Source organism: Malaclemys terrapin, chromosome 12, assembly GCF_027887155.1.
Source record: "Malaclemys terrapin pileata isolate rMalTer1 chromosome 12, rMalTer1.hap1, whole genome shotgun sequence".
Classification (NCBI taxonomy): Eukaryota; Metazoa; Chordata; order Testudines; family Emydidae; genus Malaclemys; species Malaclemys terrapin.
The window spans coordinates 48,960,528-49,031,139 of NC_071516.1; the positions used below are offsets into that span (position 1 = coordinate 48,960,528).

General features: G+C 52.5%; 1 protein-coding gene and 3 gene segments (V, D, J or C); all 4 read left to right on the forward strand.

Annotated features, from left to right (window-relative positions):
* Positions 1-7,787: 7,787 nt before the first annotated feature.
* Positions 7,788-8,253, forward strand: LOC128846332 (immunoglobulin heavy variable 4-38-2-like). The segment is given in 2 exon segments: positions 7,788-7,833; positions 7,919-8,253. Coding segments are annotated over 2 exon segments (381 nt in total).
* Positions 8,254-22,475: 14,222 nt separating this feature from the next.
* Positions 22,476-22,941, forward strand: LOC128846541 (immunoglobulin heavy variable 4-38-2-like). The segment is given in 2 exon segments: positions 22,476-22,521; positions 22,607-22,941. Coding segments are annotated over 2 exon segments (381 nt in total).
* A 13,491-nt stretch (positions 22,942-36,432) lies between these two features.
* LOC128846257 (immunoglobulin alpha-2 heavy chain-like) lies at positions 36,433-51,005 on the forward strand. The gene is made up of 9 exons (XM_054045245.1): positions 36,433-36,478; positions 36,573-36,879; positions 37,447-37,561; positions 40,340-40,638; positions 40,910-41,015; positions 43,973-44,018; positions 44,243-44,551; positions 48,666-48,982; positions 50,724-51,005. The coding sequence occupies exons 1-9, from the start codon at positions 36,433-36,435 to the stop codon at positions 51,003-51,005; spliced, it is 1,827 nt and encodes a 608-aa protein (XP_053901220.1).
* Positions 51,006-51,932: 927 nt separating this feature from the next.
* LOC128846258 (Ig heavy chain V region 3-like) lies at positions 51,933-53,902 on the forward strand. The segment is given in 4 exon segments: positions 51,933-51,978; positions 52,073-52,374; positions 53,218-53,354; positions 53,776-53,902. Coding segments are annotated over 4 exon segments (612 nt in total).
* The last annotated feature ends 16,710 nt before the right edge of the window (positions 53,903-70,612 follow it).

Genomic DNA, 70,612 nt, shown 5'->3' on the forward strand with positions numbered 1-70,612 from the left:
GCACGAGCTGTGCAGGGGCCGAATTGGTGATTCCTGGGCGCTGGGGCCATTTATCCCTAAGAAACAAACACTCGGATGGAACAGTCTCGGGGTTTCTCTTCCCTCTCCTGGCTGCCCCTTAGGTGAGAATTGAGAGGAGACCCAGAGAGAGATGGCAATAATATCTTTTGGGTGTTAAGTGAAAGGGACTAGGGCAGTGGTTTTCAAACTGCGGGTCGCGACCCAGTACTGGGTTGCGGAATGGAAGACATTGGGTCACGGAGACTCTGGTCAGCACCGCAGACCAGACCGTTAAAAGTCCCGTCGACTAAGGCAGGCAAGTCCCTACCTGTTCTAACACCAAGCTGTGCCTGGAAATGGACAGCAGCAGGTCTGGCTCCTAGGTGGGGGACCATGGGGCTCCACGCGCTGCCCCTGACCAGAGCACGGGCTCCTCACTCCCATTGGCTGGGAACCGGCCAAAAGGAGCTGGGAGGGCGGTGCCTGCAGGTGCCAGCCTCTTGCGCACCTCCGCCTAGGAGCTGGACCTGCTGCTGGCTGCGTCCTGGGCGCAGTGTGGTCATAGTGCCAGGAGAGGCAGGAAGCCTGATGCAGCACCCCCGCTGCACCACTGACCGGGAGCCACCGAGGTAATCCCATGTCCCAACCCTCTGCCCCAATCCACTGTCCCATCCCTGAGCCTCTCCCAATCCCAGAGCCCCCTCCTGCACCCCAAACCCCTCATCCCTGGCCCCACCCCATAGCCTGCATCCTCAGCCCACAGCCCTGACCCACTCCCACACCCCAACCCCCTGCCCCAACCCAAAGTGCCCTCCCACACCCTGAGCCCCTCATTCCCAACCCCACCCCGCAGCTCTCACCCCCACACTGGAACCCTCCGCCCCAGCCCTGAGCCGCTCCCACACCCCAACCCCCTGCCCCAACCCAAAGTGCCCTCCCACACCCTGAGCCCCTCATTCCCAGCCCCACCCCGCAGCTCTCACCCCCACACTGTAACCCTCCGCCCCAGCCCTGAGCCCCTCCCACACCCCAAACCTCTCTGCTCCAGCTCCATTGGGTTGCAAGCATCAACAATTTTCTTCAACTCGGTAAACAGAAAAAAAGTTTGAAAACCACCGGATGAGGGGTATGTTTTCTGTTATGTCAAAGAATAATTTAGGATTGGAGTTAGGGGATAAGTATAGGATTCTGCTTGGGGCGAGGGTTCAGTATTCAAATTAAAATTAGAATCCGGACTAGAACTTGATATAGAGGACAGATTTAGAATTGGGGTAAGGTTAGAAATAAATGTAGGGTTTTTTTTTCTTTTTTTTCCACCCCCCTTTTTTTTTTTTTTTCTTTTTCCCACCCCCACTCACGTGTGATATTGTGATTCTTTACCTAAATAGGAGGAAAGTCAACAATATGGAATCATAATAAGTGGAACTCTGATGCCCTTCGGACCATCTTATTAACGTTATTCAATTGTCTAACTCACACCGAAATCAAAGGGAGGTAAAAGCTTCAATACCTTTACAAATCCATTGGCCCATTCAAACTTTGAAACCTCCTTGCCCATGTTCCCCTATCGCCCACCACCTTCCCCAGCCACACAGGATGTTCCCTGGTACCCACAGGCACACACCAATAGAAATTATCTCCAAGTAGATGATGTTGGGGTGAACTCAGGACATTTTTGACACTTTTCCATGAGTCAACTGGTTCAAAGGCTTCCTCAGATCGCGAACCGACCGGTAACTCAGGGGGTTAGGAAGAAACTTCCACTCTGAGCGGGAAATTCCACAATATCCCACTAGGGGGCAGCCTGGCGCCACCCTCTGGAGCGTCTGTCACTGGCCGCGGACAGACAGCTGGGCTCTGGTCAGATCCGCCCCTGCAATTCCAGCGTCTCCTTTGTGCTGGGAGGGGAAATACCCAGCGAGCCGGGGCGGGGGAGATGGGCTCCCACCCCGCTTTATACCCCGGGGCGCTGTGGCTCCCAACCAAGTTTTCAGTATATAACAGAAGCATTTAGGGCCAGCTCCGAACCCCTGGCAGTGAAGGCAGCGATGGTCTCTGGGTGAGGCCCTGGGAGCGCTGCCCTGTCTCACCGACACTCCCTGGGGGGACATGCAGAGAGCTGGATTCTGCCTCTCGCCGTGTCAAATGCAGCCACAGCCCAGCGAGGCGTCTCCATCCAACCAGACCCGTTCAGCCGGCCCCTTTCATCCCCATCCCTGCTGCGTGAAACGCGCATGCAAATCCCTGCCCGGGGAGTTTCTGTTTAAATACCAACCTCTGGTTCTAGGAGCCTCAATCTCTGCCCAGACACAGACCTGGCCCTGCCTGCTGGGGCGTTTTCCTCACCAGAGCCGGCGCTAGGCACAAGCAGATTAAGCAATTGCTTAGGGCCCAGAACAGCTCAAGCCCCCCCCCCCCCGCCTTTGCTTTTTATTCTGCGTTGTGTGTGTAGGTGGCCCCTCAACATTATTCCTGCTAAGGGACCCCAATGGACTAGCGCCGCCTCTGTCCCTCAGGATATGAACAGGGCCGCTCGGGGAAGGGGGGGGCAAGTGGGGCAATTTGCCCCAGGCCCCGGGCCCCGCAGGGGTCCCGTGAACCCTGGCCGAGAATCCCTTCCCTGGCGCGGGGGGCTTCTCGGAGACGCTGGTGGCCGCCGCACGGAGCTGCGGGATATGCTGCCGCCGGCAGCGCAGCCCTTTTCCAGGGGCTCGATTGGCTGAGCTGCCCGCGGAGCAGGACTCGTGCTCCGGCCCCGGGCGGAGGAAAGCAGGAGGGAGGCGCTGGCGTGGGGCAGGCTGGTCCTGTACTGCGCGACGCTCAGCCACGCCCCGGGTCCTACGGGGAGGTGAGGATGGGCGCGGGGACGCCTGGGCTCTGTGCCAGCCCTGCCACGGACTCCCCGCCGGCAAGCGGCACCACCTGGCTGTGCCCCACGCGAGTGCTCCTGCTGGGCGAGCCGGGCTCTTGCCGCACCGCTAACGGGCAGCTGCTGGGGACGGGGTGGGAGGGGGCAGGCGCTCTGGTTGCGCTCGCAGCGCGTCTCCCAGGCAGTGGCAGCTCCGGCTGGAAGGAGCGCTGCGGGTGGCTGGAGAGAGCGCACAGAGCGCGTCTGGTGGCTGTGGGTGACTGGCTGCAGGGGGCATGTGGAGCTGGGGTGGCTGGAGAGAGCGCACAGAGCATGTCCGGTGGCTGTGGGTGACTCTGGCTGCAGGGGGTGTGCAGAGCTGGGGTGGCTGGAGAGAGCACGCGGAGTGTGTCTGGTGGCTGTGGGTGACTCTGGCTGCAGGGGGTTCGCAGAGTTGGGGTGGCTGGAGAGAGCGCACAGAGCACGAGCACGTCCGGTGGCTGTGGGTGACTCTGGCTGCAGGGGGCATGCGGAGCTGGGGTGGCTGGAGAGGGTGCACAGAGCATGTCCAGTGGCTGTGGGTGACTCTGGCTGCAGGGGGTGTGCAGAACTGGGGTGGCTGGAGAGGGTGCACAGAGCGCGTCTGGTGGCTGTGGGTGACTCTGGCTGCAGGGGGTGTGCAGAACTGGGGTGGCTGGAGAGATCACACAAAGCGCATCCAGTGGTTATGGGTGAGTGACTGGCTGCAGGGAGTGCACAGAGCTGGGAGTGGAAGTTGGAGCAGTGGTGGGGGCATTTGGGAGTATTCTCTGCAATGAGTTTATCAGGCCTCAGCAAGGAAGGGCAAGCCAGTCATTTGGAAGTAGTTCCCGCTGTGTCTGGACAATGCTGTGTCCTCATCAATACTTGTCTGGAAAACTTGGCTTGTAAGCACAGCATTGAATTTTGGAAGCTGAAATTCTCCCCCTCAAGAGGAAACAACCCCTTTGCATTTCTACAGTCCAAAACTCAGTCCGTTTTTTTTTCCCCCCAAATACCCTTAAAAATGTGCTGTGGGGGTGAGAGCTTCCCTCCGACAACCTTCAGCTTGTGTATCCCAGCGATGTAATGACTGGCAAACCAGGCAGATTTAAATGGAATCCAGGACAGTCTGCAGCCTGACAGACAGGAGACTTTACTGGCCTCCGCACCGTGCTAATGGTCACACAGCGCATTGTGTGGTAACCTAGCGCCGTGTCTGTGTACGTAGCTCTACGGTGAAACCCAGTTGTGCTGTTAACTTGCAGGGCAATAATATTCTGCCATAATCCTTAACTCCAGTCAATACTATACCCTTTGGTGTGTCTTTGCACTTGGGTTATCTGTACTCGGCTGCTTTACAGAAGTAAATACCATGTCCCCCCAGTTGACACAGGATCAATAGCTCACATCAGGCAGTAACAGTCCACTTACCCTCATCATGCAAGTTCTGAGCTCAGATTAGGAGCCCTGGTCATGGACAAAGGCCCATTGCGATAGGTGCTGTGCAAACACAGAACAAAAAGACAGTCCCTCATGTCCCTGCACAGTGGTTCTCAAGTTCACAACCAGCTCTAATGCAAATGCAGAGCGTGAATAAAATGAACTGGCTGGCTGGTTTCAAGAGCTGTGGGGCAAGATAGACTGATCCGAGTTTGAGATTTCGTTTAGTTTTTCATTTGCTTTCTTCCTGACAAACATTGCAGTAACTTGACTGCTGTGTCTACCCAGGCGGGCCTGCTTTTAAGTGCTGTGGCAGCTAGAGCTCTTCTCCACAGCAAAGGGCCCTTTATAAATGCAGAACATACTAATCAGATCTATTACAATTACTACCGGGGTCGCCCGGGGGGGGGAAGGGGTAAGTGGGGCAATTTGCCCCAGGCCCCCACGAGACTATAGCATTCTATATTATTGCAACCTTTTTTAAAGAAGGGGTCCCCAGAATTCCTTTGCCCCAGGCCCCCTGAATCCTCTGGGCGGCCCTGCACTGGGGCTGCAAAGCACGCGGTGATTTAAGCCTCTGGAAATGTCCCTCTCTAGTCTGTATTTCCCCTGCGCACATATCCCAGGCGCACGAGTTACTCCGGCGCTCTAGTGGCCCATGGGGCTTTTCAGCTCCTCTGTCTCAATAAGAAATTCAGGCAGATACACCCGGCTCCAGCAGATTCAGATGCAGTCGTTGCCCAATGCTGCATCAGTACCGCACCCAGTCAAACAAACAAAACAACTTTGCAAAGTGCAAACATGTGTAAAAGCCAAAAAAAAGTGGGGTGGGGCGGCCAAAACTATTTTTTCTTGGGGCAGCAAAAAACCTAGAGCCGGCCCTGGTAACACAGACACACAGAGATCCCATCTCACGGCTCCCCAGGGGGAATCAATCAGACAAGCATGCACAGCTCTCATTCCCAGAGCCCTTCTGGTTACTAGTTACAGAATGCAGAGCTACATTGCCCCCTGAGGAGCTGGGGAATTCCCAGGCGGGACCAAGTTAAGGTCCATTTAGCTCAATATCCTGTCTCTGAGCATGGCTAGCGGGGGCTGTGTCACGGGACCCGAGCAGGACCGGGGGGGGGTTGGGGCCTGCTGCCCCCACTCCGGGTCCGCCGCGGGATTGCACCAGCTGGGCAGCAGCCCAGGCGCTGGGTTGCCACAGCAGGCCCGGGCTCGGGGGGTTCGGGGGCGCCAGAGCCGCAGCAGCCGAGCTTGACCATCGGCCGCTTCCTCCCCCCGCGGCAGTGGGAGCTGCAGCAGCGGCTGCTCCCGAGTCCCGCTGCCCGGGGGGGAAAACAGCCGCTGCCTGGCCCCGCGGGCCACCCCCCTCCTCTCCCTACCACCCAACTGAGTCCTGCCTGCTCGGGGCCAGGCTGGACTCTCACTCACGGCACCGCGCTCCCCCTGCGTCTCCCGGGCCTCCCTCCAGCACTTGTGGAGAAGGGTTTTCTTTTTCCCCGCCCCCCCGCGTCCCGATATTTGACCTGGGTGATCTGGTCACCCTAGGGTAAGCCCCCTGGCGGGCCGGGCCAGTTTGTTTACCTGCCGCGTAGGCAGGTTCGGCCAATCGCGGCTTCCACTGGCCACGGTTCGCCGTCCCAGGCCAATGGTGGCTGTGGGAAGGGCGGCCAGCACATCCCTCCTCCCACGCTGCTTCCCGCAGCCCCCATTGGCCTGGAGCGGCAAACCACCGACAGTGGGAGCTGGGATTGGCTGAACCGGCGATGCGGCAGGTAAACAAACCGGCCCGGCCCACCAGGGGGCTAACCCTGGCGAGCTGCGTGCCAAAGGTTGCCGATCTCTGTTGTAGATCGTTGATGATGTGCTGGAGAGGTTTTAGCTGGGGGCTGTATGTGATGGCCAGTGGTGTTCTGTTATTTTCCTTGTTGGGCCTGTCCTGTAGTAGGTGACTTCTGGGTACCTGCCTCGCTCTGTCAATCCGTTTCCTCACTTCCCCAGGTGGGTATTGTAGTTTTAAGAACCCTCGATATAGAAAAGCATCAGCCTGCAGCTTTCCCTTGTCCCCTAATACACTCTATGCCCCTCACTCGACTGCTCCCCGCCTTTCCTTACACACACACCCCCGCGCCTTTCCTCACCCCCTCCACCTCGCAATATCCCAGGCTGAGAGAACCAACTTTCAACTGTATGAAAATATTTTATTTAACCCCCTCCCTACAGCCAGGCTGAGGGTTTGCCCTGGAGAGATGGACACCTCATTCCTATTTCAGTATAATCCTTCAGGAGCTTTAGAGAACTAGAGCCTGGGCAGAGAGGTTTGAATTCTGGACGGAGCCTAGGAGAGCCAGGCAGCCACCTGCCAGGGGCTTTCATTCCATGTGTGGTTAGGGCTCAGTCCACTAAGGGAATTCAGCATCCACCTGCCTCTTTATGTGCCTAAATCAGACACGGCACCAGATCCTCAAAGCCTGCACTCAGTAGGCTCCTGAATCCCTTAGGTGCTTGGCTAGTAATATTTCCTGGGGCTGAGAGAGCTAGAAATGGAGAGCAAGAAATGAGATCACCCAGGGAAGGAGTTTGTGTGTCTTATAAGGAGTGGGATATGCAAATCAGGCTGCAGTTTCCTGTTTAAATCTGTCCTTTCTCTGCCCAGGCTGCACCGGAGACACAATCCGCAGCCCCTGGGTCTGTGCAGTGACCAGCCAGTCCCCTGAGAACTTTCCTCTCCAGCACCCGAGAAAATGAGGCTTTGGCTCCATGTAATGTTCCTTGCAGTGGCTTTGGAAGGTATTTTCTCCCCTCACACCCATTGGCGGGGCAGGGGAACAGTCTATTATTTCTCTGAATATCAATGTGATGTATAATATCTTTCTATTCCCAGGTGTCCGGTCCCAGGTCCAGCTGGTGGAGTCTGGAGGGGATGTGAAAAAGCCCGGAGACTCTCTCCGCCTCTCCTGCAAAGCCTCCGGGTTCACCTTCAGCAGCTACTACATGAGCTGGGTCCGACAGGCTCCTGGGAAGGGACTGGAAAGTAAGTAGAACAGGGAATGTTTAGTTAGACACGATCAGGTTTATCTCTTTATTTGAGCTTGTGGATTCCTCTGTGCTAAACACAGGTGCTTTTGTTTTCTTTTTGTAACCTTTAAACTGGAGCCTTTGACAATACCAGATATGATGCCCAGAGCCCAGCACGAGCCCTGAGCCGCCTGGCTCATTCCAATTTCTGCTGAAAAACCCTATGATTCAAAGTCAGTAGCTGTGGATCTGAATTTTGTGTCTCCTTTGTGCAAAGCACAGACCATTCTCATTTCCCTTTCAACCCCTCTCCTCTCTTATATCCGCTGGGTAAAACCTGCATGCAAATGCCTGCCCATGCATCTCCTGTATAAACACAAACTCCTGGCCATGGAAAGCTCAGAGGCTCTTGCATTTCTAGCTGAGAGAGGCTGTGTTCTCTGACAGTGCAATCATGAAATCCATACTTAGATTCCTTCTACTGTTGGCCACCCCCTGGTGTGAGTATTGGGTGGGACCGATCTGCACAGCACCAGGGGATGAATGGGTTGTGGGATTATTCACACGGCTCTGTCTTTTCCACAGGGGTCCTGTCACAAGTGCAGCTGGTGGAGTCAGGGCCCAGGACTGTAAAACCCTCAGAGACTCTCAGCCTCACCTGCTCCATCTCAGGCGCCTCCTCGGACACCCTGGGCAGTAGTTGTTGCTGGTGGCACTGGATCCGGCAGAGTCCCGGGAAAGGGCTGGAATGGATGGGGGATATAGAGCAAGGGGGAACAAAATACTACGCCTCTTCCCTCCAGAGTCGCATCACCATCTCCGAGAACCCTTCCAAGAACCAGTTCTCCCTGGAGCTCCGCTCGCTGACAGCTGCAGATACCGGCACCTATTACTGCGCCAGGAGCTATACAGTGACATAGAGCAAAGCAGGGACTCGTACAAAAAGGGGAAGCGAATTTCTAGTCAGCCGACATGAACATTCAGTTAGTGCTGTAGGGCATGAGACTGACAGACGAGGTATTGCCGACAGGGGGATTTCAGGAGCCACCCTGCCTTTCTTCCCCTGCATCCCACGCTACCAGCCCCTTCCACTAAGGGATTTTACACGCTCCGCTTCCCTGCGCTTCCTGCTGAAATGTGCACTGGGGACTCACTGAGACAGGGGTGACGTTGACATTAATGGTGAGATACTCTGGTTCTCAATACCAAAAGATGCTCAACACCTGCATCTCTGAGTGACATCAGTCACAGCTGTGAGCGATTGTCCACTTCTGGGAGTCAGGCTCCCTGTGACTCATGTTGGGCCCTGAAATATTCAGACTCTCAAACTCAGACACCGCGTTAGGAAATGTTGCCCCAGGGGAGCCAGTGTCAGAGGCGCTAAGCGGGCACTGCTCTGCCTGAAGTCAGTGAGAGCTGCAGGGGCCCAGCACCTCCAAAAATCAGCCTTCGAGCTGCAATGCATTATGGGAGGAGGGATAGATTTATGTTTATGTTTAGGTTTAGGGGAAAGGCACGGGACTGACTTAAGGAGATTCGGGTTCAGTTCTGGTCTCTGCCAGACACTGCCTGAGAGAAAGTGGGTATCTCAGTTCATCTCTCTCTCTGCCCAGTCCCCATCTACAAAAAAAAACCCTTCTCACTTGGGCGTCACTCCCACATCCCGCCAGCGATACACGAGGCCTTTCTTTAGCAGCAGCTGCAGCTCTTGATATGGCCAGATGGGGGCGCTGCTCCCAAGTACAATGGAATCCTACAGCAGCCAGGATGAGACAAGGAGCTGAGTCAATTATCCAGCAGCCTGTGTGGGGACAGCCCATAATTCCCGGGGTCCTGTCATATCATTCCCTGTTTCCAGGGCTTCAGGGGGTGTGACAAGTCTTATCAATGTAGGGAAAGGACCAGGAATCGGAGAGCCTTCTGAAAATTAAAGGCAATATCATGATATTGATTATCTCAAAGGAACAACAACTTTATAATCACAATAACAAACAGGAGGTGCCCAAAACTACGGTGATGGGCATCAGTAAAAGAACCTAGTCTAGTACATAGGACCGGCTATACAGGGTCAGAGCAATGGTCCATCTCGCCCAGTAGCCTCTCCTCTCACAGTGGCCAATGCCAGGTGCTTCAGAAGGAATGAACAGAACAGGGCAATTTATTGAGTGATCCATCCCCTGTTGTCCAGTCCCAGTTTCTATTAGACAGAGCTCAGGTGGTTTCAATCCCTTTCCAGGGGTGATGGCCAAGTGTCTGATCTTTATGCAAATCTCCCAGCCAGGTTCCCCGTTTAAATAGCAGCTCCTGGGTTCTTCTGGGACCCGTCTGCCTAGGGGATGAAGTGAATTTCATTTTTGTCCCTTTTCTTTTCACCTTTTACAAAAATGGAAAATGTGTTGTTACTTCTGGTTTTACTTGCTCTGTCACCCTGTAAGTCAGGAGGAGAAATTCTGGAGAAATGATCAAACCCTGAGAAACAAAGGTCAGGATTAAACTGTAACGTGTTCTGTCTTTACAGGTGACTGGTCCCAAATAGAATTAGTCCAGTCAGGGCCAGGAGCGATGAAGCCGGGAGAGACCCTCACACTGACCTGGCTGGACTCCACCAGGCTGGCCTGGGAATAGACACTTGCAGATGGGGAAATAAAGGGGAAATATTGCTGAGGTGCAGTTATTAGGGGACATGTGGTACCGGGGCACCCAGCGGCAGCGCAGATCCCGCCCATACCCGCTGGGAGCAGCAGGAGGAAGTCGATGGCCAGGCTGGGGGTCATGTCTGCGGCTGGCGGCTCGTTCCCCAGGTGGGATGGGAAGCTGAAGCCCGGCGCTGGCTCTGAGCGGGGTGAGCGGCCTGCGGCCGGGCTATGAACAGGGCCCCGGGGAGCTCATGTGCATGGGCCAGGGGGTGGGACAATATAACAGGGGAGTTCTCAATGCCAGATGTTCCAGAGGGAATGAACAGAACAGGGAATCATAAAGTGATCCTCCTGCTGTGCCAATTCCCAGCTTCTGGCAAACAGAGGCTAGGGACACCATGCCAGCTAATAGCCATTGATGGACCTGTCCTGCATGAATATATCTAGTTTTTTTTCCCCCAACTCTGTTATACCCTTGGCCTTCACAGCATCCTCTGGCAAGGAGTTCCACAGGTTGACTGTGCAGTTCTGTGTTTGTTTAAAAAGCCCCTGCAGAAAACATCCCTTTTCCAATGCATTCCTCATTCCTATCACTGCAACCCCAGCCCAGAACCTGCCTCTTCTTATCAGGGCCTGGTCCTCCCCTCCCCCCCCCCCGCCTTTCCCCAAGCTGCTTGTCAGTCCATGCTCCTAAAACCGGCCTTCCCTCCCCATTAGATACTCCTAGACCTGGTCTACACTACGATTTTAGGTCAAAATTAGCAGCATTACCTCGATTTAAGCCTGAACCCGTCCACACGACGAAGCCCTTTTTTTCGACTTAAAGGGCTCTTTAAATCGATTTCTTTACTCCACCTCTGACGAGGGGATTAGCGCTGAAATCGGCCTTTCCAGGTCGGATTTGGGGTAGTGTGGATGCAATTCGACGGTATTGGCCTCCAGGAGCTATCCCAGAGTGCTCCATCGTGACCGCTCTGGACAGCACTCTCAACTCAGATGCACTGGCCAGGTAGACAGGAAAAGGTCCGCGAAATTTTGAATTTCATTTCCTGTTTGCCCAGCGTGGAGAGCACAAGTGAACAAGCAGAGCTCATCAGCACAGGTAACCATGATGGAGTCCCAGGATCACAAAAGAGCTCCAGCATGGACCGAACGGGAGGTACGGGATCTGCTCGCCATATGGGGAGACGAATCAGTGCTGACAGAAGGCAAGCGTCAATGCTCCAACTGCTGGAGCATCAAACTGATATGCTCCAGCATATGGTTGAGCTGCAGGAAAGGCAGCAGGAGCAGAGACCGCCGCTACAGCCCCTGTGTAACCAACAGCCCTCCTCCCCAAGTCCCATAGCCTCCTCACCCAGACGCCCAAGAACACGGTGGGGGGACCTCCGGCCACCCAGTCACTCCACCCCAGATGATTGCCCGAGCATCAGAAGGCTGGCCTTCAATAAGAGTTAAAGTTTTAAAGTGCAGTGTGACCTTGTCCTTCCCTCCTCCCCCACCCATCCCGGACTACCTTGGCAGTTATCCCCCTAGTTGTGTAATGAATTAATAAAGAATGCATGAATGTGAAGTAACAATGACTTTATTGCCTCTGCAAGTGGTGTTCGAAGGGGGGAGGGAAGAGGTCAGTTGTCTTACAGGGAAGGAGAGTGAACCGGGTGGGGGGGGGGCGGAGGGTTCATCAAGGAGAAACAAACAGAACTTTCACACCGTAGCCTGGCCAGTCATGAAACTGGTTTTCAAAGCTTCTCTGATGCGCACCGCGCCCTTCTGTGCTCTTCTAACCACCCTGGTGTCTGGCTGCACATAATCAGCGGCCAGGCAATTTGCCTCAACCTCCCACCCCGCCATAAATGTCTCCCCCTTACTCTCACAGATATTGTGGAGCGCACAGCAAGCAGCAATAACAATGGGGATATTGGTTTCGCTGAGGTCTATCCAAGTCAGTAAGCTGCGCCAGCGCACTTTTAAATGTCCAAATGCATATTCTACCACCATTCGGCACTTGCTCAGCCTATAGTTGAATAGGTCCTGACTACTGTCCAGGCTGCCTGTGTACGGCTTCATGAGCCATGGCATTAAGGGGTAGGCTGGGTCCCCAAGGATAACTATAGGCATTTCAACATCACCAACGGTTATTTTCTGGTCAGGGAAGAAAGTCCCTTTCTGCAGCTTTTGAAACAGACCAGAGTTCCTGAAGATGCGAGCGTCATGTACCTTTCCCGGCCGTCCCACATTGATGTTAGTGAAATGTCCCTTGTGATCCACCAGTGCTTGCAGCACCATTGAAAAGTACCCCTTGCGGTTTGCGTACTCGCTGGCTTGGTGCTCCGGTGCCAAGATAGGGATATGGGTTCCGTCTATCGCCCCACCACAGTTAGGGAATCCCATTGCAGGAAAGCCATCCACTCTGACCTGCACGTTTCCCAGAATCACTACCCTTGATACCAGCAGCTCTTTGATTGCATTGGCTACTCGGATCACAGCAGCCCCCACAGTAGATTTGCCCACTCCAAATTGATTCCCGACTGACCGGTAGCTGTCTGGCGTTGCAAGCTTCCACAGGGCTATCGCCACTCACTTCTCAACTGTGAGGGCTGCTCTCATCTTGGTATTCTTGTGTTACAGGGCAGGAGAAAGCAAGTCACAAAGTTCCATGAAAGTGCCCTTACGCATGTGAAAGTTTCGCTGCCACTGGGAATTGTCCCACACCTGCAAGACTATGCGGTCCCACCAGTCTGTGCTTGTTTCCCTGGCCCAGAATCAGCATTCCACGACATGAACCTGCCCCATTAACACCATGATTTGCACTTTGTTGGGGCCCGTACTTTGGGTCTATGTCCATGTCTATTTCCTCATCACTCTCGTCGCCGCGCTGCCGTCGCCTCCTCGCCTGGTTTTGCGTTGGCAGGTTCTGGCTCTGCATATACTCCAGGACAATGCGTGTGGTGTTTAAAGTGCTCATAATTGCCGCGGTGACCTGAGCGGACTCCATGATCCCAGTGCTATGGCGTGTGGGATGAAAAAAGGCGTGAAACGATTGTCTGCCGTTGCTTTCACAGCAGGGAGGGAGGGAGGGAGGGAGGGAGGGGGGGCCTGATGACATGTACCCAGAATCACCCGTGACACTGTTTTTGCCCCACAGGCATTGGGATCTCAACCCAGAATTCCAGTGGGCGGCGGAGACTGCGGGAACTGTGGGATAGCTACCCATAGTGCAATGCTGCAGAAGTTGATGCTAGCCTTGGTACTGTGGATGCAGTCCGCCGACAAAATGCACTTAGAGCATTTTGTGTGGCGGGGGACACACAATCGACCTTATATAAATGATTTCTAAACAACCGACTTCTATAAATTCGACCTAATTTCGTAGTGTAGACATACCCCTAGAAGAGTCTCAGCATCGGGACATTAATTCTCTTTATTCTCTGTGCCCAACACAGTTTGCAGCATCCACTGCTGCAATGTTTATTTTACAATCCCAGACAGGAAGAGGAGGGCTGACTCTCTCATCCCCCACACAGTGCTTCAGTTTCCCGGGAAGTGTATCCCCACTCGAGATACCTACATGCCAGTCCCTGTGGGGGGAGGGAAATGTTCACAATTCCCTTGTGTCCTGTCCGCTCATTTCTAGGTTTCCTGTCAGTTTAAAGTTTAAAGGGACTTTAAATGTGAGCAGGGGACAAAGAAGATGTTGGTGAAATGACCCATTCCATAGCAGAAGAATTGGGGCTTTAATGCTCCATTTTACTTTTCCCAGGTGTCCTCTCTCAGGTACAGCTGGTCGAATCCGGCCCGGGCGTGGTGAAGCCCGGAGAGACCCTCACACTGACCTGTGTGGGTTCTCCGTTAGCAGCAGCGGCTACAGCTAGGACTGGATCCGGCAGCTCCCCGGGAAAGGGCTGGAGTGGATGGGATATGTGTATCCTCAGGCCGGGACCACAGGCTCTGCCTCGTCTCTCCAGAGCTGAGTCACCATCTCTGACTGCAGACACCTCCAAGAACCAGTTCTCCCTGCAGCTCCGCTCGCTGACAGCTGCAGACACCGCCGTGTATTACTGTGCCAGAAACACACACAGTGACACAGAGCACAGCAGGGACTCGTACAAAAAGGGGAAGGGGTTTCCATGCAGACACGCAGCACGTTGACTGACTCACAACTTCCATTATTTGTAGGCTAGGCAGCATCAGATTTTTACTCATAAATGGAGGTAAATGTGGATTTAACCAAACACCACCACCAACAACAACCCTCCCCCCGCCCCCGCATTTTAATCCTTTATAATAGAAATTGACAAAATAATTAAAAGCTTAAAATTCATAATTCTGTGTAACTATATAAAATAAATAAAATGTTTTCAAATAAACACACATAAATGTTGGCTGTCAAATTATTTTTAAGAACCCAAATCTGCCAACCCAAATTACCTCCCAACTCGGCTTGGCTACAGGCCAGGAATTTTCACGGGATCCGGGATGTTTCTTCCAGCCCTTACATAGGTCACAGACAGTCCTTCCGTCAACTCGCTGTAGGTGGAGCCGCTCTGGCTGCTAACCGAAGAGGAGGGTCTCAAAGGGGCACGTGGGGCTGGATTTATCAGAGCTCAAATTTAGCACCAGTAATCTGGGGGAGACACTCACAAAAACGGAGGCACCAGAAGTCATATTTATCCTCCTGGCACAAAATCCCACCGGCCTCGGAATTGCAGCAAGACAGCACGAGCTGTGCAGGGGCCGAATTGGTGATTCCTGGGCGCTGGGGCCATTTATCCCTAAGAAACAAACACTCGGATGGAACAGTCTCGGGGTTTCTCTTCCCTCTCCTGGCTGCCCCTTAGGTGAGAATTGAGAGGAGACCCAGAGAGAGATGGCAATAATATCTTTTGGGTGTTAAGTGAAAGGGACTAGGGCAGTGGTTTTCAAACTGCGGGTCGCGACCCAGTACTGGGTTGCGGAATGGAAGACATTGGGTCACGGAGACTCTGGTCAGCACCGCAGACCAGACCGTTAAAAGTCCCGTCGACTAAGGCAGGCAAGTCCCTACCTGTTCTAACACCAAGCTGTGCCTGGAAATGGACAGCAGCAGGTCTGGCTCCTAGGTGGGGGACCATGGGGCTCCACGCGCTGCCCCTGACCAGAGCACGGGCTCCTCACTCCCATTGGCTGGGAACCGGCCAAAAGGAGCTGGGAGGGCGGTGCCTGCAGGTGCCAGCCTCTTGCGCACCTCCGCCTAGGAGCTGGACCTGCTGCTGGCTGCGTCCTGGGCGCAGTGTGGTCATAGTGCCAGGAGAGGCAGGAAGCCTGATGCAGCACCCCCGCTGCACCACTGACCGGGAGCCACCGAGGTAATCCCATGTCCCAACCCTCTGCCCCAATCCACTGTCCCATCCCTGAGCCTCTCCCAATCCCAGAGCCCCCTCCTGCACCCCAAACCCCTCATCCCTGGCCCCACCCCATAGCCTGCATCCTCAGCCCACAGCCCTGACCCACTCCCACACCCCAACCCCCTGCCCCAACCCAAAGTGCCCTCCCACACCCTGAGCCCCTCATTCCCAACCCCACCCCGCAGCTCTCACCCCCACACTGGAACCCTCCGCCCCAGCCCTGAGCCGCTCCCACACCCCAACCCCCTGCCCCAACCCAAAGTGCCCTCCCACACCCTGAGCCCCTCATTCCCAGCCCCACCCCGCAGCTCTCACCCCCACACTGTAACCCTCCGCCCCAGCCCTGAGCCCCTCCCACACCCCAAACCTCTCTGCTCCAGCTCCATTGGGTTGCAAGCATCAACAATTTTCTTCAACTCGGTAAACAGAAAAAAAGTTTGAAAACCACCGGATGAGGGGTATGTTTTCTGTTATGTCAAAGAATAATTTAGGATTGGAGTTAGGGGATAAGTATAGGATTCTGCTTGGGGCGAGGGTTCAGTATTCAAATTAAAATTAGAATCCGGACTAGAACTTGATATAGAGGACAGATTTAGAATTGGGGTAAGGTTAGAAATAAATGTAGGGTTAGGTTAGGGTTAAGTTTAGGGGAAGGGTATAATGAAAAAACAAAAGGATAGTTTTGGATAGCAGATGTAAAGTGATTCTTTACCTAAATAGGAGGAAAGTCAACAATATGGAATCATAATAAGTGGAACTCTGATGCCCTTCGGACCATCTTATTAACGTTATTCAATTGTCTAACTCACACCGAAATCAAAGGGAGGTAAAAGCTTCAATACCTTTACAAATCCATTGGCCCATTCAAACTTTGAAACCTCCTTGCCCATGTTCCCCTATCGCCCACCACCTTCCCCAGCCACACAGGATGTTCCCTGGTACCCACAGGCACACACCAATAGAAATTATCTCCAAGTAGATGATGTTGGGGTGAACTCAGGACATTTTTGACACTTTTCCATGAGTCAACTGGTTCAAAGGCTTCCTCAGATCGCGAACCGACCGGTAACTCAGGGGGTTAGGAAGAAACTTCCACTCTGAGCGGGAAATTCCACAATATCCCACTAGGGGGCAGCCTGGCGCCACCCTCTGGAGCGTCTGTCACTGGCCGCGGACAGACAGCTGGGCTCTGGTCAGATCCGCCCCTGCAATTCCAGCGTCTCCTTTGTGCTGGGAGGGGAAATACCCAGCGAGCCGGGGCGGGGGAGATGGGCTCCCACCCCGCTTTATACCCCGGGGCGCTGTGGCTCCCAACCAAGTTTTCAGTATATAACAGAAGCATTTAGGGCCAGCTCCGAACCCCTGGCAGTGAAGGCAGCGATGGTCTCTGGGTGAGGCCCTGGGAGCGCTGCCCTGTCTCACCGACACTCCCTGGGGGGACATGCAGAGAGCTGGATTCTGCCTCTCGCCGTGTCAAATGCAGCCACAGCCCAGCGAGGCGTCTCCATCCAACCAGACCCGTTCAGCCGGCCCCTTTCATCCCCATCCCTGCTGCGTGAAACGCGCATGCAAATCCCTGCCCGGGGAGTTTCTGTTTAAATACCAACCTCTGGTTCTAGGAGCCTCAATCTCTGCCCAGACACAGACCTGGCCCTGCCTGCTGGGGCGTTTTCCTCACCAGAGCCGGCGCTAGGCACAAGCAGATTAAGCAATTGCTTAGGGCCCAGAACAGCTCAAGCCCCCCCCCCCCGCCTTTGCTTTTTATTCTGCGTTGTGTGTGTAGGTGGCCCCTCAACATTATTCCTGCTAAGGGACCCCAATGGACTAGCGCCGCCTCTGTCCCTCAGGATATGAACAGGGCCGCTCGGGGAAGGGGGGGGCAAGTGGGGCAATTTGCCCCAGGCCCCGGGCCCCGCAGGGGTCCCGTGAACCCTGGCCGAGAATCCCTTCCCTGGCGCGGGGGGCTTCTCGGAGACGCTGGTGGCCGCCGCACGGAGCTGCGGGATATGCTGCCGCCGGCAGCGCAGCCCTTTTCCAGGGGCTCGATTGGCTGAGCTGCCCGCGGAGCAGGACTCGTGCTCCGGCCCCGGGCGGAGGAAAGCAGGAGGGAGGCGCTGGCGTGGGGCAGGCTGGTCCTGTACTGCGCGACGCTCAGCCACGCCCCGGGTCCTACGGGGAGGTGAGGATGGGCGCGGGGACGCCTGGGCTCTGTGCCAGCCCTGCCACGGACTCCCCGCCGGCAAGCGGCACCACCTGGCTGTGCCCCACGCGAGTGCTCCTGCTGGGCGAGCCGGGCTCTTGCCGCACCGCTAACGGGCAGCTGCTGGGGACGGGGTGGGAGGGGGCAGGCGCTCTGGTTGCGCTCGCAGCGCGTCTCCCAGGCAGTGGCAGCTCCGGCTGGAAGGAGCGCTGCGGGTGGCTGGAGAGAGCGCACAGAGCGCGTCTGGTGGCTGTGGGTGACTGGCTGCAGGGGGCATGTGGAGCTGGGGTGGCTGGAGAGAGCGCACAGAGCATGTCCGGTGGCTGTGGGTGACTCTGGCTGCAGGGGGTGTGCAGAGCTGGGGTGGCTGGAGAGAGCACGCGGAGTGTGTCTGGTGGCTGTGGGTGACTCTGGCTGCAGGGGGTTCGCAGAGTTGGGGTGGCTGGAGAGAGCGCACAGAGCACGAGCACGTCCGGTGGCTGTGGGTGACTCTGGCTGCAGGGGGCATGCGGAGCTGGGGTGGCTGGAGAGGGTGCACAGAGCATGTCCAGTGGCTGTGGGTGACTCTGGCTGCAGGGGGTGTGCAGAACTGGGGTGGCTGGAGAGGGTGCACAGAGCGCGTCTGGTGGCTGTGGGTGACTCTGGCTGCAGGGGGTGTGCAGAACTGGGGTGGCTGGAGAGATCACACAAAGCGCATCCAGTGGTTATGGGTGAGTGACTGGCTGCAGGGAGTGCACAGAGCTGGGAGTGGAAGTTGGAGCAGTGGTGGGGGCATTTGGGAGTATTCTCTGCAATGAGTTTATCAGGCCTCAGCAAGGAAGGGCAAGCCAGTCATTTGGAAGTAGTTCCCGCTGTGTCTGGACAATGCTGTGTCCTCATCAATACTTGTCTGGAAAACTTGGCTTGTAAGCACAGCATTGAATTTTGGAAGCTGAAATTCTCCCCCTCAAGAGGAAACAACCCCTTTGCATTTCTACAGTCCAAAACTCAGTCCGTTTTTTTTTCCCCCCAAATACCCTTAAAAATGTGCTGTGGGGGTGAGAGCTTCCCTCCGACAACCTTCAGCTTGTGTATCCCAGCGATGTAATGACTGGCAAACCAGGCAGATTTAAATGGAATCCAGGACAGTCTGCAGCCTGACAGACAGGAGACTTTACTGGCCTCCGCACCGTGCTAATGGTCACACAGCGCATTGTGTGGTAACCTAGCGCCGTGTCTGTGTACGTAGCTCTACGGTGAAACCCAGTTGTGCTGTTAACTTGCAGGGCAATAATATTCTGCCATAATCCTTAACTCCAGTCAATACTATACCCTTTGGTGTGTCTTTGCACTTGGGTTATCTGTACTCGGCTGCTTTACAGAAGTAAATACCATGTCCCCCCAGTTGACACAGGATCAATAGCTCACATCAGGCAGTAACAGTCCACTTACCCTCATCATGCAAGTTCTGAGCTCAGATTAGGAGCCCTGGTCATGGACAAAGGCCCATTGCGATAGGTGCTGTGCAAACACAGAACAAAAAGACAGTCCCTCATGTCCCTGCACAGTGGTTCTCAAGTTCACAACCAGCTCTAATGCAAATGCAGAGCGTGAATAAAATGAACTGGCTGGCTGGTTTCAAGAGCTGTGGGGCAAGATAGACTGATCCGAGTTTGAGATTTCGTTTAGTTTTTCATTTGCTTTCTTCCTGACAAACATTGCAGTAACTTGACTGCTGTGTCTACCCAGGCGGGCCTGCTTTTAAGTGCTGTGGCAGCTAGAGCTCTTCTCCACAGCAAAGGGCCCTTTATAAATGCAGAACATACTAATCAGATCTATTACAATTACTACCGGGGTCGCCCGGGGGGGGGAAGGGGTAAGTGGGGCAATTTGCCCCAGGCCCCCACGAGACTATAGCATTCTATATTATTGCAACCTTTTTTAAAGAAGGGGTCCCCAGAATTCCTTTGCCCCAGGCCCCCTGAATCCTCTGGGCGGCCCTGCACTGGGGCTGCAAAGCACGCGGTGATTTAAGCCTCTGGAAATGTCCCTCTCTAGTCTGTATTTCCCCTGCGCACATATCTCAGGCGCACGAGTTACTCCGGCGCTCTAGTGGCCCATGGGGCTTTTCAGCTCCTTTGTCTCAATAAGAAATTCAGGCAGATACACCCGGCTCCAGCAGATTCAGATGCAGTCGTTGCCCAATGCTGCATCAGTACCGCACCCAGTCAAACAAACAAAACAACTTTGCAAAGTGCAAACATGTGTAAAAGCCAAAAAAAAGTGGGGTGGGGCGGCCAAAACTATTTTTTCTTGGGGCAGCAAAAAACCTAGAGCCGGCCCTGGTAACACAGACACACAGAGATCCCATCTCACGGCTCCCCAGGGGGAATCAATCAGACAAGCATGCACAGCTCTCATTCCCAGAGCCCTTCTGGTTACTAGTTACAGAATGCAGAGCTACATTGCCCCCTGAGGAGCTGGGGAATTCCCAGGCGGGACCAAGTTAAGGTCCATTTAGCTCAATATCCTGTCTCTGAGCATGGCTAGCGGGGGCTGTGTCACGGGACCCGAGCAGGACCGGGGGGGGGGTTGGGGCCTGCTGCCCCCACTCCGGGTCCGCCGCGGGATTGCACCAGCTGGGCAGCAGCCCAGGCGCTGGGTTGCCACAGCAGGCCCGGGCTCGGGGGGTTCGGGGGCGCCAGAGCCGCAGCAGCCGAGCTTGACCATCGGCCGCTTCCTCCCCCCGCGGCAGTGGGAGCTGCAGCAGCGGCTGCTCCCGAGTCCCGCTGCCCGGGGGGGAAAACAGCCGCTGCCTGGCCCCGCGGGCCACCCCCCTCCTCTCCCTACCACCCAACTGAGTCCTGCCTGCTCGGGGCCAGGCTGGACTCTCACTCACGGCACCGCGCTCCCCCTGCGTCTCCCGGGCCTCCCTCCAGCACTTGTGGAGAAGGGTTTTCTTTTTCCCCGCCCCCCCGCGTCCCGATATTTGACCTGGGTGATCTGGTCACCCTAGGGTAAGCCCCCTGGCGGGCCGGGCCAGTTTGTTTACCTGCCGCGTAGGCAGGTTCGGCCAATCGCGGCTTCCACTGGCCACGGTTCGCCGTCCCAGGCCAATGGTGGCTGTGGGAAGGGCGGCCAGCACATCCCTCCTCCCACGCTGCTTCCCGCAGCCCCCATTGGCCTGGAGCGGCAAACCACCGACAGTGGGAGCTGGGATTGGCTGAACCGGCGATGCGGCAGGTAAACAAACCGGCCCGGCCCACCAGGGGGCTAACCCTGGCGAGCTGCGTGCCAAAGGTTGCCGATCTCTGTTGTAGATCGTTGATGATGTGCTGGAGAGGTTTTAGCTGGGGGCTGTATGTGATGGCCAGTGGTGTTCTGTTATTTTCCTTGTTGGGCCTGTCCTGTAGTAGGTGACTTCTGGGTACCTGCCTCGCTCTGTCAATCCGTTTCCTCACTTCCCCAGGTGGGTATTGTAGTTTTAAGAACCCTCGATATAGAAAAGCATCAGCCTGCAGCTTTCCCTTGTCCCCTAATACACTCTATGCCCCTCACTCGACTGCTCCCCGCCTTTCCTTACACACACACCCCCGCGCCTTTCCTCACCCCCTCCACCTCGCAATATCCCAGGCTGAGAGAACCAACTTTCAACTGTATGAAAATATTTTATTTAACCCCCTCCCTACAGCCAGGCTGAGGGTTTGCCCTGGAGAGATGGACACCTCATTCCTATTTCAGTATAATCCTTCAGGAGCTTTAGAGAACTAGAGCCTGGGCAGAGAGGTTTGAATTCTGGACGGAGCCTAGGAGAGCCAGGCAGCCACCTGCCAGGGGCTTTCATTCCATGTGTGGTTAGGGCTCAGTCCACTAAGGGAATTCAGCATCCACCTGCCTCTTTATGTGCCTAAATCAGACACGGCACCAGATCCTCAAAGCCTGCACTCAGTAGGCTCCTGAATCCCTTAGGTGCTTGGCTAGTAATATTTCCTGGGGCTGAGAGAGCTAGAAATGGAGAGCAAGAAATGAGATCACCCAGGGAAGGAGTTTGTGTGTCTTATAAGGAGTGGGATATGCAAATCAGGCTGCAGTTTCCTGTTTAAATCTGTCCTTTCTCTGCCCAGGCTGCACCGGAGACACAATCCGCAGCCCCTGGGTCTGTGCAGTGACCAGCCAGTCCCCTGAGAACTTTCCTCTCCAGCACCCGAGAAAATGAGGCTTTGGCTCCATGTAATGTTCCTTGCAGTGGCTTTGGAAGGTATTTTCTCCCCTCACACCCATTGGCGGGGCAGGGGAACAGTCTATTATTTCTCTGAATATCAATGTGATGTATAATATCTTTCTATTCCCAGGTGTCCGGTCCCAGGTCCAGCTGGTGGAGTCTGGAGGGGATGTGAAAAAGCCCGGAGACTCTCTCCGCCTCTCCTGCAAAGCCTCCGGGTTCACCTTCAGCAGCTACTACATGAGCTGGGTCCGACAGGCTCCTGGGAAGGGACTGGAAAGTAAGTAGAACAGGGAATGTTTAGTTAGACACGATCAGGTTTATCTCTTTATTTGAGCTTGTGGATTCCTCTGTGCTAAACACAGGTGCTTTTGTTTTCTTTTTGTAACCTTTAAACTGGAGCCTTTGACAATACCAGATATGATGCCCAGAGCCCAGCACGAGCCCTGAGCCGCCTGGCTCATTCCAATTTCTGCTGAAAAACCCTATGATTCAAAGTCAGTAGCTGTGGATCTGAATTTTGTGTCTCCTTTGTGCAAAGCACAGACCATTCTCATTTCCCTTTCAACCCCTCTCCTCTCTTATATCCGCTGGGTAAAACCTGCATGCAAATGCCTGCCCATGCATCTCCTGTATAAACACAAACTCCTGGCCATGGAAAGCTCAGAGGCTCTTGCATTTCTAGCTGAGAGAGGCTGTGTTCTCTGACAGTGCAATCATGAAATCCATACTTAGATTCCTTCTACTGTTGGCCACCCCCTGGTGTGAGTATTGGGTGGGACCGATCTGCACAGCACCAGGGGATGAATGGGTTGTGGGATTATTCACACGGCTCTGTCTTTTCCACAGGGGTCCTGTCACAAGTGCAGCTGGTGGAGTCAGGGCCCAGGACTGTAAAACCCTCAGAGACTCTCAGCCTCACCTGCTCCATCTCAGGCGCCTCCTCGGACACCCTGGGCAGTAGTTGTTGCTGGTGGCACTGGATCCGGCAGAGTCCCGGGAAAGGGCTGGAATGGATGGGGGATATAGAGCAAGGGGGAACAAAATACTACGCCTCTTCCCTCCAGAGTCGCATCACCATCTCCGAGAACCCTTCCAAGAACCAGTTCTCCCTGGAGCTCCGCTCGCTGACAGCTGCAGATACCGGCACCTATTACTGCGCCAGGAGCTATACAGTGACATAGAGCAAAGCAGGGACTCGTACAAAAAGGGGAAGCGAATTTCTAGTCAGCCGACATGAACATTCAGTTAGTGCTGTAGGGCATGAGACTGACAGACGAGGTATTGCCGACAGGGGGATTTCAGGAGCCACCCTGCCTTTCTTCCCCTGCATCCCACGCTACCAGCCCCTTCCACTAAGGGATTTTACACGCTCCGCTTCCCTGCGCTTCCTGCTGAAATGTGCACTGGGGACTCACTGAGACAGGGGTGACGTTGACATTAATGGTGAGATACTCTGGTTCTCAATACCAAAAGATGCTCAACACCTGCATCTCTGAGTGACATCAGTCACAGCTGTGAGCGATTGTCCACTTCTGGGAGTCAGGCTCCCTGTGACTCATGTTGGGCCCTGAAATATTCAGACTCTCAAACTCAGACACCGCGTTAGGAAATGTTGCCCCAGGGGAGCCAGTGTCAGAGGCGCTAAGCGGGCACTGCTCTGCCTGAAGTCAGTGAGAGCTGCAGGGGCCCAGCACCTCCAAAAATCAGCCTTCGAGCTGCAATGCATTATGGGAGGAGGGATAGATTTATGTTTATGTTTAGGTTTAGGGGAAAGGCACGGGACTGACTTAAGGAGATTCGGGTTCAGTTCTGGTCTCTGCCAGACACTGCCTGAGAGAAAGTGGGTATCTCAGTTCATCTCTCTCTCTGCCCAGTCCCCATCTACAAAAAAAAACCCTTCTCACTTGGGCGTCACTCCCACATCCCGCCAGCGATACACGAGGCCTTTCTTTAGCAGCAGCTGCAGCTCTTGATATGGCCAGATGGGGGCGCTGCTCCCAAGTACAATGGAATCCTACAGCAGCCAGGATGAGACAAGGAGCTGAGTCAATTATCCAGCAGCCTGTGTGGGGACAGCCCATAATTCCCGGGGTCCTGTCATATCATTCCCTGTTTCCAGGGCTTCAGGGGGTGTGACAAGTCTTATCAATGTAGGGAAAGGACCAGGAATCGGAGAGCCTTCTGAAAATTAAAGGCAATATCATGATATTGATTATCTCAAAGGAACAACAACTTTATAATCACAATAACAAACAGGAGGTGCCCAAAACTACGGTGATGGGCATCAGTAAAAGAACCTAGTCTAGTACATAGGACCGGCTATACAGGGTCAGAGCAATGGTCCATCTCGCCCAGTAGCCTCTCCTCTCACAGTGGCCAATGCCAGGTGCTTCAGAAGGAATGAACAGAACAGGGCAATTTATTGAGTGATCCATCCCCTGTTGTCCAGTCCCAGTTTCTATTAGACAGAGCTCAGGTGGTTTCAATCCCTTTCCAGGGGTGATGGCCAAGTGTCTGATCTTTATGCAAATCTCCCAGCCAGGTTCCCCGTTTAAATAGCAGCTCCTGGGTTCTTCTGGGACCCGTCTGCCTAGGGGATGAAGTGAATTTCATTTTTGTCCCTTTTCTTTTCACCTTTTACAAAAATGGAAAATGTGTTGTTACTTCTGGTTTTACTTGCTCTGTCGCCCTGTAAGTCAGGAGGAGAAATTCTGGAGAAATGATCAAACCCTGAGAAACAAAGGTCAGGATTAAACTGTAACGTGTTCTGTCTTTACAGGTGACTGGTCCCAAATAGAATTAGTCCAGTCAGGGCCAGGAGCGATGAAGCCGGGAGAGACCCTCACACTGACCTGGCTGGACTCCACCAGGCTGGCCTGGGAATAGACACTTGCAGATGGGGAAATAAAGGGGAAATATTGCTGAGGTGCAGTTATTAGGGGACATGTGGTACCGGGGCACCCAGCGGCAGCGCAGATCCCGCCCATACCCGCTGGGAGCAGCAGGAGGAAGTCGATGGCCAGGCTGGGGGTCATGTCTGCGGCTGGCGGCTCGTTCCCCAGGTGGGATGGGAAGCTGAAGCCCGGCGCTGGCTCTGAGCGGGGTGAGCGGCCTGCGGCCGGGCTATGAACAGGGCCCCGGGGAGCTCATGTGCATGGGCCAGGGGGTGGGACAATATAACAGGGGAGTTCTCAATGCCAGATGTTCCAGAGGGAATGAACAGAACAGGGAATCATAAAGTGATCCTCCTGCTGTGCCAATTCCCAGCTTCTGGCAAACAGAGGCTAGGGACACCATGCCAGCTAATAGCCATTGATGGACCTGTCCTGCATGAATATATCTAGTTTTTTTTCCCCCAACTCTGTTATACCCTTGGCCTTCACAGCATCCTCTGGCAAGGAGTTCCACAGGTTGACTGTGCAGTTCTGTGTTTGTTTAAAAAGCCCCTGCAGAAAACATCCCTTTTCCAATGCATTCCTCATTCCTATCACTGCAACCCCAGCCCAGAACCTGCCTCTTCTTATCAGGGCCTGGTCCTCCCCTCCCCCCCCCCGCCTTTCCCCAAGCTGCTTGTCAGTCCATGCTCCTAAAACCGGCCTTCCCTCCCCATTAGATACTCCTAGACCTGGTCTACACTACGATTTTAGGTCAAAATTAGCAGCATTACCTCGATTTAAGCCTGAACCCGTCCACACGACGAAGCCCTTTTTTTCGACTTAAAGGGCTCTTTAAATCGATTTCTTTACTCCACCTCTGACGAGGGGATTAGCGCTGAAATCGGCCTTTCCAGGTCGGATTTGGGGTAGTGTGGATGCAATTCGACGGTATTGGCCTCCAGGAGCTATCCCAGAGTGCTCCATCGTGACCGCTCTGGACAGCACTCTCAACTCAGATGCACTGGCCAGGTAGACAGGAAAAGGTCCGCGAAATTTTGAATTTCATTTCCTGTTTGCCCAGCGTGGAGAGCACAAGTGAACAAGCAGAGCTCATCAGCACAGGTAACCATGATGGAGTCCCAGGATCACAAAAGAGCTCCAGCATGGACCGAACGGGAGGTACGGGATCTGCTCGCCATATGGGGAGACGAATCAGTGCTGACAGAAGGCAAGCGTCAATGCTCCAACTGCTGGAGCATCAAACTGATATGCTCCAGCATATGGTTGAGCTGCAGGAAAGGCAGCAGGAGCAGAGACCGCCGCTACAGCCCCTGTGTAACCAACAGCCCTCCTCCCCAAGTCCCATAGCCTCCTCACCCAGACGCCCAAGAACACGGTGGGGGGACCTCCGGCCACCCAGTCACTCCACCCCAGATGATTGCCCGAGCATCAGAAGGCTGGCCTTCAATAAGAGTTAAAGTTTTAAAGTGCAGTGTGACCTTGTCCTTCCCTCCTCCCCCACCCATCCCGGACTACCTTGGCAGTTATCCCCCTAGTTGTGTAATGAATTAATAAAGAATGCATGAATGTGAAGTAACAATGACTTTATTGCCTCTGCAAGTGGTGTTCGAAGGGGGGAGGGAAGAGGTCAGTTGTCTTACAGGGAAGGAGAGTGAACCGGGTGGGGGGGGGGCGGAGGGTTCATCAAGGAGAAACAAACAGAACTTTCACACCGTAGCCTGGCCAGTCATGAAACTGGTTTTCAAAGCTTCTCTGATGCGCACCGCGCCCTTCTGTGCTCTTCTAACCACCCTGGTGTCTGGCTGCACATAATCAGCGGCCAGGCAATTTGCCTCAACCTCCCACCCCGCCATAAATGTCTCCCCCTTACTCTCACAGATATTGTGGAGCGCACAGCAAGCAGCAATAACAATGGGGATATTGGTTTCGCTGAGGTCTATCCAAGTCAGTAAGCTGCGCCAGCGCACTTTTAAATGTCCAAATGCATATTCTACCACCATTCGGCACTTGCTCAGCCTATAGTTGAATAGGTCCTGACTACTGTCCAGGCTGCCTGTGTACGGCTTCATGAGCCATGGCATTAAGGGGTAGGCTGGGTCCCCAAGGATAACTATAGGCATTTCAACATCACCAACGGTTATTTTCTGGTCAGGGAAGAAAGTCCCTTTCTGCAGCTTTTGAAACAGACCAGAGTTCCTGAAGATGCGAGCGTCATGTACCTTTCCCGGCCGTCCCACATTGATGTTAGTGAAATGTCCCTTGTGATCCACCAGTGCTTGCAGCACCATTGAAAAGTACCCCTTGCGGTTTGCGTACTCGCTGGCTTGGTGCTCCGGTGCCAAGATAGGGATATGGGTTCCGTCTATCGCCCCACCACAGTTAGGGAATCCCATTGCAGGAAAGCCATCCACTCTGACCTGCACGTTTCCCAGAATCACTACCCTTGATACCAGCAGCTCTTTGATTGCATTGGCTACTCGGATCACAGCAGCCCCCACAGTAGATTTGCCCACTCCAAATTGATTCCCGACTGACCGGTAGCTGTCTGGCGTTGCAAGCTTCCACAGGGCTATCGCCACTCACTTCTCAACTGTGAGGGCTGCTCTCATCTTGGTATTCTTGTGTTACAGGGCAGGAGAAAGCAAGTCACAAAGTTCCATGAAAGTGCCCTTACGCATGTGAAAGTTTCGCTGCCACTGGGAATTGTCCCACACCTGCAAGACTATGCGGTCCCACCAGTCTGTGCTTGTTTCCCTGGCCCAGAATCAGCATTCCACGACATGAACCTGCCCCATTAACACCATGATTTGCACTTTGTTGGGGCCCGTACTTTGGGTCTATGTCCATGTCTATTTCCTCATCACTCTCGTCGCCGCGCTGCCGTCGCCTCCTCGCCTGGTTTTGCGTTGGCAGGTTCTGGCTCTGCATATACTCCAGGACAATGCGTGTGGTGTTTAAAGTGCTCATAATTGCCGCGGTGACCTGAGCGGACTCCATGATCCCAGTGCTATGGCGTGTGGGATGAAAAAAGGCGTGAAACGATTGTCTGCCGTTGCTTTCACAGCAGGGAGGGAGGGAGGGAGGGAGGGAGGGGGGGCCTGATGACATGTACCCAGAATCACCCGTGACACTGTTTTTGCCCCACAGGCATTGGGATCTCAACCCAGAATTCCAGTGGGCGGCGGAGACTGCGGGAACTGTGGGATAGCTACCCATAGTGCAATGCTGCAGAAGTTGATGCTAGCCTTGGTACTGTGGATGCAGTCCGCCGACAAAATGCACTTAGAGCATTTTGTGTGGCGGGGGACACACAATCGACCTTATATAAATGATTTCTAAACAACCGACTTCTATAAATTCGACCTAATTTCGTAGTGTAGACATACCCCTAGAAGAGTCTCAGCATCGGGACATTAATTCTCTTTATTCTCTGTGCCCAACACAGTTTGCAGCATCCACTGCTGCAATGTTTATTTTACAATCCCAGACAGGAAGAGGAGGGCTGACTCTCTCATCCCCCACACAGTGCTTCAGTTTCCCGGGAAGTGTATCCCCACTCGAGATACCTACATGCCAGTCCCTGTGGGGGGAGGGAAATGTTCACAATTCCCTTGTGTCCTGTCCGCTCATTTCTAGGTTTCCTGTCAGTTTAAAGTTTAAAGGGACTTTAAATGTGAGCAGGGGACAAAGAAGATGTTGGTGAAATGACCCATTCCATAGCAGAAGAATTGGGGCTTTAATGCTCCATTTTACTTTTCCCAGGTGTCCTCTCTCAGGTACAGCTGGTCGAATCCGGCCCGGGCGTGGTGAAGCCCGGAGAGACCCTCACACTGACCTGTGTGGGTTCTCCGTTAGCAGCAGCGGCTACAGCTAGGACTGGATCCGGCAGCTCCCCGGGAAAGGGCTGGAGTGGATGGGATATGTGTATCCTCAGGCCGGGACCACAGGCTCTGCCTCGTCTCTCCAGAGCTGAGTCACCATCTCTGACTGCAGACACCTCCAAGAACCAGTTCTCCCTGCAGCTCCGCTCGCTGACAGCTGCAGACACCGCCGTGTATTACTGTGCCAGAAACACACACAGTGACACAGAGCACAGCAGGGACTCGTACAAAAAGGGGAAGGGGTTTCCATGCAGACACGCAGCACGTTGACTGACTCACAACTTCCATTATTTGTAGGCTAGGCAGCATCAGATTTTTACTCATAAATGGAGGTAAATGTGGATTTAACCAAACACCACCACCAACAACAACCCTCCCCCCGCCCCCGCATTTTAATCCTTTATAATAGAAATTGACAAAATAATTAAAAGCTTAAAATTCATAATTCTGTGTAACTATATAAAATAAATAAAATGTTTTCAAATAAACACACATAAATGTTGGCTGTCAAATTATTTTTAAGAACCCAAATCTGCCAACCCAAATTACCTCCCAACTCGGCTTGGCTACAGGCCAGGAATTTTCACGGGATCCGGGATGTTTCTTCCAGCCCTTACATAGGTCACAGACAGTCCTTCCGTCAACTCGCTGTAGGTGGAGCCGCTCTGGCTGCTAACCGAAGAGGAGGGTCTCAAAGGGGCACGTGGGGCTGGATTTATCAGAGCTCAAATTTAGCACCAGTAATCTGGGGGAGACACTCACAAAAACGGAGGCACCAGAAGTCATATTTATCCTCCTGGCACAAAATCCCACCGGCCTCGGAATTGCAGCAAGACAGCACGAGCTGTGCAGGGGCCGAATTGGTGATTCCTGGGCGCTGGGGCCATTTATCCCTAAGAAACAAACACTCGGATGGAACAGTCTCGGGGTTTCTCTTCCCTCTCCTGGCTGCCCCTTAGGTGAGAATTGAGAGGAGACCCAGAGAGAGATGGCAATAATATCTTTTGGGTGTTAAGTGAAAGGGACTAGGGCAGTGGTTTTCAAACTGCGGGTCGCGACCCAGTACTGGGTTGCGGAATGGAAGACATTGGGTCACGGAGACTCTGGTCAGCACCGCAGACCAGACCGTTAAAAGTCCCGTCGACTAAGGCAGGCAAGTCCCTACCTGTTCTAACACCAAGCTGTGCCTGGAAATGGACAGCAGCAGGTCTGGCTCCTAGGTGGGGGACCATGGGGCTCCACGCGCTGCCCCTGACCAGAGCACGGGCTCCTCACTCCCATTGGCTGGGAACCGGCCAAAAGGAGCTGGGAGGGCGGTGCCTGCAGGTGCCAGCCTCTTGCGCACCTCCGCCTAGGAGCTGGACCTGCTGCTGGCTGCGTCCTGGGCGCAGTGTGGTCATAGTGCCAGGAGAGGCAGGAAGCCTGATGCAGCACCCCCGCTGCACCACTGACCGGGAGCCACCGAGGTAATCCCATGTCCCAACCCTCTGCCCCAATCCACTGTCCCATCCCTGAGCCTCTCCCAATCCCAGAGCCCCCTCCTGCACCCCAAACCCCTCATCCCTGGCCCCACCCCATAGCCTGCATCCTCAGCCCACAGCCCTGACCCACTCCCACACCCCAACCCCCTGCCCCAACCCAAAGTGCCCTCCCACACCCTGAGCCCCTCATTCCCAACCCCACCCCGCAGCTCTCACCCCCACACTGGAACCCTCCGCCCCAGCCCTGAGCCGCTCCCACACCCCAACCCCCTGCCCCAACCCAAAGTGCCCTCCCACACCCTGAGCCCCTCATTCCCAGCCCCACCCCGCAGCTCTCACCCCCACACTGTAACCCTCCGCCCCAGCCCTGAGCCCCTCCCACACCCCAAACCTCTCTGCTCCAGCTCCATTGGGTTGCAAGCATCAACAATTTTCTTCAACTCGGTAAACAGAAAAAAAGTTTGAAAACCACCGGATGAGGGGTATGTTTTCTGTTATGTCAAAGAATAATTTAGGATTGGAGTTAGGGGATAAGTATAGGATTCTGCTTGGGGCGAGGGTTCAGTATTCAAATTAAAATTAGAATCCGGACTAGAACTTGATATAGAGGACAGATTTAGAATTGGGGTAAGGTTAGAAATAAATGTAGGGTTAGGTTAGGGTTAAGTTTAGGGGAAGGGTATAATGAAAAAACAAAAGGATAGTTTTGGATAGCAGATGTAAAGTGATTCTTTACCTAAATAGGAGGAAAGTCAACAATATGGAATCATAATAAGTGGAACTCTGATGCCCTTCGGACCATCTTATTAACGTTATTCAATTGTCTAACTCACACCGAAATCAAAGGGAGGTAAAAGCTTCAATACCTTTACAAATCCATTGGCCCATTCAAACTTTGAAACCTCCTTGCCCATGTTCCCCTATCGCCCACCACCTTCCCCAGCCACACAGGATGTTCCCTGGTACCCACAGGCACACACCAATAGAAATTATCTCCAAGTAGATGATGTTGGGGTGAACTCAGGACATTTTTGACACTTTTCCATGAGTCAACTGGTTCAAAGGCTTCCTCAGATCGCGAACCGACCGGTAACTCAGGGGGTTAGGAAGAAACTTCCACTCTGAGCGGGAAATTCCACAATATCCCACTAGGGGGCAGCCTGGCGCCACCCTCTGGAGCGTCTGTCACTGGCCGCGGACAGACAGCTGGGCTCTGGTCAGATCCGCCCCTGCAATTCCAGCGTCTCCTTTGTGCTGGGAGGGGAAATACCCAGCGAGCCGGGGCGGGGGAGATGGGCTCCCACCCCGCTTTATACCCCGGGGCGCTGTGGCTCCCAACCAAGTTTTCAGTATATAACAGAAGCATTTAGGGCCAGCTCCGAACCCCTGGCAGTGAAGGCAGCGATGGTCTCTGGGTGAGGCCCTGGGAGCGCTGCCCTGTCTCACCGACACTCCCTGGGGGGACATGCAGAGAGCTGGATTCTGCCTCTCGCCGTGTCAAATGCAGCCACAGCCCAGCGAGGCGTCTCCATCCAACCAGACCCGTTCAGCCGGCCCCTTTCATCCCCATCCCTGCTGCGTGAAACGCGCATGCAAATCCCTGCCCGGGGAGTTTCTGTTTAAATACCAACCTCTGGTTCTAGGAGCCTCAATCTCTGCCCAGACACAGACCTGGCCCTGCCTGCTGGGGCGTTTTCCTCACCAGAGCCGGCGCTAGGCACAAGCAGATTAAGCAATTGCTTAGGGCCCAGAACAGCTCAAGCCCCCCCCCCCGCCTTTGCTTTTTATTCTGCGTTGTGTGTGTAGGTGGCCCCTCAACATTATTCCTGCTAAGGGACCCCAATGGACTAGCGCCGCCTCTGTCCCTCAGGATATGAACAGGGCCGCTCGGGGAAGGGGGGGGCAAGTGGGGCAATTTGCCCCAGGCCCCGGGCCCCGCAGGGGTCCCGTGAACCCTGGCCGAGAATCCCTTCCCTGGCGCGGGGGGCTTCTCGGAGACGCTGGTGGCCGCCGCACGGAGCTGCGGGATATGCTGCCGCCGGCAGCGCAGCCCTTTTCCAGGGGCTCGATTGGCTGAGCTGCCCGCGGAGCAGGACTCGTGCTCCGGCCCCGGGCGGAGGAAAGCAGGAGGGAGGCGCTGGCGTGGGGCAGGCTGGTCCTGTACTGCGCGACGCTCAGCCACGCCCCGGGTCCTACGGGGAGGTGAGGATGGGCGCGGGGACGCCTGGGCTCTGTGCCAGCCCTGCCACGGACTCCCCGCCGGCAAGCGGCACCACCTGGCTGTGCCCCACGCGAGTGCTCCTGCTGGGCGAGCCGGGCTCTTGCCGCACCGCTAACGGGCAGCTGCTGGGGACGGGGTGGGAGGGGGCAGGCGCTCTGGTTGCGCTCGCAGCGCGTCTCCCAGGCAGTGGCAGCTCCGGCTGGAAGGAGCGCTGCGGGTGGCTGGAGAGAGCGCACAGAGCGCGTCTGGTGGCTGTGGGTGACTGGCTGCAGGGGGCATGTGGAGCTGGGGTGGCTGGAGAGAGCGCACAGAGCATGTCCGGTGGCTGTGGGTGACTCTGGCTGCAGGGGGTGTGCAGAGCTGGGGTGGCTGGAGAGAGCACGCGGAGTGTGTCTGGTGGCTGTGGGTGACTCTGGCTGCAGGGGGTTCGCAGAGTTGGGGTGGCTGGAGAGAGCGCACAGAGCACGAGCACGTCCGGTGGCTGTGGGTGACTCTGGCTGCAGGGGGCATGCGGAGCTGGGGTGGCTGGAGAGGGTGCACAGAGCATGTCCAGTGGCTGTGGGTGACTCTGGCTGCAGGGGGTGTGCAGAACTGGGGTGGCTGGAGAGGGTGCACAGAGCGCGTCTGGTGGCTGTGGGTGACTCTGGCTGCAGGGGGTGTGCAGAACTGGGGTGGCTGGAGAGATCACACAAAGCGCATCCAGTGGTTATGGGTGAGTGACTGGCTGCAGGGAGTGCACAGAGCTGGGAGTGGAAGTTGGAGCAGTGGTGGGGGCATTTGGGAGTATTCTCTGCAATGAGTTTATCAGGCCTCAGCAAGGAAGGGCAAGCCAGTCATTTGGAAGTAGTTCCCGCTGTGTCTGGACAATGCTGTGTCCTCATCAATACTTGTCTGGAAAACTTGGCTTGTAAGCACAGCATTGAATTTTGGAAGCTGAAATTCTCCCCCTCAAGAGGAAACAACCCCTTTGCATTTCTACAGTCCAAAACTCAGTCCGTTTTTTTTTCCCCCCAAATACCCTTAAAAATGTGCTGTGGGGGTGAGAGCTTCCCTCCGACAACCTTCAGCTTGTGTATCCCAGCGATGTAATGACTGGCAAACCAGGCAGATTTAAATGGAATCCAGGACAGTCTGCAGCCTGACAGACAGGAGACTTTACTGGCCTCCGCACCGTGCTAATGGTCACACAGCGCATTGTGTGGTAACCTAGCGCCGTGTCTGTGTACGTAGCTCTACGGTGAAACCCAGTTGTGCTGTTAACTTGCAGGGCAATAATATTCTGCCATAATCCTTAACTCCAGTCAATACTATACCCTTTGGTGTGTCTTTGCACTTGGGTTATCTGTACTCGGCTGCTTTACAGAAGTAAATACCATGTCCCCCCAGTTGACACAGGATCAATAGCTCACATCAGGCAGTAACAGTCCACTTACCCTCATCATGCAAGTTCTGAGCTCAGATTAGGAGCCCTGGTCATGGACAAAGGCCCATTGCGATAGGTGCTGTGCAAACACAGAACAAAAAGACAGTCCCTCATGTCCCTGCACAGTGGTTCTCAAGTTCACAACCAGCTCTAATGCAAATGCAGAGCGTGAATAAAATGAACTGGCTGGCTGGTTTCAAGAGCTGTGGGGCAAGATAGACTGATCCGAGTTTGAGATTTCGTTTAGTTTTTCATTTGCTTTCTTCCTGACAAACATTGCAGTAACTTGACTGCTGTGTCTACCCAGGCGGGCCTGCTTTTAAGTGCTGTGGCAGCTAGAGCTCTTCTCCACAGCAAAGGGCCCTTTATAAATGCAGAACATACTAATCAGATCTATTACAATTACTACCGGGGTCGCCCGGGGGGGGGAAGGGGTAAGTGGGGCAATTTGCCCCAGGCCCCCACGAGACTATAGCATTCTATATTATTGCAACCTTTTTTAAAGAAGGGGTCCCCAGAATTCCTTTGCCCCAGGCCCCCTGAATCCTCTGGGCGGCCCTGCACTGGGGCTGCAAAGCACGCGGTGATTTAAGCCTCTGGAAATGTCCCTCTCTAGTCTGTATTTCCCCTGCGCACATATCTCAGGCGCACGAGTTACTCCGGCGCTCTAGTGGCCCATGGGGCTTTTCAGCTCCTTTGTCTCAATAAGAAATTCAGGCAGATACACCCGGCTCCAGCAGATTCAGATGCAGTCGTTGCCCAATGCTGCATCAGTACCGCACCCAGTCAAACAAACAAAACAACTTTGCAAAGTGCAAACATGTGTAAAAGCCAAAAAAAAGTGGGGTGGGGCGGCCAAAACTATTTTTTCTTGGGGCAGCAAAAAACCTAGAGCCGGCCCTGGTAACACAGACACACAGAGATCCCATCTCACGGCTCCCCAGGGGGAATCAATCAGACAAGCATGCACAGCTCTCATTCCCAGAGCCCTTCTGGTTACTAGTTACAGAATGCAGAGCTACATTGCCCCCTGAGGAGCTGGGGAATTCCCAGGCGGGACCAAGTTAAGGTCCATTTAGCTCAATATCCTGTCTCTGAGCATGGCTAGCGGGGGCTGTGTCACGGGACCCGAGCAGGACCGGGGGGGGGTTGGGGCCTGCTGCCCCCACTCCGGGTCCGCCGCGGGATTGCACCAGCTGGGCAGCAGCCCAGGCGCTGGGTTGCCACAGCAGGCCCGGGCTCGGGGGGTTCGGGGGCGCCAGAGCCGCAGCAGCCGAGCTTGACCATCGGCCGCTTCCTCCCCCCGCGGCAGTGGGAGCTGCAGCAGCGGCTGCTCCCGAGTCCCGCTGCCCGGGGGGGAAAACAGCCGCTGCCTGGCCCCGCGGGCCACCCCCCTCCTCTCCCTACCACCCAACTGAGTCCTGCCTGCTCGGGGCCAGGCTGGACTCTCACTCACGGCACCGCGCTCCCCCTGCGTCTCCCGGGCCTCCCTCCAGCACTTGTGGAGAAGGGTTTTCTTTTTCCCCGCCCCCCCGCGTCCCGATATTTGACCTGGGTGATCTGGTCACCCTAGGGTAAGCCCCCTGGCGGGCCGGGCCAGTTTGTTTACCTGCCGCGTAGGCAGGTTCGGCCAATCGCGGCTTCCACTGGCCACGGTTCGCCGTCCCAGGCCAATGGTGGCTGTGGGAAGGGCGGCCAGCACATCCCTCCTCCCACGCTGCTTCCCGCAGCCCCCATTGGCCTGGAGCGGCAAACCACCGACAGTGGGAGCTGGGATTGGCTGAACCGGCGATGCGGCAGGTAAACAAACCGGCCCGGCCCACCAGGGGGCTAACCCTGGCGAGCTGCGTGCCAAAGGTTGCCGATCTCTGTTGTAGATCGTTGATGATGTGCTGGAGAGGTTTTAGCTGGGGGCTGTATGTGATGGCCAGTGGTGTTCTGTTATTTTCCTTGTTGGGCCTGTCCTGTAGTAGGTGACTTCTGGGTACCTGCCTCGCTCTGTCAATCCGTTTCCTCACTTCCCCAGGTGGGTATTGTAGTTTTAAGAACCCTCGATATAGAAAAGCATCAGCCTGCAGCTTTCCCTTGTCCCCTAATACACTCTATGCCCCTCACTCGACTGCTCCCCGCCTTTCCTTACACACACACCCCCGCGCCTTTCCTCACCCCCTCCACCTCGCAATATCCCAGGCTGAGAGAACCAACTTTCAACTGTATGAAAATATTTTATTTAACCCCCTCCCTACAGCCAGGCTGAGGGTTTGCCCTGGAGAGATGGACACCTCATTCCTATTTCAGTATAATCCTTCAGGAGCTTTAGAGAACTAGAGCCTGGGCAGAGAGGTTTGAATTCTGGACGGAGCCTAGGAGAGCCAGGCAGCCACCTGCCAGGGGCTTTCATTCCATGTGTGGTTAGGGCTCAGTCCACTAAGGGAATTCAGCATCCACCTGCCTCTTTATGTGCCTAAATCAGACACGGCACCAGATCCTCAAAGCCTGCACTCAGTAGGCTCCTGAATCCCTTAGGTGCTTGGCTAGTAATATTTCCTGGGGCTGAGAGAGCTAGAAATGGAGAGCAAGAAATGAGATCACCCAGGGAAGGAGTTTGTGTGTCTTATAAGGAGTGGGATATGCAAATCAGGCTGCAGTTTCCTGTTTAAATCTGTCCTTTCTCTGCCCAGGCTGCACCGGAGACACAATCCGCAGCCCCTGGGTCTGTGCAGTGACCAGCCAGTCCCCTGAGAACTTTCCTCTCCAGCACCCGAGAAAATGAGGCTTTGGCTCCATGTAATGTTCCTTGCAGTGGCTTTGGAAGGTATTTTCTCCCCTCACACCCATTGGCGGGGCAGGGGAACAGTCTATTATTTCTCTGAATATCAATGTGATGTATAATATCTTTCTATTCCCAGGTGTCCGGTCCCAGGTCCAGCTGGTGGAGTCTGGAGGGGATGTGAAAAAGCCCGGAGACTCTCTCCGCCTCTCCTGCAAAGCCTCCGGGTTCACCTTCAGCAGCTACTACATGAGCTGGGTCCGACAGGCTCCTGGGAAGGGACTGGAATGGGTCGCTTATATAGCCGGCGGTGGGGGTGATATACAGTACCTTGATTCAGTGAAAGGCCGATTCACCATCTCCAGGGATAATTCCAAGAGTGAGCTGTATCTGCAAATGACCAGCCTGAGATCCGAGGACACCGCCCGCTATTACTGTGCGAGAGACACAATGACACAGAAACCATTGATGCTCCTGCAAAAACTCAGGCTGCAGAATCCGCACGCCACATGGGGGCAGCAGCGACATAAACAACAGGCCTCTCAGAGTTGGTAAGACAACTCCCACCTGTTCATGCTCTCTGTATGTGTGTATATATATCTCCTCAATATATGTTCCATTCTATATGCATCCGAAGAAGTGGGCTGTAGCCCACGAAAGCTTATGCTCTAATAAATTTGTTAGTCTCTAAGGTGCCACAAGTACTCCTGTTCTATAAACAACAGGGCTTTGGGCACAGGAATGAGAACCAGCATCCAGGGGAATGAAATACAAACCAGCCACAAGGCTTTAACCCTTTCATGCCCTAGCAAAGTTCCCCTTTTGCTTCACAGAGGCCCACTGGGTCTGCGCCGCAGACATTCCTCGCTGCTTCAGTCAGGTGTGAGTCCTGGTCCCACGGTCAGTCTCTCCTTGTAGATCTGGATCTTTCACTGATGTAAAATGTGGTTAATGTGACCGGTTCTCACATTGTTCCTTCGCTTGCCTGACCCCACAGGGACCCGGTCACAGATTCTTCTCACCCATCCCAGTCCGGAAGGGAAGATGCCCAGTGTGACTCTGTCAGACCAAGTTCCAGCTCATGCCAAGGCCCCCAGGCCTTACAAGTGCATAGCTGGAGCCAGCCTCGTTTAGCTGTGTGCGAGCACCAGTACAACAGACGTTTGAGGCTAAGTGAATAAGAATGGGTTTAGTGTTTCCACTTCATGAAATGCTTGTAGGATGTTCCCTGCACTGTTTTCACATATGTGCACCCTGAAATACCCTGACAGCAAACATTTGCATTGTATGTACCCCTGCGATTGAAAGTAACCCTTCAAATGAAGGAAGCTTCCGGAAGAAGTGGTTACATCCTGTTCATTAAACTCAAATGAACCATTGTGAGATCAAGGATCAAAGAGTTTCCTGAATGCATTCTTCCCGCCCCACCTCACCTCCCCTCCCCTCCCCTCCAACTACTTGTACAGCAGTTTACAAGAACTTTTCAACTACCCATCGGTCCACCCAAAAATCAAAGCTCTCGAGACTGAGAATAGAACCCCGGCGTCCTGAATCCCAATTTCCTGCACTGGTAATTTGTCTCTCCTGGCTCCAGGAAGTTCCAGGAGAAACCCCAGATTCCTAGACTCCTTCTGTAGCTGGGAAGAAATAGAACCCAGGTGTTCTGCTAACAGCATGACAAAGCCTGTTGTTGGCAGAACGGCAAATTGATTCAGAGCAAACAGCCTTCCAGATGCTGAGACTCCCGGGAAGAGGCTGCAGTGTGTTGCTGCTGTGGGTGCTGTGTGTGTACTACACCCATTGGGCTATTACACCCATGCACCATCTCCAGTGACAATCCCAACAATCTGCTGTGTTTACAAATGAGTAGCCCGAGAGACCTGAGGACCCCGCCCCGTATTACTGAGGTACAGATACACCGTGAGGGGAGACTCAGAGACTTTCATGTCAGAAGTGACCATCCTGGTCATCTAGTCTGACCTCCTGCACATCACAGGCCACAGAACCTCCCCCACCCACTCCTGTAACAGACCCCTAACCTATGGCTGAGTTACCGAAGCCCCCAAATCATGGCTGAAAGACTGTCTGAGCTCAGACAAAAATTGTGTCCCTCAAGGTCTATCTAATCTACAATAAACTGAATTGGGAGAAAAGACACAACTCCAGGAACCCATGGATTTTATTTAATCCCTTTCCTTTCAGTTAATTGATACTGAAACCCAGGGCCGGCTCCAGGCACCAGGCACCCAAGCACATGCTTGGGGTGGCACCTGGTAAGGGACGGCGGGGGGAGCGCGGCGCGGCATTCCGCGGGGGGGCGGGCTCCGGTTGCGCAGGGCTCGGGGAGGGGGCGGCGCGGGCGCGGCGCTGGAGAGGGGTTCCGGCGGCGCTCGGCGGGGGGCGGGGGCGGGCTCCGGCGGCGCGGCGCTGGGGGGGGCAGCGCGGGACTCGGCGCTCGGGGGGGTTCCGGCGGCGCTCGGCGCAGATGGGGGGCGGGCTCCGGCGCTCGGCAGGGGGGCGGCGCGGCGCTCGGCGGGGGGGCTCGGGGGCGGCGCTCTTTTTTGCTGCTTGGGGCAGCAAAAAACCTAGAGCCGGCCCTGCTGAAACCAAGTGATTAGATATAACTCCTCACAGACAGATACTATTTTAATAACAGGGAGCTTCTCTTCCCCCAACATTCACCTCCTCCTAACACACTCTGCTCCCCCAAGGGGCCTCAGATGTTTTTACGCAGCCTAGTCGCCTATACCAGGAACGACGCTGCCCCCCCGCCCACCAGACACAATTACTGGGAGTTTGTTCAAGCAGAGGCACAAGATTCTAATATCGCCTAGCACTGGCTGAGGTGCCCAGACCCCGATTCCCATAGAAATCAATGCCCAGAGGACTCAGTTTGAAATAATACTCTCCCTGGTTTCTTGGAATTGATTGTATCCCCCACCCCTACAGACTCATCCATACATTTCACCATTCCCCTTATTATAACACTGATATAAAGTGAAAATGTTCCGGCCTCTGCCTGACACCTCCAGACCTGTTCACTGCCACCCCATAGACACCTTATCCCTACCCCCTGTCCTCCCACTGCCATGCCCACCCCACAGACACCTTATCCCTACCCCCTGTCCTCCCACTGCCATGCCCACCTCACAGAGACCCTCACAGCAGGGCTTATTCCCCTGCCCTCCTTATCTACCCCCAATATCCCTCCTCAACTACCTTCACCCACAAAGACCCCCATGAGCCGAGCCCCTCCTCTGTTTTACTCATAGCTATTAGCTTACAAAAGTGGTAGCTTTTGGAGTGGCTCTAAACTGGTGTTTAGGGATTTGGGATCATTCAAGGCAGGTCCAGATTTGTCCCTCAAGGCAAAGTATAATCAGGATCTCACCACAGTGTGCTAGGCGCTGTACAAACATAGGGAAAGGTTCAGCCTGGCTCCTCCTCTCTCAACCATTGTGCAAGTGATTCGGGGCCATAAGGGAAGAGTTTGTCTCTCTTTATAAGGAGCAGGATATGTAAATGGGGGTGTCGGTTTCCTGTTTAAATCTGCCCCTCTCTCTGCCCAGGCTGCACTGGGAGAGACAATCCGCAGCCCCTGGGTCTGTGCAGTTACCGGCCAACCCCCCTGAGAACTTTCCTCTCCAACATCTGGGAAAATGAGACTTTGGCTTCACTTACTTTTCATTGTAGTGGCTTTGTCAGGTATTTTCTCCACCTGAACACATTGGAGATGCAGGAGCATGTTATATTTTTGGCATAAATGTCGTTATATCGTAAACACGTTTTTATGTATTTCTTTGCCTCCTTTTAATTTATGGAGAATGTATTTAATTTCACTGGTTCCTTCCCTGTTCCCTGTTTTCTCTCCTCCCTCATCCCTCCTCTCCAGGGGCCCGTTCGCAGGTTGTTCTGACCCAATCAGGTCCCGAAGTGAAGCAGCCCGGGGAATCCACCCAGCTGAAATGCACCATGAGCGGGTTTGTTCCTAACGACCGGTGGATGGCTTGGGTCAGGCAGCAGCTGGGAAAGGGACTGGAGTGGCTGGTTCGATATCGCCAATCTTCAGTCACAAATTACTACTCCCCCTCCATCAAGGGGCGATTCACAGCCTCCAAGGACAGCGCCAAATTCTACCTGCAAATGACCAGCCTGAAAGCGGAGGACACCGCCGTGTATTACTGCGTGAGAGACACTGACACACAGTGAGGGGAAGCCAGTCTGCACTCACACAAAACCCTCCCCACTTTAGAGACTGGGGAAGGGATTTCCTGCGGGTGGCGTTCATGCTCCACATCAATACGAACTGACACAAAGTATCTCCCCTTATGCAAACCGCACAGAGCTGTAGGAGGAGACAGAGGCTCTGCTGATCCCATCCCCCCGGGGAGCGCAGGGAGCGGATGCCCAGGGTGTATTTCACGAAGCAGGAGGAAAGAACAGGTGCATCCGCCCTTGAGCTGTGGATGCCCCCAGTGACCCACCAGATCAGACACACCGACTCCGTATCCCGCCTTCGCCCACTGAAATCAATGGAGAAGCTGAGACCTTGGCGAAGAGCAGTGGGATCGCTGAGCCCAGTGTGAGTACTATGCACTGGAAAGTGGGGGTGGGGGGGGAGGGGGTCAGTGATCTATCGCTTTTGTACCGAGGCTGATAATTCTCTGTGACTGAAATTCACCCTATTCCCAGGAGCCAGCACAAGGTCCTCTTCAGCTGCCGTGCCCTGCCACCTAAGGCCCTTGTGTAGAATGTATCCACAGAGATGGTTTTTATCCCATCTCCGCAGCTCTGACTCTTCTCCTCAAAATGATTTCCAGAAATGTAGGGGAAAAAAAACAACAAAACACAGAAATATTCCGGAGCGTCTTTGCAAAGTCTGTTTCCTCACTCAGTGACCAGGTTACCCCGAGAACGCAAGGGATCGATAACGTAGCTCGCCCTAACTGATAACTCTTGATAGCAACATTAAAGAGCGGGTAGGAGGCAAAGATAGATAGATAGATAGATAGATAGATGGGGTGGATGGGGATAGATAGATAGATAGATAGATAGATGGGCTGGATGGGGATAGATAGATAGATAGATAGATAGATAGATAGATGGGGTGGACGGGGATAGATAGATAGATAGATAGATGGGGTGTACGGGGATAGATAGATAGATAGATAGATGGGGTGGATGGGGATAGATAGATAGATAGATAGATAGATAGATAGAGGGGGTGGATGGGGATAGATAGATAGATAGATAGATAGATAGATAGAGGGAGTGTAAGGGGATAGATAGATAGATAGATAGGTAGGGTGGATGGGGATAGATAGATAGATAGATAGATAGATAGATAGATGGATGGGGTGTACGGGGATAGATAGATAGATAGATAGATAGATAGATAGAGGGGGTGGATGGGGATAGATAGATAGATAGATAGATAGAGGGAGTGTAAGGGGATAGATAGATAGATAGATAGATAGATAGATTGTATTTGTGATATAAATTGCACATTGCACTTTCTGCTGCTATATTAATGCCAAGCAAACCAGTGGAAGGAAAATATACACAGAAGGCAAATCAGGAATCTATAGGCTGACCCTGCTGGGAGTTGCTTAGGGAATGAAGGAGGCAGGAGAACTAAATACTAGTCCCTCTGACTGCTCTGGTTTAAATGGATCCGGTGTCCGGCGGGGGGAAGGCTGGAGTGGATGGGGAATATCTTGCATTCAGCTGGTGGCTCGCCCACGAACTACGCCGGGGATCTGCAGAGACGACTGACCATCAGCCAAGAGCTTCCAAGAGCCAGTTCTCCCTGCAGCTGTGCGCGCTAACAGCTGCAGACACCGCCGCCTAGTACTGTGCCCGGGGGATACACACGCACACACCGGGGTGCACAGTGATGCAGTGCAGCAGGGGCACCTACAAAAAGGAGAAGCGGGTTTTAACAGTGCACGCAGAGAACTACTAATGCTTCCGATCTTTGGGGGGAACTGGGGTTTTCCTTCTCTATCCCATCGACCCTGTCGTCACTTCAGATTGGCATGATATAGCTGTCTGCACCGGTATAGCGCCCAGGCCTGAGAGGGGTTAGAATCAGGGCCCCCAGGATTTTATACGGTGGCAAATCTTGTTGATATGCAAACCTGACTGAAAATATATTGCAAATATAGCATTGGAACTTCACCTTAAGCATATCCCTTGTGCACAGGGCAAGCGTATTCCTTTCTTCTGTAATATAACGCGGCAAAACTCCATGGTAACTATACTATCTCCTTCAGACCAGAAACACCTGCCTTTGCACCCAGTATATAAAGTATGAGTGTTCTTATGTAAAAGAAGGAAAACCAGACTAATGCAAGAATGACGGATCACTACATAGATGGGACGTATGTGTAGGGAGAGGGAGAGAGAGAGACAGACAGAACGAACGTGTCTTCGAATGTGTTTTACAAAATACTTAGTTCATGGTTGGATTCTGTATTGACAGCAAGAAAACGAACAACGGGAAACTTCACAAGGAAAGCGCAGAAGAGGAACAGAGACCTCTGAATTGCTCAGAATTACAGCAGTGTAAAGATCAAGAAGGATTATTCTGTGGCTGGTGTTAGAACAAAACGACAATGAGCAGTGACAGTAACTCAAGTGGCGCCAAGGATCAGAAATGTAATTTATGTTCGAAAATACTTTCTTGCAAAGCATTGCCAAAGATAAACATTCACCACACAGATATTATCCAGATTATGAGCCTGGGTCATTTCCACAAGGGGACCTGGTAGAGAACACATGGGATACGATACCGAACGGAGGGGGAGAAGGGATATTCTCAGAGAGTTATTGTCTTCTGAGGGCAGCAGACATAAACCCACTAACTAATGTCACCCAGAGCACGTTAATATCAGCTGAAAGACTCTCATTTAACTCAGTGCATTGTAATAAAACCCTTATTCGCTATAAATGTATCTCTGGCTGCACAGTAAATGCAGCGTGTTGCTAATATGATCAATCTCTACCGAACACGGGATAGTATTTAAGAGATGGGGTGAGAGAGTTAAAGGCCCAGAACCTACTGAATTTCGATGCCATTTGGTTCTTAATTCCCTTGGGCTCTTTTGAAATCCCATCCAAAAGCGTGGGAGAAGGGGTATCATTTCTCTTCTCCAGATATCCCTTCATTCCAAAGGTGGCGCTGTCCTGCACTTACATTTGAATGAGAATTTCAAAGTCCTTTCAGAGAGTTAAATGACCAAATGCTATTTATTTAAACTGAGTTTGGGTGTCCAAGTACCTTGGGCGGTTTCACATTTTGCTGAGCTGAACTCACTGTCTCAGGGGGTAGGGCGCGTTCCAAGGAGAGATCCCCAGGTGTAGACAGAGTTCACACCCTGTCATCTCTTATATTAATTCTGGGAAACCCCCATGCAAATCCCTGCCCAGAGGGTTTCTCTTTAAATACAACCCCCTGATTGGAGAAGCCTCAGTCTCCCTCCAGACACAGAACTGCCCGGGCCTGGCTGCTGTGGATAATTTGCACCTTCACTTAAGATGAACCTGCTACTGATTTTCCTGTTCATGCTGGAGGCCCCTTCAGGTACGTGTCTGTTGAGGGTCGGGAGGTTCCTTGCTGCAGTGACTCCAGAAGAGATGTTCAAGGCAGTCTAAGGGAATGAGATGCCCGGATCCAAATGCAATTCAGTGACAGTTGGGTGCCTCACTCCCTTAGTCGCCATCTCAGGGTGTTTAATTGTCTCATGTTCCCCACTCCCAGGGGATAGGAGCCTGGCTCACGGATTCATTTCTGTGTCTCCTTCCCAGGTGTCCTCTCCCAAATGCAGCTGAAGGAAATGGGTCCGGGAGCGGTGAAACCCGGGGAGTCCCTGACACTCACTTGTACCATCTCCGGACACTCGGTTTCTAGCACCAGAGCCACCTGGGACTGGTTCCGGCAGCCCGTGGGAAAGCGGCCAGAATGGATGGGGTGCACATGGTACAGGTCTGGCAGTTGGTACACTGAGTACCCCAGCTCTCTGCAGAGTCGAATGACCATCACACAAGACACTTCCAAGAACCAGTTCTCCGTGCAGCTCCACTCGCTGACAGCTGCAGACCCCGCCACCTACTACTGCTCGGGGAGAGACACACAGTGACACAGAGCAAAGCAGGGACCGATAGAAAAAGGGGAAGCAGTTTTTCCATAGTGCAGTGATGTTCTGGCTACCATGACATTGGTAACACCGTGGGGATTCTAGACCTCATTCTCCATGGCCTTTACCCAGGTATAGTCATTTTCAATTTGCAATGGAAGGGGAACGAATTAGTGACTCTAGCAATCAGTCAGTGACTCTGTTCCCATTGAGTTCTTTGAGGGATGTGGGCATCTGAATTAGGAAAAAATTCTCCTCTTAAAAGAATATTATAAGGAACTTAACTGTGTTCAAAGTACACATGCACACAAACTACCTGTATTCCTTTGAGATGATTTAAATCTATGTCTGCCTCCTCCGAAAGAAAAAGTCAAAAAGCCACAGTAAACATATGTATTCAATATATCTAGGACCTCCTGTAAAACGTATCACCCTCTATGTCCCTCTGATTTTTCATTATATGTGTTATGCTATGAGATATAAAAAGTAATAGAGTGAAAGAACAATAACTCACATTACCGCCCATAGAGTTACCCCTCATACAGGTTGTGAACGACAGGAGAAAAAGCCTGTCTTCTGAGTTTGTAGATGAACACAAATCTAATTAGAAAAGTAATAATTTTTTTTAAATATTGTCCCTAATTATATCATGTGACAAGGAGTTCCACTAGTAAATTGTGTGGGAAAGGATTCCCTGGTATCCTCTTTCAATTAGAAAAAAATAATAGTTTCAAGCAAACATTCACAGTAAAGATACTTGAATTTATATATAATGTTGAAGATCATGGACCAGATTTTCAAATATATGGAGGTGCTGGAAGATGAAGAGAGACGCCCAGTGGTATTTTCAAAAGCTCCTGAGTTAGCCACCTAACTCCCGTGGAGGTGTTATGTTATATCTCCTCCTCCCCGCGCCCCACAATCCATTGGGCCCAGAGTCCTTCAAATCTCAAATGTATTTTCTCCTTATGTTGTAAAATGAGGAAAAGTCCCTGAGAGCGCACACTCCTTTACCCTGAAATCTTGCCAGCCACTTTCACCTCTCGCCCCCACCCCCGGTTGGATCAAGCCGACCAATATGGCCCTGCCTCAGTGGGTCCCTGTTTAAATACAAAGCTCTGATTCTAGACACATGTGACGTGGTTGGGATTCACCACCTGGCACCTCCTACTTGTTGTGTCGGGAATTAGCTCTGTCCAGTGGAGCGCCCCTTCCTGGTGGTGTCCCATCCGTTGTCTAGCCCTCGGTTGGCGTGTCCGGACCTGCGTTGCTCCCAAGCTTGTGGCGTGCTCTTCAAGCCACTGCCCTCCAGCAGTGCCCCTTAGTCCATCCTCGCCGCCTTGGGGGGCGCGGGGGAATCAATCAGCTGCCTCTCTGTGTCCTGGCCAATGTGGCCAACTGCTACCCTCAAAGTCACTCCCCTCTTGGCGGGGGATTGGTGCAGCTCTAGATGACCGCTCCACTGGCCGTGTGCAAGGTAAGGGGGAAGGGGGGGACCCAGGCCCGCCCACTACTCTGGGTCCCAACCCAGGGACCTTCTAGTGGCAGCCGTCCTGCCCTCCTTCTCTCCCTCCGTCTGTCCACGTCCCTGGGCCACTTCCCCTTCGGCCCCTAGCACCGGCTAGGACCTTCCCTTCAGGGCCTGCAGCCTGACAGACTCTGGGCTGGAGCTACCTTCTGCTCCCCCCCGGGCCTGCCCAGTACTGCACTATCCCAGGTGCTAGTCTCCCAGCCTAGAGACACACCTTCCCCTGTGAAAGGCCTGGGACAGACTGCCTGCTCCTGTCCTGAGCAGCCTTCTTATACGGCTGAACCTGGCCCTGATTGGCTCCCTCCAATCTGGGCCCTGATTGGCTCCCTATAAGGCCTTCCCTGATTGGCTCCCTGTCTGCGCAGGCCCACTGGTGTGCTGCAGGCCAAATTCAGGGAGTGGGGCAGCCGCCCCACTACAACACAACAATATTCATGCAGGAATATCTCCTTCACAAAGTCTTCCACAATATCTGCAAATAAATATGAAATCCTTACAGATTTTTATCTTCTATTGGCCTTTCTTTCAGCAGGGAATGAATTATTTCTCTTTATAACTCTGTCTCTCGTTCATGTATTTTCTTTTATTCCGTAAGAATGGCCCTACTGGGTCAGACCAAAGGACCATCTAGCCAAGTATCCTGTCTTCTGACAGTGGCCAGTGCAAGGTGCCCCAGAGGGAATGAAAAGAACAGGGAATCATAAAGTGATCCATCCCCTGTTGCTCATTCCCAGCTTCTAGCAAACAGAGGCTAGGGACACCATTCCTGCCCATCCTGGCTAATAGCCATTGATAGACCTAGCCTCCACGAACTTATCTAGTTCTTTTTTGAACCCTGTTATGGTCTTGGCCTTCACAACATCCTCTGGCAAGGAGTTCCACAGGTTGACTGTGCATTGTGTGAAGAAATACTTCCTTTTGTTTATTTTAAACCTGCTGATTATTAATTTCAACTGGTGACCCCTAATTCTTGTGTTATGAGAAGTAGTAAACAACATTTCCTTATCTACTTTCTCTACACTAGTCATGATTTTAAAGACCTCAATCATATCTCCCCTTAGCCGTCTCTTTTCCAAGATGAAAAGTCCCAGTCTTATTAATCACTCCTCATACGGAAACCGTTCCATACCTCTAATCATTTTTGTTGCCCTTTTCTAACCTTTTCCAATTCCAATATATCTTTTTTGAGATGGGGCGACCACATCTGCACACAGTATTCAAGATGTGGGCGCACCATGGATTTATAGAGAGGCAACATGATATTTTCTGTCCTATTCTCTATCCCTTTCTTAATGATTCCCAGTATTCTGTTCACTTTTTTGACTGCAGCTGCACATTGAGTGGCTGTTTTCAGAGAACTATCCACAATGACTCCAAGATCTCTTTCTTGAGTGGTAACAGCCAATTTAGACCCCATCATTGTATATGTATAGTTGGGATTATACTTTCCAATATGCATTACTTTGCATTTATCAACATTGAATTTCATCTGCCATTTTGTTGTCCAGTCACCCAGTTTTGTGAGATCCTTTTGTAGCTCTTCACAGTCTGCCTGGAACTTCACTATCTTGAGTAGTTTTGTATTATCTGCAAATTTCACCAGATCACTGTTTACCCCCTTTTCTAGATCATTTATGAATATGTTGAATAGGACTGGGCCCAGTACAGACCCCTGGGGGACACCACTATTTACCTCTCTCCATTCTGAAAACTGACCATTTATTCCTGCCCTTTGTTTCCTATCTTTTAACCATTTCTTATGTTCTTAAGAAGCCTGGCAGATTTAGGAACCACAATCTCACTGGATTTCACTGGCGGCTGGATGCCCAGCCACCTACCTGCCTCTGTTCTTCTCTGTTACTTGTCACCGGAACGTTTCAGCGACTCACAACCAGTCCTGGATTTCACCCTCTCAGTCCACACGTGAAGCAGGGAAGTCTCGTTAACCCCGCTTTACAAACGAGGAAATGAGGTACAGAGTCACAAAAGTGGAAATTAACCAACTTGGCTAGGGGGTTTGGGCACCCAGCACCCACTAACAAGAGTGGGAATTGTGCACGCAGAGCGCCTAGGTGGATTTACCCACCGGCAGCAGGGAGTGAGTGGGTGATTTAGGAACTAACCCTGCCACTCCTGTCCTGTCTCTAGGGCCCCAGGCAATTCAACAGACCAATGCACAGCTGTGCTGAGCTGAGCGTGTGGTCTCTCTGGGGTGTAAAGGGGACCCCTGTCCAAAGGGGACATCACCATATACTGAGCGCTCACCCTCTGCCGCCTCTAATAGCCACCCTGGGAAACCCTCATGCAAATCCCTGCCCCGAGGGCTCCTGTTAAATACCAACCCCTGGTTGTAGGAGCCTCAGTCAATCCCTAGTCACAGAACTTTCTGGTCCTGCCTTCTGGGGAGTTTCTCCATTAGCCGTCACCATGACACTGTCACTGCTCTTCTCCCTTTTCCTACTCGCCGCCCTATCAGGTGAGTGTTTCATGGGATCCTGAGAAACACCGAGGTGGGGAACGCACTGGTTCCAGGAGAGAGTCAGCTCTGTTCTCCTTTCCCCAGGTGTCCTCTCCCAGGTGCAGCTGGTCCAGACCGGCCCGGGGGCAGTGAAGCCCTCAGAGACCCTCAGTATCACCTGTAAGGTTTCTGGTGTCTCTGTCAGCAGCAACTATTGGGGCTGGGTCCGGCAGCCACCGGGGAAAGGGCTGGAGTGGATGTGGCGCAACCGGAGCACTGCAGACGGAGGCACCACAGATTACAGCTCGGCTTTCAGTAGCCGGATCACCATCACCAGGGACACCTCGAAGGACGAAGTCTATCTCCAGCTCCGCTCGCTGACAGCTGCAGACACCGCCACCTATTACTGCGCCAGAGACACAGTGACACAGAGCAGAGCAGGGCCTGGCACAAAAAGAGGAAGCGAGTTCTGTGCAGACACTCAGGGCCCTTTTACACAAACTTCCCTGCTCCTGGTAGAAGGGGAACGTACACTCCCCTGGCCATTATTATCACGGGACAGGGGCTGTCACCTCAGAGAACCGAAATGGGTGATGGGAATGATCTACAGCCCTTTGGAACCAATGAAACTCTCGCCTCTGATTTCACACGGCTTCGGTTGTTGTGGCCTTAAGAAGGAGCAGATCCACAACTGGAATCAATGGTCACAGATCCACTGGATTCAATACAGCAGCTACCCCTATGTATTCCAGCTGACAATCTGAACCTTTTATTCAAACAGTTAAACACTCTAGTAAACATATGGGAGCTATTCATCCAATGGGATTTGGGTGCCTAACTCCCTTAGGTTCCTTTGAAAATCCGAGTCTTTCATACGATGAGGCGCCATCTATACATTTAGAACTAGATCATCGTCCCCTTCACAGCCGTGTCTTTTATTCTGGAAAGAATTAAAGCCTCTAGGCTCAGAGTGTAAAAGGTTCCAGAGCATTTAATATTCTAGTTAATATTGGATCCCTGCCCCCCAAAGACTTTATTATCTAGGTAAAAAACAGGAGACAACAGATGGGAGATCACAAGGAACAAAGATAATATTAGTCAGCATGATGGGCACTGGTCTCAGCAAACCACCGATCTAACTGTTCTCTCTCTCTCTCTCCATCTCCCACCTCTACACAGACTCAAACACACACAGACACGTGTCCCAGCGCAGCGTGCAGGGAAGGGTGACCTGGAGTGTGTGTGTATGTGAATCGCCCTTTCACTGAATTTCCATAGTAGGTAGTTGCTCCACTAATTGCTGATACCCACCGCAGCCCCTGCCCGGGAGCCGCCCTGACAGATCCAATTAATTCAGTGGCTGTCTATGTTGAACCCTGAGGTGGTACAGGTCAGTCTGAGGGAGTCTCTGGGCTTTTTCACATCCCCGCTGGACTCCAGCAGCTGGACTTGTGACAGGGCCCCTGGGAATAAACGCGTGTTAAAATCGTGTCAGTGTGAACTGCCAACCACACACCATTCCGCTGACTTGCTTATCCACACAGGGGAGAAAATACCTTCCAAAGCGGCTGCAACGAAAGCTAAATGGAGCCACAGACTCATTTCCCTGGTGTGGGAGGGGAAAGGTCTCGGGTGGACTGGCTGGTAACTGCACAGACACAGGGGGCTGCAGATTCTCTCCGGGTGCAGCCCTGCAGAGAGAGATTTAAACAGGAAACGCTCACCGTTATTTGCGTATCCCCCTCCTTATACCAGACAAAGCTCCTTCCCAGGGGATGAGTTGATGATTCCCTTGTCACTGGGCTAGACGGACCATTGGTCGGACCCAGTCTGGCCGTTCTTCAGTTCTCATGATCTCACGTCTTGGTCTGAGGAGCCAAGAGTAGGAGCGAGACTCGTTACTGGAGAAAGAAGATGGGGAAAGCTTTGAACTCCTTGAGAGTTTAACAGACTCTGGGCCTTGGCTGTTGCCTCGGCAACTTGCTAGATGGCGTATGCTCGGTCTACAGGCCCAGCCCTGACACCCCTGAAGCGGACATGACTCTCCTCTTCGCAGTCAGGGAAATGGCTGTAATTGCTGTCCGGTTTTGACAGCACGGAAAGGAGCCTGCCCCGCTCTGCCAGGCTTTCTGCGCTCTCACCTCCCCACATGTCCCATGACAGGCAAGAACCGATATGAGAAAGGTGTTTGTTGGTGTCTGGTTCACAGAAAAAAAAAAGTCGAGAGTCCTCGTCTTCCTGCTCCCCCCGCCCCCAGACATCCCCTTCCGTGTTTCTGATATTGTTTTGAAAGCGCGGATTCCATATGTTCACTGCGTGTACAGCGTTCTGTTCCTGCATGGCATGGCTGGGGCGCATCAGCCCGAGAGCAGATCTATCGAAAGGGGAATGAGAGTCCCCAGGCGAGCAGCCACCAGACAAGGCCACCAGCCCTGCGCTCTCTGACCCTAATGAACCCTGACACCTCCTTTATGGGGCTGTAGCTTCTCTCTGCACGATCCCAATAAGTCCTAACAGACTTCCTCCCGGTACCCTTACTAGCCCACTGGCCTCAGTTCCAACCTTTGGGAGCTTCCTGTAATTAAGAGCAGCCGGTCCCCGGTTACTATGTTAAATAGCTGGATCTTTACCTCCCCCTGGGACAGCAGCAGAAATTCTGGACTGTGATTGCAGATGTGAGGTGGCTCCTTTAGCCACGAGGCCCCTTTGAAACTCCCAGCCCTGGGCTAGGAGCTGAGTGGTCTCTGCCAGCCCCCTGACAGGCAGGGGCAAAGGGGGCAATTGCCCAGGGGCCTCTCAGCCCAGCGCGGGCACTCAGGTCAGTGGGGACAGTCACGTGACTAAGGGTCCTAAGATCGGGGTCATTGGAACCGCTCAGAGAGAGACTGAGGCATGGGGAGAAGCACACGTGGATGGAGAGAGATGGGGGCAGGAAAGACACAGAACGTGACTCCCACTGAATAAGATAGAGCCTAATCCTTCTGTATCAGAGGGGTAGCGGTGTTAGTCTGTATCCACAAAAACAACCAGGAGTCCGGTGGCACCTTAAAGACTAACAGATTTATTGGGGCATAAGCTTTTGTGGGCAAAAACCCATCTCTTCAGATACAGATACACCGACAGGGAGAGGGGGGTACCCAGGAGACAGAGTCTGGCCCTTCTCTCAGCCACACTCAAAGAAACTGAGTTCACTCCAGGAAATAATTGGAGTGATTTATAAGAAGGGAGATATGCAAATAGCAGTGAGAGTTTCCTGTTTAAAGCTGTCTCTCTCACTTCCACAGCTGCACCCGGACAGACAATCTGCAGCCTCTGTCTCTGGGCAGTCACCAGACAACCCCCTGAAAACTCTCCTCTCCAAACACCGGGACAATGAGACTTTGGTTGTATCTCGTTCTCATTGCAGCAGCGTTTGAAGGTATTTTCTCCCTTGCCGTGTGTTGGATAGTCAGGGGATCGTTATTCTGTTTCCCAACATACTCATGTTTCCCGTAATTCATCTTTATCCCCAGGTGTCCGGTCCCAGGTGCTGGTGGAGTCCGGAGGGGATGTGAAAAAGCCCGGAGACTCTCTCCGCCTCTCCTGCAAAGCCTCCGGGTTCACCTTCAGCAGCTACTGGATGGGCTGGGTCCGTCAGGCTCCCGGGAAGGGACTGGAGTGGCTTGCCTTGATTCACGGTTCTAGTATATACTACAGTGACTCCATAAAAGGGCGATTCACCATCTCCAGAGATGACCCCAACAGTCTGCTGTACCTGCAAATGACCGGCCTGAAGCCCGAGGACACTGCCCGCTATTACTGTGCGAGAGACACAGTGAGGGGAATCCCGATACTGCTCATACAAAAACTCAAGCTGCAGAATCTTCTTTCTGCCATGCGCCGCGTGGGGGCAGCACTTCCACAAACCATCCAGCCCTGGGCACAGGAACGGGATCTACAACCAGAGCGAAAAAACCCTCTCGTCAGGTTGGAGATCTCTGTATTCATATACGATCACGTGTCCATAAAAACTGCAACAACTTGACTATCACATGCTTACACTGGCGCTCATCAGACACTGAAGTAAAACTGCAGACTGCACAAGAGAAATATTTGGGGAACCAATTGTTCAGTGTGAGAATCAGAACTTGGGCTTCCAAAGCTGCCTAAAAGTGATGACTGTGCAAATGCTTTTGTTGTTTGTTGGGGGATGGGTAGAATTGCTCTCAAATCCCTCTGAAAAACAATGAAATGCCAGTGTCGATCTAACACACACTTCAAAGGGTACATCAGGCTCCAAACACCTCTAGACTCAACAGAAAAACAGATTTTCCCCCCCGATTCTTCCCTTTTCACTTCTCTCGAAGGGCCTGACCCACAGTCCGCTAACGCCAGAGGTGGGTCTTTCCATTCCCTTCACCAGACTGTAGCTCAGCCCTTACACCTGGAGGTGTGGGAGGGGATTCAAGGGAGCTCTTGGTGAACCTGTATGGTCAGATGGCCCCGCACTCGCTGGGCGCTGCCCTGACACAGAGTTCACACCAGTCCGACTCCCTCCCTTAGAGCCACTGGCCAAATAACTCCAAGCATTCAGGGAAAGGGTTTGTGTCTCCTATAAGTGGGGGATATTCAAATAGGGGTGAGAGTTTCCTGTTTAAATCTGTCCCTCTCTGCCCAGGTTGCAGCCAGAGACAATCTGCAGCCCTCTGGTGTCTATGCAGTTACCAGCCAAACCCACCTGATAAGTTTCCCCTCCAAAACCAGGAAAAATGAGACTTTGTCTCCATTTCGTTCTCATTGTAGCAGCTCTGGAAGGTATGTTCTCCCCTGAGTGCCCTGAAGAATATTGAGTTGCTGAATATAACATCAATATGCTTTAAAGTGCCTTTATTTACAGGTGGCCGGCCCCAGGTCCAGCTGGTGGGGTCTGGAGGGGGAGTGGAAAAGTCATCTTTGGAGACTACTGGATAAGCTGGGTCTGTCAGGTTCCTGGCAAGGGCCTGGAGTGTATCTAAATAAATATGTGGAGATATACCTATCTCCTAGAACTGGAAGGGACCCTGAAAGGTCATTGAGTCCAGCCCCCGGCCTTCACTAGCAGGACCAAGTACTGATTTTGCCCCAGATCCCTAAATGGCCCCCTCAAGGATTGAACTCACAATGGGTTTAGCAGGCCCATGCTCAAACCACTGAGCTACCCCTCCCCCCAGCCTTGTATAAGCTACTGGGCCGGCAGTACTGTACATTACGCCAGCTCGATCCAAGGCCGATTCACCATCTCCAGGGACAATCCCAACAACCTGCTGTATCTGCAAATGAGCGACCTGGAACTCCAGGACACTGCCCTGTATTACTGTGTGTGACGAAGTGGGACTGTTCTTAATGTTTTCCTCAGTTTCCCCTATGCAGTTCTTAAGTATGCTCAGCCTGCAGCCGATCTGGGGTTCCAGCCACTGGATCTTGCCAGCCGGAGTCTCTGCTCCTGGCTCTGCTCAGCCCACTACCGGCCTGGGGTTCCCTTCACCCAGGCCGGGTTCCCTTCCGGCCTGGGGTTCCCTTCACCCAGGCCGGCAGCGGGCTGAGCGGGGCCGGCGGCTGGGACCTAGGCGTGCCATTAAAAATCGGCTCGCGTGCCATCTTTGCCACCCGTGCCGTAGGTTGCCGACCCCTGTCCTACAAAGTCCTTCACTTGTGGTGTGAGGAGAGTCTGAGATATTTAAGTGCCTACAGAGGCAGAAAGGAGCCTGGAAACGGAGTTTTAAAGGTATTTAGGTGCCTACAGAGGCAGATAGGGGCCTTTGTAAACTCCATTAGAAACCTACGTGAGTTAGCTGCCTAATTGCCATTGCCATTAAAAAAAAGTAAGAGAAATTAAATATTCGGAGGTAGAGAATCATCTTTGCAGCATGTTGATCTAGACGTGTTCATTTGGTCAGAGGGGACGAGGCATTGGACAGCTTTTTCTCACACACCATTGCCTACCTTTAGACCACCTTTACCACAACTTTGGCTAATAAGTTTTTCTGTCCCATCTTGACTGCATGCCTTCTTTGCACAAAGCAGCTTTCCCCTGTGCCAGCGATTCAATTGCACTGTTTAAAACCACAAAGTCTTCTTATGCCAAGTAACTCCCTCCCCCTTAGATATGCTGTATGCTAGGTCTGAAAGTATGAGAACTGGGATTCTAGACTCTTTCCAAAGAGAGAAGGAGGAGGATCCGTGCCCCAGGGAACACACAATGTAGAACTAGACAGACAAGTTAACAAACAGAGGGTGGGTAGAGGAAAGATTTGCAACCAGCATGGAGTTGTATTAACAAATGTTATAGAAATATGGTAACAGCATTATAGTGAGATTGGGTTCAGTTTTAACACTTCATACTTCCTCTTGAAACCTTAACCTGGTAGGTTCAGGGTAATGTTGCTGGGACTGCAATTAAGGATTTGTGTTACACTGTTGGAGGAAGACAGAAGATCCCTGTGAGGTAGCAGTGTGAGATATCAGACTTGACTACCCTTATCCGGATTGAAACAATTGTTTTCTTTGTGGAATCTTATGCATTAGGTGAATTGTCTTTATATAATGGAGATCTGCCTACCAGACTACAAGTGCATTAGCAGTGCAAACCATGCTATGCTGCCAGAAACCAAAGGGATTCTTCTGATAGAAGAAGAAGAAGATGGAAAGTTGACCAGCGAAGCATTTCAGAGCGAGGCTTGCTGCACTTCCAAGGAAGCATTCACCCACATGGGCAGCTCCAAGTAACAGCTCATTTCTCTGGACTACAATTCTGAGAAGTGTTGAATCCCCTCGGAGCTACAGGGACAGTTTATGTGAAGAGGTTTCGCACGGTGACTGGGATATACACACACACACAGTGATACAGACACCATAGAGCCCTGCACAAAAACCTTGAACATAACAAACACATTTTTTCTCAGGCAAACGTCTTGCCCTTGGGTTTTTTGCCATTTTCAGAGGAAGTTACATGAAAAGACAGAAGAAAGGGCCAGGAAATGTTTGTCAATGTTTTTGTAAAATATATATATATATATATATATATATATATATATATATATATATTAATTATGATTGACTCTTTTAAATCCCTTGTTTTTCATTTTTTGTGAAAGAAAAGGGAGAGATTATGCATATGTTATTGCGTTAGTTTAATGATAATATTTTAAATTGTTCTTTTACCTTTGCACATTTCTTTATATGCTGTCGAGTGCACATGGCTAATTATCTATGCAGGGTTTTATCCTCATTAGTTAAATTAAAGAAGGAAAACATCCATAACGATTTTTATTATTTTCAGAATGGAGGGTCACCTTACTACATGGTCCCACATACGGCATGTTGCTGTTCTTTGGGACCCTAATCAATCCTCCTCAACCCACTGGCAGATCTTGGCTTTGAGGAATGGAATTTGTTTCTGAAAGCAGGAAATTTTGGGAGTCAAGCATCAAAATTCTTCTGTAAAACCCTGATCCTACAGAAACTGAGCACGTGTTTCAGTTTACACATTGGAACAGACCCACTGAAATGTTAATAGCGCTATCCAGCGGGACAGATCCTCAGCTGGTGTAAATTTCATATTGGCTTCAAAGGTGCCAGGACCCTTTACACCAACTGAGAATCTGCCTCAGGGTGGAGGAAGTTGAGCATGTTTGTAAGTCTTTGCAGGACCAAGGATTCCATATTTTAATTATAAAGGCTCGAAGAGACAACAAAAATCACGTCTCTTTGAGCTAATTTTCTTGTTCTGCAGCTAAAATATAAATCACCTTTTGCATGGAAAAGGTTTTTGATTTAGCACAAGATTACAGCAGAAACTGGAGATGAATAATTAATCTAACCCAGACTCAGACTAAAATAAATACACCCTAGCAGTTGTTTCAATTTTCTCTAGAGAGGTTCTTGCACAGCTGTATAGCACTGTGGACTCTAATGCTGTCTTTAAAGGGACCAAAGTCTCTCTAATACCAAGTAAGTGACTTAACCTTAATGCTCAGGAAAGAGTGTTTGAAAACTTTACATTTAAGAAAAAGTAATTTATTAAAGATTTTTGAAGGCACATTGAAGGTGAGATTAAAAATAACCCTGTGACTATGCAGGGATTCTTATTGTCTGTGCTGGTAGTGGTGGTTTTTAGCAATGCACACTTTGGATCCAGAGACAATAGGTCCTTCTGGAAATGTGTGTGTAAAAATTCCCAGCTTCTGTCCGACTTTCAGTGACAGTTTGACATTCCTTCTTTCTAGCAGAGAGAAATTAGTTAAAATAGTCATGTGTTGCTCTGCAATTTTAATTCATTTTTCCACTGCAATCTTCTAAAAATATTCTATTGAAAGGTTTCAACATTCATATTAAGTTCATACAAAAACTTGTTGTTAAAGTAGTTTTATAATTGCAGAAACAAACTTTCAAAAGTTAGCAAATGCCAGAATTAAGGTTGTTTGGGCAAAATTAACTCCTTCTCCTTATGCTACAACTTCTAGTGAAATGATCACATGCTATTTTCCCCTACAACTCCCATTTTTAAGTTCCTATTATTATTATTACTAAAATCCTGGCTTCAAATGAGACTTAAGGAGCTCAGTCTATTCAGTTTATCAAAGTCTAGATTAAAAGAGGACTATATCAGGTACTTATCAAATAGGTACTCTCTAGGTACCCACATACGGCAAAGATCATTGCTTTTAAGGCAAGAAAGGACCATTATGATAATCATTTAATTAAATTTCAACCACAATATTAACTTTCCAGGAGATCAAACACCTTCCAAGCCCTCCATCTGCATTATGGAATCAGAAAATGAGAGCATTGCTGCTTGCCTGGCAAAAGATTTCTACCCTAAAGAGCTGAAGATATTCATGAATTCTAACAGTGAAATTATATATGAAGCAACAGACCCGATCCTCACATCTAGTGGGAAATACAGTGCTGTCAAGATTGTCAAGTTCTCTTCAACTGAACTAGTGTCTTGCTACGTTCAACATAACGGCAAAATTATTAAGAAAACCCAAACAGCTGAGAAGCCGCCAGGTATATTTTCAGGGTTTAAGGCTCAATAAGACAATACACCTTTGAGATTAATTCAGTTTTTATTTATCATATCGGATCACAGGGGAAGTTGGAATGGATTAGTGCATTCATCTAGTCCAGTATTCTGTCTCCAGCTGTTTCAAAGGAAATTGCAAGAAATCCTACATAAAATGTTTATTTAAGAAAATGTTTTGTGCCACTATTCAAGGACTCATATACTTCCAAAAAGGGCAGACTCTCTTTGACTTCACAGCACTATGGACCAGGCTAGAACTGTGCCCAGGGTGAATTTCCACGCTCTTGAATTTCAGATAGTTCAGTGGGATTATTTATATCTGTATAAATCATTTAGTTTGGGTGCGGTTTTCTGTCTTTCTTTTAGATTTCACATCTCCTGCTCCAACGATCATTGTGCCCGAGCCATGCAATATTTCAACCCCCAGCCTCGAAGGTTAGTACCCAAATGAGTGATTAACAGACCTACACTGCTGTGTGGAAGGGGAAACTGAGGCACTTTGCCTCCTGGCATTGGTGGCTAAATGCCAAGACACCTTCATTTGAACAGATACTGCTATCTGCATTCTGTTAGTAAGACAACACCCCGACATGTTTTCAGGCACCTGGGGACCAGGAACTGCGGACCTTGCAAGAACACCTATGTATGACATCCTAGGGTTTAAAGGTACTGGCAGGGGGTGTGACCAGAGACAAACAGGGATGTAACATGTACTGCCTCCACCATGGACAGTGTCCAAGACTCTGGCAGTGAGTTCAGGAGGAGGATGTGAGGTTGCCTTCCATATGTTTTACTGTGACGGGTTCAGTCAGAGAGATCGCCTTGGAACTGTCACCTGATGTGCTGAAATGACCTCTGAACCCGTTTTCCACTGCCAGCCTGGGACTCCAGAACCCTGCCTTGTTGAGCCAGACATGCTATCCTGCTGTAACACAGACCCAGGGGCTGGGCCATGGCCCCAAAGCTGCAGACTTTAACTAAAAACAGCTCAGCAGGTCACCTATCTCCAGCACCTGGACACCCAGTTCCCAATGGGATCCAAACCCCAAATGAATCTGTTTCATTCTGTATAAAGCATATACAGGGTAAACTCATCAATTGTTCGCTTCTATAACATGGAGGGAGAGAGAGAGAGATGCACAGCTGTTTGCTTCCCCAGGTATTAATCACTTACTCTGGGTTTATTAATAAACAAAAATGATTTTATTAAATATAAAAAATAGGATTTAAGTGGTTTCAAGTAATAACAGCCAGAACAAAGTAAGTCACAAAGCAAAATAAAACAAAATATGCAAGTCTAAGCCTAATACATTAAGAAACTGATTACAGGTAATATCTCACCCTCAAAGATATTCCAATAAGCTTCTTTCACAGACTAGACTCCTTCCTAGTCTGGGCCCAATCCTTTCCCATGGTACAGTTCTTGTTACATCCTGCAGACATCTCAGGTGGTAAGCAGGGGTTTTCTCATAACCGGCATCCCCCTTTGTCCTGGTCCACCCACTTTTATATCTTTGGCACATGGCGGAAATCTTGTCTGTGCTTGTACACACCTCTGCCTCATCAATGGAAAAGTACAAGGATTAAGATGGATTCCAGCATCATGTGACATGGTCACATGTCACTGTAAGACTGCTAGTCTCCATTCTTCCTGGGTTGGCCCACACATACACTGGAAGGTTTGCAGATAAATAAACCATTTACAACCAATTGTCCTAGTGAATTGGAGCCATCAAGATTCTAAACCACCGTTAAGGGCCCACACTTTACATAATTACAATAGGACCTCAGAGCTATACTTCTTATTTCTAGCTTCAGATACAAGAAAGATCCATGCACACAAATAGGAGGAATATATTCTGTAGGTTATAACCTTCGTTATGATAACTTACAAGAGACCTTTTGAATAAAGCATTTTCCAGTTACATCAGATTCACACTCCTAAGCCTATTTCCATCAAACATATGGAGTGCAACGTCCCAGCGGTTTACTGTCTTTCTTTTAGATTTCACATCTCCTGCTCCAACAATCCTCGTGTCCGAGCCGTGCAACATTTCAACCCCCAGCCTCGAAGGTTAGTACCCAAACGAGTGATTATGTTGCTGCAAGACTTTATGGCCAACAGGCAACTTGTGAGATGGGGCGGGGCGGGGTGGAGCTATTGACTTCAAGGTCAGCTGAGAATCTGGCCCTTGCTGTGTCTGGTAATTGAACTGTAAAGAACGTAGGACCAGGTTGTCCAACCTTTACTCGTGTTGGCGAGCAGCTGTTCACACAAGTGGACCCATTGCTGTGAATGGGAAGAAGTGCTGAGCAATGGTGAGCAGGGGTCCTGCAGTCTGGCTCCGAGAGTCCTGCTCCCATTGACGGCAATGGCACCGGACTGAGAAACAAACATCTCCCCTGTGGTCTATTGCTACCATACGTTGTTAACTCCTTCCACATGGGCCCATTGCCCACTGACATCAATGACATCATCACATTCTTCTTCTCCTTCTCTCAGCATTTTGCATTGAAGAAGAGAGCTGCACCTTGCCAGCTCCACTTCCTTACCCCTGCTCTCTAGCACAGAGAGAGGCTTGGAAGGATTCGATTTGTTATCAGTAAATGTTGATAAACATCAGTTCACCTCACAGACAGAAACCAACAACAGAACTATTTCTACTGATAGCAATTGAAATGTACCAAGTAAGGGAAGCAACATAAGAAAAATGCTGCATGAGAATGTATTAGAGTTTGACTTACGGGTATTTACTTGGTATATTTTGACATATAATATTGACAATCTGTGTTTTAATGGTTATAAAGCTTTAATTTATTGAATCTCAAAATATACTGTCATTGAATAATTATTGTCTGACCCCCAGTCATTTCATACAACTGTGAAAACTATAAATAAATAGAAATAGAAAAAAAGCCATTGATGTTATCGGTCTAAATTATTTAAAATTATTAAATTATTTAAAAATATTAAAAATTATTACATTTTTGAATTAAAAATTGTATTCTGACAACTCTCTCTCTCTCTCTCTCTCTCTGTGTATATATATATAATTAATTGTTATATTTGGCTTTGTGCAACTATGAATTTTCATGGGCAAACTACACCATTGTTTCATATTTTATAGATCCGAATGAGGAGAAAAACACAAAGACACTATCCGCTGCCCTGCTGGGTTTGGAAATTGTGCTTGCAAAGAGCGTCGTCTTTAATGTGCTCATGATTGCAAGATTAGTCTCTGAGGTACGTGATACTTTGCGGTGCAGACCGGGCTCTGGCATTTTTATCACAATGTCGGCTAATAGCGCCTAGGGCAGGTTTTTTAACATACTAGTAAAAATGTAGCTGGAGCCTAAGTCCTGCCTACACTAGCAGGAAGAGAAGAGGTAGGAGGAGAAGAATTGTTTTGTGGTTAGGGGCTTGGGCTCCGTTCCCGGCTTTACCATGTTCTGTGCAGGAGCGCCACCAGCTTTTTTGCCACCCTAGGCAGCAGAAGGTCCCGCCCCCGAAATGTTGCCCCTGACAGAGGCGGCAGAAGATCCGGCCGCCGTGGTCGCCGCCCCCCAAATGTTAGCGCCCCCGGCAACTGCCTAGGTCGCCTAATGGGTGTGCCGGCCCTGGTTCTGTGTCGGCTTGAGCAACTCCCACAGGTTCTCTAGAACGTTCTGCCTTTAGTCTCTCTCTGTGTTGGGTGTCCATCTGTAGAGTGGGAATAACAGCATTCCCCTGCCTCACAGAGGGCTTGGGAGCAGAAATACATAGAAGTTCTCAGCCATTACTATTGGAGGCTGTATAAGTACCGTAGGGTGACAGCATGCACACAGTTGTACCATTAGTCAGGAAATGGTGGTTTGCAGTGTTGTAGTAGCCGTGTTGGTTTCAGGATATTAGAGAGACCAGGTGGATGAGGTAAAATCTTTTGTTGGACCAACTTCTGCTGGTGAAAGAGACAAGCTTTCAAGCTACCCAGAGCTCTTCTTCAGGTCTCTTTCTCCAACAGAAGTTGGTCCAATAGAAGATATTACCTCACCCACCTTGTCTCTATGAAATAATAGGACATTTCTCAGAATGGTTGTGTAATCGGAGATCTCCTGTCTCTAGTGTGGAAGTTTATATTTATTAGTATTGCACTAGTGCCTAGTATAGGGCCATCTGAGGTGAGGGATCCATTATTCTGGGCACTGCTCAGACACAGGACGAGAGACAGTCCCTGCCTATTGCTGACAACTGAAATAAAGAAAACAGAGAAAAGGATCAATATACCCACTTTTCCCAGGGTCCTGGTGGATTCTCCATCACTGAAAAATGTTAAACCAAGATTGCAAGCTTTTCTAGAAGATCTACTCTAGGAATTATTGTGAGGCCGTTTTCTGGCCTGTGTGACACAGGTCAGACTAGAGGATCACAATGCTGCCTTCTGGCCTTGGAATCTGTGAATCTCTTGTTCTGTAATTGATTCACATGTGAAACTCTCACAGACGTCACTATAACTTCAGCACCTCTATGATTAATATGCAATTGGGATTTGCCATGTGGAAAAGACCAGATAGTTTTGCTGTAATAAAATAAATGAACATAATAATTAATAACAATGTCATTGTTGTTGTTCTAGGTTCGCAAGAAGGAGCGAGGAAGGACTGAGAAATAAAGCAAAATTTCTGTCATCTTGGTTTATATTAATTATATCCACTGCTTTTGATACTGACAATTAGTCTGCATTTATTGTTGCTGTGAATAGATTTTTAACAAGCTAATTTTGCTTAAAGAATTGTAAAGTTACAATAGTGACTTCAGCATTAAGACTGGAGGAGAGTTTCTATTGTAAAGTTTATTTTGTATTCCCTCAAAACTTTCCCTGCCCCTTGAAAAAAAATCCTATCTTTAGTGCAAACCTCCCATGTTTCTTAGGCTAGAATAGGATGTTTGCCAACTAAATTATACTGATTGTGCAAGAATTTTTGAAAGAGTAGACTTTGAAAGATGATGGGCTTTTTAAAAATATCATCTAACTTTTTTGAATTCATGTATTTTCCTTGCCTATTTTTAAATGATAGCAATGTTTTGTGTTTTGGTGCATGTTGCTTACACAATAAAAAAAATGTTGCACAATAAGAGTTGTTTCTTTTAACAATATTGAATAATTTGAACCTATCAATGGCAGAGAGGCTTCTCTCTCCAGAGGTGCTAGCTCCCATCCAGCTCCATGTTGTGGGAGAGACTGGTTTGGGGGGGCAGGGAATGGAATACGGACCTTTCCTCTCTAGGGGCGCCAGCTGTCATCTCACCCCAAGGCAGGAGACTGGCTGGCTCCGGGGGTGGGGAATGAAATACAAGACCTTTCCCAGCTCAGAGTGTTGGTTCTGATTTCATCTCAGGTCAGAGAGATTGGCTGGGGTGGGTGAATAGGCTACAGGGCCTTTCTCTTTTAGGACATACCAGTCTGGCTGCACACTGCAGGGACTAGACGTGGGGCAAAGGTGGGAGTGAGGGAATGGGATTTGGAGACTATTTCAAAAAATGAATATAAAGAAATGTGTTAGTTTTTCCTTCTGCTCCATGAATAAAATGATGCTTCTGCTCTCTAAACCAGAGTCCATGAAACTCAGAGTGTTATGCAAACTGTGTCACTAACGGAAGGAAATTAATAAAATAAAAAGGTTCATGGATATTAGAAAAAAACACGCCTGGAAAGGCACTGGAATGGGTATCAACCATTAGCTATTGGGCCAGAGATACAAAACATTACGCTGCTTCAGTGAAAGGCCGATTCACCATCTCCAGGGACAATCCCAACAACTTGTTGTACTTGCATATGACTAACCTTAGACCCGAGGATGCTGCTGAGTATTACTGTGGTTGGACACAGTGTGCAGAAGGCACTTGGAGCTCTAGTTCCTTGGCCACATGTATCATGTCCTTTTTCTGGTGGCTCGGCCACAAAAGGAGGACAAGAGCTCACTACTGCTACCATCTGAGGGAGTTGCTGGGTTGAGATCAGCTGGTAGAAGGAGGCAATAGCCTGAGAATCCGGGACTTCAAGCCCCTAGAGTGACCTCTTACTTTTATAGACCCCCCCCCCCCCATCATACACAGCTGTTTTAAAGTTCAGCGTGATAGTAAAGAGACCCCTTTTTGACCCTTCACTACACAAGAGAAAGCCTGCAGGATTTGTCATTAACTATTTATTTCTCCTCTCCTGGCCCAAACTGCTTCTCCTCCCTACTGCTGCCAGCCACCTTCGAGTTCTCCCTCTTCTCTCCCCGGCTCTGCTCACTTGATTGCAGCAGCTCAGCGGATGGTCCAGCTTTACTCCTTCACTTCCATTCTTCTTCCCTTCTTTGGGGGGCTGCATTCGCCATTGAGCAGGCTGATGGAATCCCCGAGTGCTCGGCCTAGGCCAGGGGTCTCACACACGCGGCCTGCGGGGCTATTTCTCTAGGTAAGCGGCTCCAGGCCAGAGCTCACTGCCGTCCTGCACCCTAACCCCTGCCGTGAGCCCCCTGCCTGCACCCCAACCCTCTGCCACATCTCGCACTCCCTCCTGCACCCCACACCCCAACCCCCTGCCCTGAGCCTCCTGCCTGCACCCCACACCCTAACCCCCTGCCCTGAGCCCCCTGCCTGCACCCCAACCCTCTGCCACACCTCGCACTCCCTCCTGCACCCCACACCCCAACCCCCTGCCACACCTCACACTCCCGCCTGCACCCCACCTCCAACCCCCTGCCCTGAGCCTCCCTCCTGCACCCCACACCCCAACCCTCAGCCACACCTCGCACTCCCTCCTGCACCCCACACCCCAACCCTCTGCCACACCTCGCACTCCCGCCTGGACCCCACCCCCCAACCCCCTGCCACACCTCGCACTCCCGCCTGCACCCCACACCCCAACCCCCTGCCACACCTCGCACTCCCGCCTGCACCCCACACCCCAACCCCCTGCCACACCTTGCACTCCCTCCTGCACCCCACCCCTCTGCCACACCTCGCACTCCCTCCTGCACCCCACACCCCAACCCCCTGCCACACCTCGCACTCCCGCCTGCACCCCACACCCCAACCCCCTGCCACACCTCGCACTCCCTCCTGCACCCCACACCCCAACCCCCTGCCACACCTCGCACTCCCTCCTGCACCCCACACCCCAACCTCCTGCCACACCTCGCACTCCCTCCTGCACCCCACACCCCAACCCCCTGCCACACCTCGCACTCCCTCCTGCACCCCACACCCCAACCCCCTGCCACACCTCGCACTCCCGCCTGCACCCCACACCCCAACCCCCTGCCCTGAGCCTCCTGCCTGCACCCCACACCCTAACCCCCTGCCCTGAGCCCCCTGCCTGCACTCCAACCCTCTGCCACACCTCGCACTCCCTCCTGCACCCCACACCCCAACCCCCTGCCACACCTCACACTCCCGCCTGCACCCCACCTCCAACCCCCTGCCCTGAGCCTCCCTCCTGCACCCCACACCCCAACCCTCAGCCACACCTCGCACTCCCTCCTGCACCCCACACCCCAACCCTCTGCCACACCTCGCACTCCCGCCTGGACCCCACCCCCCAACCCCCTGCCACACCTCGCACTCCCGCCTGCACCCCACACCCCAACCCCCTGCCACACCTCGCACTCCCGCCTGCACCCCACACCCCAACCCCCTGCCACACCTTGCACTCCCTCCTGCACCCCACCCCTCTGCCACACCTCGCACTCCCTCCTGCACCCCACACCCCAACCCCCTGCCACACCTCGCACTCCCTCCTGCACCCCACACCCCAACCCCCTGCCACACCTCGCACTCCCTCCTGCACCCCACACCCCAACCCCCTGCCACACCTCGCACTCCCTCCTGCACCCCACACCCCAACCCCCTGCCACACCTCGCACTCCCTCCTGCACCCCACACCCCAACCCCCTGCCACACCTCGCACTCCCTCCTGCACCCCACACCCCAACCCCCTGCCACACCTCGCACTCCCGCCTGCACCCCACACCCCAACCCCCTGCCACACCTCGCACTCCCTCCTGCACCCCACACCCCAACCCTCTGCCACACCTCGCACTCCCTCCTGGACCCCACACCCCAACCCCCTGCCCTGAGCCTCCCTCCTGCACCCCACACTCCAACCCCCTGCCATGAGCCCCCTGCCTGCACCCCAACCCCCTGCCACACCTCGCACTCCCGCTTGCACCCCACACCCTAACCCCCTGCCATGAGCCTCCCGCCTGCACCTCAACCCCCTGCTGCACCTCAACTTTCTATCCTGAGCCCCCTTCTGCATCCCCCACCTCTTCTGCACCCCAACTTCCTTCCCTGAGCCCCCTGTCTGAACCCCAACTCTCTGCCACACCTCGCACTCCCTCCTACACCCCACCCCCAATCCTCTGCCCTGAGCCTCCTGCCTGCACCCCCAACCCTCTGCCACACCTCGCACTCCCTCCTGCACCCCAATTCCCTGCCCTGAGCCCCCTGCAGCTCAACTCCTGCCCTGAGCCCCCCCGCACCCCTTCTGGGCCAATGAACTAGTCCTCAGGCAGCCCTCATGGTCATTTGAGTTTGAGACCCCTGGTCTAGACTCACAGGCCCAGCAGCTAAAGCCAAGCCCCACTGAGAGCAGGGGGAGATTAGCCTGGAGTGTCAGGAGTGGAGGCTTGGCCCATGGGGACCCAGGCACTGCCGCTGCTGCCACCTTCATGGTGAATCCTCCAACGCCTCGCCAAAGGGCTCTTCCACATTCTGCAAACTGGCCTCACGGGCTGACTGTCTAGGAGAACAGAAACCCTTTGTTAGAGCCGGAGAGGCTCTTGCCACGGCTCCCTGAGGGTCACAGTCAAACACCTGCGAGTCTCTAGGAGGCTCTCAAGCAGTTCCCTGCTCAGGCACTTGGCACCCACTAGCAATGGTCTCTGACAGCGGCATCGCCAAGGGGAGCTCAGCAGAGGGTCCCTTCTATGGCTTCCTGAGTGGGAGGGAGGTTGGTCTGGTCATTTAAGGCCTAGTGTCAGAGTCAGGGCTCCTGGGTTCTCTGACTTTGGAAGTGGCTGGAGTCTAGTGGTTGGAGCTGGACTGGTATCAGTCCCACGCTTCCTTCCTGCCTCTGTCAGGGACGTTGTGTGTGACCTTGCAGCCAGTTGCTTTCTATCCCTATGCCCCAGCGAACAGGGATAATACTGACCCCCCTCAGAGGAGCTGGCAGGGGCAAGGTGGGGCTCCAAGTGGCCCTCCCTGAATGTTTCAATCACTTGATGGTGGCAGCGCTACTAAGGGAAGGAAGGAATTTGAGCCTTGGGGAAGTTTTTAACCTAAGCTGGTAGAAATAAGCTTAGGTGGTCTTTCATGCAGGTCCCCACATCTGTACCCTAAAATTCAGAGTGGGGAGGGAACCCTGACATGTGCTGACCTTAGAACCTAACCCCCACGTAAGATGTGACTCCACTGTATTCATTTTTGATAGTTTAGCGACGCTCCAGGGGGAGGGGAGGTGGGAGGGGCTGGCCTCTCCTTTTGCCTCTCAGTTAGGGCTCAGTCTATAGTCAGCTTGGCTAGGCCCCAGGCTGTGCAGCCCAGGGGAAAGCACCCCGTTACAGGCCTGCTCTGCCCACTCCCACTGTTCGTGGCCCGGGGTCCTTGCTCCCCATTTCACACCTACTTTCCAGAGGGACTGAGGACACACACAGGCCCCACTGACTGGAACTGAAGTTTGCTCGTTCTGGTGACTCTGACATTCAGAGGCTGACAGGTGTGGTTAGGGGGCTGGAGAAACTCCACTGCTGCGGGAAGTGGAGCTGGAGACCGGAGATGCCAGATGATCAAGACTACCCGATGCTCTCTTCATGCCCCAGGGGCTGGAGTCTCCTGCCAGAAATGCTCTCAGGAGCCCAGGTTCGAGGACGTCTCTGGAGAGCCCCTTCCTAGGAAGGAAACCTGGGTGGTAGGATGATGGAGAAGTCTCTGTCCCAGAACTGGGAGCCAGGGACAGGGGTAGCTCCCAGACAGGCTATGAATCGGGGATGCCATTTCTCCCACAAGAGTCCCACACGCCCCAAGGAGTAAATGGCTCTTACCTCCATGAGGGACTGGGGTCTCCCATCTAAGCCTCTTTGAGCGCCAGCATTGCTTGCTTGGATGGGACGAGGTGACCTGTCCCCACTGCTCCCTGACGTGGCTCAGCTACCGGATGGGCCCGTCTGGGAGGCTGTGCCAGATCCCAGGGCCTGGCAGACAGCTGGGAAGGAGGCTCCTATTCCTGTCATACCTAGAGACCCCATAGAAGGGCCAAGGGGAGAATAAAGGGCAGGAGATGAAGCTATCCCTGAGCCTCTGTCCCACCCCCACTTCCTCAAAAGTGGAGCTTTCCTAGCTCCAGTGGGGCTGTGGCCCTGACAAAAGGGCCTTTATGCACCACATGGGTGCAGTGGGAATGGGAGGGAGGTAGACAAAGGAAAGGGGGGGAGGGGAGTGGGTGCAAGGGAAAGAGGTCCTGCCCCATATGAAGGAATTTGGGGGGGCAGAGGGAAGAACCCTGCTCCACAGAGAGGGGAGAGAGTTTCTGTGAGTGCCAGGGGGCTCCATTTCCACTTCCACTAGCTCTCCCTCTCGCTCTCCCACTCCGAGGGAGGCCACTCCGGCTGGCCCAGTCTGGTCTGGACCAGAGTCTGCAGGGTAGCAGTGGGCCCACAATAGGGCTGGGCGGTTTTGACGGGGTTGGGACTCACCACCATGGCGCCTCCCACTGGTCGCTCCGGGAATTAGCTCAGTCCATGGGGAACGCCCTCTGCTGGCAGCATCCCATCCGTCTCTTGTCCTCTGCTGGCATCTGGACCCACGTTGCTCACCGCTTGAGAGTGTCCTTCAGGCCACTGCCCCTCCAGCAGTGCCCACTAGTCCATCCTCACCCCATTCCAAGGGGGCGGGGGTTAGCAACAGTCCTTGCACCTGCCTCGGTGGCCAAGCGCAACCCCCAAAGTCTAGCCCCTTGTCTTAAGGGCCGGTTACAATTTGTCTCGGGCATCGGATGGCCAGGTGCAGTACTGCCCAGCCCGAAGTGCTGGTCTCCTGCTCTGGAGACAGACCTTCCCCCATGAACTTCTGGGACAGACTACCTGCTGCTTTCCTGGGCAGCCATTATATAGGGCCTAGCCTAGCCTTGACTGGCTCTCAGTAGGCCCTTCCCTGATTGGCTGCTGGCTTGCACAGCCATTCTGGCCTACTCTAGCCCTCTCTCACATGGGGGTGGGGCAGCTGCCCCACCACAAACCCTCTCCCTTAAAAATGCTCACGGGGGAGGGGAGGAAAGGGTTCCTATCGCCCCAGCTTCCTTTGCAGTGGGGGCTGCAGGGCATCTCTTTCCTCTTGCAGGTCCTCGAAAGTCTGGAGCCACCTGCTTCCCACCTCTAGGGTCTGGGTTTCCACTGTAGAACGCCCTGGTACTACCTGGGGTCCTACTTCTGTTTGGGTTCCCCCACGGGCCCTCCTGGCTCCTATGTGGGTTCCCTCATTTTGGTGGGGCCTCTCTGCCCCAGCCCCTTTCTCTCTAGGGGCCTCCGTCTTCACCACCTCTTCCCTGGGGCTGGTCTCTGACTGAGCCCTTGTCTCGGACACTCCCCCTTTCTGCCTCAGGGGACAGTGCCTCTTTAAATGTCCCCCTTGGTGGCAATGGAAGCACTTTCTGGGTCTTTCCCCTGCGACGTCCCTTCTCCTGTTTGTTTGGGCCCGGGCCCTAGCCTTTCCTTCTGGGCTGGCCCGGGCCTTGGGAGTCCTGTAGGGGCACTCTCTCTTCAGGTGCCCCGGCTCCCCACAGACCCAACAAGCTGGGGACCCCCGTTACTCTCACAGGGGGTGCCCTTTCTGGGTGGGGCCTCTCTGCCCCCTCCCAGTAGGGACTCTCCCTCCTTTAGCGTCCCCATCGCCTATAGGCGAAGCAGTTCAGCGTTCCCGGTCCCAGCCTCTCGCCCTCGGTGCCGGATCTCTTCTTTGGTCTGGGTGCCAACCTCCACAGCAGCCGGAACAACTCCCTCTGCTGCTCGGCAAGCCGAGCCACCCAGGCCCTCCAATAGAAGTCTCTTTTCTCCACCATTTTGTATCTCAATGTGGCACAATCTGCCTAGTCCGCTTGATGGTGTCCTTCTTCAGGCCACTGCCCTCTGGCAGTGTTCCTTAATCCATCCTCACCTCCTTCCGGCAGGGGAGGGGGGAAGCAGGTTAGCAACAGTCCTTGCACCTGCCTCAGTGGCCAACCAAAACCCCCAAAGTCTAGCCCCTCTCTCAAGGGCCGGTTGCAGTTTGACTCAGCCACCGCATGGCCAGGTGCAGTACAAGAGGGAAGAGGGGGACCGAGGCCCACCCACTATCTGGGTTCCAACCCAGGGATCCTCCAGTGGCAGCCTCCCTGCTCTCTCCTTGTCCAACTCTCCCTGGGCCACTTCCCCTCCAGGCCTCTAGGCCCTTTCTATCACGGCCCGCAGTCTGGCAGTTCTTAGGCCGGAGCTGTAGTATGCTCCCTTGAGCCTGCCCAGCACTGCTCTTTCTGAGATACTGGTCTCCTGCTTTGGAGACAGACCTTCTCCCACAAAGGTCTGGGATAGACTGCCTACTGCTTGCATGGGCGGCCTTTATATAGGGCCTAGCCTAGCCCTGATTGGCTGGCTCTAATCTCAGCCCTGATTGGCTCTCGTTTGGCCCTTCTCTGATTGGCTGCTAGCCTGTGCAGCCGCTCTGGCCTACTCTAGCGTCCTCTTGCATGGGGGTGGAGCAGCCGCCCCACCTCTGCGATCAGCTGTCGCAACCAGGTGCTGGGCCGGCTCCAGGCACCAGCGGAGGAAGCACATGCCTGGGGCGGCATTCCGTCCATTCCTGGGGCAGCACAGTCCGGGCAACTTTTTTGTTTTTTTTTGTTTTTTGCACTTCGGCAAAAATGGTTGAGCCGGCGCTGCTGGGCTGAGGTCGCTCAAGTGGTCAGCCCCTCAACACAGTGTATTGGGGGTGGCTCAGGCGTGGGCGGGGCCC

What these genes read in the sequence shown, in the direction of transcription:
- LOC128846257 (XM_054045245.1), top strand. Translation starts at nt 36,433, where the DNA reads ATGAGGCTTTGGCTCCATGTAATGTTCCTTGCAGTGGCTTTGGAAG. An exon ending in GTGAGAGACACTGACACACA is followed by an intron (nt 40,639 to 40,909) that starts GTGAGGGGAAGC and finishes GGATGCCCCCAG; the next exon opens with TGACCCACCAGATCAGACAC. An exon ending in AGACCCCGCCACCTACTACT is followed by an intron (nt 44,552 to 48,665) that starts GCTCGGGGAGAG and finishes TCCTTTCCCCAG; the next exon opens with GTGTCCTCTCCCAGGTGCAG.